Source organism: Falco peregrinus, chromosome 5 (assembly GCF_023634155.1).
Source record: "Falco peregrinus isolate bFalPer1 chromosome 5, bFalPer1.pri, whole genome shotgun sequence".
In the NCBI taxonomy this organism is placed as follows: Eukaryota; Metazoa; Chordata; class Aves; order Falconiformes; family Falconidae; genus Falco; species Falco peregrinus.
In genome coordinates this window covers 37,034,934-37,107,022 of record NC_073725.1, presented here as the reverse complement: position 1 = coordinate 37,107,022, position 72,089 = coordinate 37,034,934, and the positions used below count along the sequence as shown (strand labels likewise).

Below are 72,089 nucleotides of genomic sequence, written 5' to 3'. Positions count from 1 at the left end.
AAATCCTTAATTGCGCTCTTACGCACAGCAGGGTGGATCGGGTTCCATTGGCCAGAGCAATCGGGAGCAGCGACACCCTAACTCGTCCAACTAGTTTAGCACAACAAAGCTTTGGCTTAAAAAAAAAAAAAAAAAAAAGGGGGGGGGGGAAGAGGAAAAAAAAGTCCCATTCAAGCTCTTTTAAAGTGAATACCAACAGCAATCTCCGAACCGGAGCGCCGCGATTGGAAGGTTTCCGGCTCCCTCCTCCCAGCGAGGGGTCTCGGCCGGCCCCGCCGCCCCGCGGGCGCGCAGCCCGGTGCCCCCGCACCTCCCGCCCGCAGCGCCCCGGGGAAGGGCTGCAGCCACGCCGCTCGGATTTGCCGTCCGGTCCCCTCTTGGCTACGCTGGTGGCTTGGGAACAACGCACCGGGCGCTCCTGGTTCCCAGCGCGATCGCTGATCGGGTGGCGATAACCATCAGCGTCCAACCGGGGTTGTTTCCCTCGGATCGTCCTCCCTCTCTGGGGGGACGCCGTCCGGGACGTCTGCGTTAAATAAAGTAAATCGTATTACACCACCCCCCCGTCCACCACCCCCCAAAATCTTGAATTTTAGTTACATCATTTCCTGCGTCGAAGACCCTAGCGCGGCCCGGAGCCGGGCGGGAGCCTCCCGGCGGGACGCCCTGCCGTGGGGCCGTGGAGCCGTGGGGGAGCTGCCGGGAGCACCGGCGACTCCGTACAGCCTAGGGGCGCCCACCCCGCGGGTTTCGCGAACGGCGACCTGGCTGCGGCACGACGCCCGTGGGCGGAGAACCCCCGGCCCCCCGGGGCGCCGGCCCCCGCCAGGTGTGCCCGTGCGCGCCCGGCCCCACGCGTGGCCGCTCCTCGCCGCCCCGTGGCGGTGCTCGCCGTCTGGTCCGGCTCCGGGCCGGGGTCAGATGCCCGTCGTCAGGGGAGCTGAAATCGCCCTCACGCGTGGGCAGGAGAGCTGGGTGGCCGCCGCGGGGCTCCTCCGCTGGGAGGCCGCCGCAAGACCCCACTTCCCGGGTGACAGCCCCCCAGAGGTGGCTGGCGCTGCGCGGGGGTGTTCCCCCCCCCCCCCTCGCCGTACCTCGACCCGCACCCGCCTCCATCTGCACCCGGTTTTCCGCGGCCGCCTACGCACCGAGGTCCCATAGGGTGGGCTCCGCGGTCGGGCCGGGGCGAGCCACGGGCTGGTGATGCCCGTCCCCGGTGATTTTACAGCAGCGTAGCAAAAAAAATGGACCAGATTTTACTAGACACTAAGGAAAACAAATAAAAGCCTGTTTTCAGTGACCTGGAGTTGTAGATTTTTCTGAAGTTGTTTACTCTCCAGATTTAGCCTGTTTGCTCACCGAAGATCTCCAAGCCAGCTGGGTAACACTTGTAACACAACCGTGCATGTTGTACTTGAACTTATTGTTTGCTTTGGAAATGTCCACAGCTCATATAAAATCACATTAAACAAATCCCTAAGTATTTCATTATACGAATCACTTACTTAAATCCATTGGAAATATCTCTCCCCCCACCTTTATTTTTTTTCCTAAAGAGAGGAACCGGAGAGGGATGAATGTTTACGACTGGGGAGGGGGGAAGTAAGTTTATTAAAGCTCCCAATTTGCATCCAGTTGGAAGGGACGGTAGAGATCTTAAACAGATGAAGAGGGGGAGAGGGTGGGATGGTGGTGGTGGGGGGAAAGCCCATTTGTGTCATAAATTCCAGGGCACTGCACTTCAACACGTCCGGGCAGGAAGGTGCCGTTTGAAGAGAGAAAACAGGGGAGGACTTGGGCGCCGGTATCGCATCCAGCCCCGGCAGCGACCGGAGCCGCGGCGGGTCCCGGCCGAGCCGAACCGGGAAGCTATTTTTGCAGCTCACCGGGGAAATCTGGATCGGTTTACTGCAGCAGAGAAAATTTGCTCTTGTTTTATTCAGTGGCAAGGCAGGGGGAGAAAAAAGTTTCGATATTTAAAGGCAAAAAAAAAAAAGACAGAAATCCACAAGATACGGCCGCAAAACCCCCGAGCTGAGCTCTTTTGAAGGCATCCGCAGCCGTTGCAGTCCGTGCGAGGATTACCGAGCCGAGGGCACACAAACCCGCGTGTTTGCGGGTTTCCTGCCCCCCGTCCTTCCCAGCCCGAACGCGATTTTCTTGACTTTCTGCCGCTTTTTTCCCCCAGCGGTTTTTATTTAACACATCCGGTGAGAGCGCGCGTTTCGGAGGGAGCCGGAGTCTGTTTTCTATTTCACAATATGCTCATTGTTTACCGGCACATGCCCGCCGCGCCGCCTGAGCGGCTGCCCGGGGCCCCCGCGCCCGGCCCCGGCCCGCTCGGCCCGAGCCCCGCTCGCCCGCGGGCGGGGGGGGCCGCGCCTGCCGCCTCTCCCGGCTCGTGGGGCGCCGCGGCCGCGGCCACGTCGGAGGCGCGCGGCGGCCGTGACCGTGGCAAGAGCGCCACGGCGTGGCCGCCCGGGGCGCCGCGCCACCGCGCTACCTGCGCGCCGCCCGCCTCCCCCCCGCCCCCCCGCGCCGCCGCCGCCGCCGCCGCCGCCGGGGCCAGACTGAGCGGCGGCGGCGGGCGCGGAGCTGGGCGGCCCCGCCAGCGCTGTCCCCGCAGGGCACGGGGACCGGGGCGCGGGAGCCGCCGGGCCGGCGGCCGCGGCCGGACAACGCGGCGATTGTTCCCGCCCGCGCCGGGGAGCGGCGGCGGAGGCAGCGCTGGGGCCCCCGACCGAGCCCCGCGGCGGGGCCGGGGCGCTGTGCCTCGGCCGGTGCCCGCCGCTCCCCGCGCCCGGCTCGGCAGCATGCCCGCGGCCGAGCCCCCGCCGGCCTCCCCGCGGAGCGGGGCTTTGCCCGCGGGTCTCCGGCCGCTCCCGCTCGGCGCTGCTTTGTTTCCAGCCAACGACCGAAAGATTTCGGATGAAGCCTCTCAGACTTTTGGATGAAGTCTTGCAATTGTTCGGAGAAAATCCTTCACTTTCTGGATAAAATGTTCTCGTTTGGGCACCGAGTTTTTGCTGGAAACTTTATTTCCATGGAAATTGCTGGCAAAGAATGAAAGGAATTTTTTTCCCCCTTCTTTAAAAAAAACACCACCAAACAGCCCTCCACAGTGGAAACATGGATTAACTCTTGTTTTACAGCATTAGAAAATGGCGATCTAGAACAACTTCGACAACCAAGGGCTCTCTGGGTGCTCCAGTGCATCACCATAGGCTTAGGACTTGTTTACCCAGGCTGGTATTTTCAGAGTGAAGAGACAAAGGGGCTGAAATCTTTGTATTCTCACCTAAGTCTGGGCAAAAAAAAACCCCAACCCAAACCATCTACTTCAAAGTAAAACCCTTGTCATGTCCAGTATGGGCAAAAGCTAGGGAATGTGGTGGAGAGGGCTAGAGAACTACCCAGAAGGACGTTCACAGGCCAGTGATAAAAGGGAGAAATGCAGGAAAGGATTCTGGAAAAAAACAGTTGGGAGCAGGAGAGGAGAAATAAACCTGTCAGAAAACCCCAGGGAAAGAGTCTAGGACTTTTTGCTCGGATTTCAGTAGCTTTCTGTGGAGCCTCCGGCTCCGGGTACAGCTGGTTTAGGGATAGAAAAATGGGTGTTTCTTCACCTAGGCATGACACGCTCTGCTTTAGAGAACTTGCGTCCCTCCAAAAGAGAAGCAGGTTTTGTGTTCCCGTGAAGGTCACCATTTATGTTGATGGAAGGAGTGCATGTGGCCTGGGGACAGAAGCCTGTCTGGTCTCTGAAGCCCTGGGGCGGGCATTGTTTTTGTGGTTTGCCCTCCATCCCAAAGCGTTCATTAGGCTCCGGTTGTCTCCCAGCCCTGGAACAGCCTTTTCTCTTCCAGTTGCTTGCGCGTGCCCGGGAAACGCCAGGCCTCTAGTTAACGAAGTGAACCTGTCACTTCGGCATTTCCATGGCTGATGGACTCACTGCTGGGGTTGGCTGCAGCCTGGGCTCCGCTGGCCTCGCTGGTCTGGCCTGCAAGTCGCACTGCGCATAAAAACCATGACATGCAATCTTAAGAATTAGAATTTGTTTTTTAGGGCAAATTGTGGCTGTCTCTTTTACTTGCCAAGGAGCTGACACGAGCAGCTTACACTTGCACCTATTTCCCTCAAATTGCGTCGACATGACCAAAAGGAGGAGCCAGGGCTCCTTGTTAGCACCAGCTGTAGCAGACTGTGCGGGACAAGGTGATGTTAAGGGATTCCTGGGGACACGAGACTCCTGCCTGCAGCCTCCCTTCTCTCCTTTCTCGGGGTGTGCCTGCCAGGGTCACTGCAGGGTTGCTTAGCTGTTTGTTGATGCCTCACAACCTCCCCAAGGCAGGATATTGCCTGGCAGTCACAGTCCAGCCATGGCCTGCCTCTCCAGAATGGGAAATGCTCAATGAGCAAACCTATTCCCTTCCCTTTTGGAGCTCTGTCCACATGAGCTCACGGGGCAGATGGGGAGCTCCTGTTGTTCTTTGATTCAATGGCTCGACATGGTGGACAGGGCCCCATCTTCATAAACAAGGAGATCTGCTCTGGGCTTGGCAGGATGTTTCAGGAAAAGGCTGTCCCAGTGCTTTTTCCCATTCCCAGCTCACGTGCTTCTATCGTGGTGTAACACTGGGCCTCTTTCTGAGGTCATGGAGGCCAGCAGGGAAACATCAGAAAACCCAACTTCTTCCAATTGAGTTGTTCTTCTACCTGCCCACTCCACAGGTAGCTGGGCATTGTGATTCCAGGAGCCATAGGTACTTCAACTGATGTGAGGCCCAGTGGTTTCCCAGAAAGACAAGACACAAACCAGGTGGAGCCATCTTCAGATCTGCAGTTTGGGTCAGCAGTGAGAGCTGCAGGAGCATGGCTGCCTGCGCAATTTGTTGCTTGAGGTTTCCGTCACAGACATTTGAGCACAGACCTGGAGCTGCATGGGCAAAGCTGCTGCTGGAGGTGCTGCTCTGACGCAGAGCATGAGTGAGCACCGCTGGACGTAAAAGCTCTTTTTGCCAGAAACACTCCTGGGAAAATATTTGTGCTAGCTGCCCGTGCTGCCTGGCTGTGGTGTCACGGGGAGGGTCTGGTATGGTGGTCGGAGTGGTGGTGGCACGCTGGGAAGAGCAGAGAAGGAAAGGACCTTAGTTGTGGTGGCGTGAGGGGCAGGAGCGAACGACTTCAGGAAATTCAGTGTCCTGGATGAGTGGGCGGCTGGGCTGGATGGATGACTGTAATGCTCTTTTCAGACCTTAAAATTTATTACTGTAGCTTTTAGCTCCGAGTAGCCAAAGGCAGTTGCTCCTCAAGGAAGAGGGTTGATTCATCTCCTGTACAGCCGTTCGCTCTGCTTAGTCTCTGCCGCCTGTCACATCTCCTTCAGCCGTAACTCACTTCTCGGCCTCTCAGATAGGAGCAGGGTCGCTGCCTCTCTGCGGGACTTCAGATGTGAGATAAATCCCTTTGCATCCCAATGCCGCAGGAATGCTTTCCCAGATCTCTGACATCCCTGTTAAAAGACGACAGGTCAAAGAATTTGAGGCATAGCTCTTCAGGCCCTTTGGTGTGTTTTCAGCCGAGCAGGGCAGGGCTGCTGGCCGAGGGGCTCGGGGACGCCCACCCCCGGGGGCCCTCGTGCAACGCATCATGCAGATTTTCCCCTACAAACCTCAGGAATTAAGCCTGCAATTTTCCTTTTGCTCTTTTAATAATGATCTAATATGTTATCCTACAGAGGTCAGCCAGACTTGTATAACTTAGACCTTGAAGGATTTGCGGACGATGGCAGCCTTAGGAAAAACTCTCGGAAACTCCTGTTTAGCTAATGCTCAGTTTAGTGCGAGGTTAGCATGCCTGTGCAATCAGCTCAGATCAGGCAGCTGTAAACCATACAAATCGATGCAGAAATAAACCACAGCAATTAGGCTGCTGGAGCAGTGAATATGAGAAGTGACATTGAACAAGGGGCCAGGACACCTTGCAGGTTAAAGATCAAAATAGCAAAGGCACATCTCTTGTCACGTGGTTCTGTCCTTATTACTTATGTTACATGGTCCCTCTGGCCTCACCTATTATCAATATGTACTCACCGGCAGTATATACACTAGCTAGCAGTAGATAATATCTATGAAATGGCTTAATAACTCACATCTGTCATAAAACCTACTTCGTGTTCCATTCCTCAGTTATAGCTTAGTCTTTATTATTATTTTTAAAATAAATATATGCTAGACTTTCCCTGTGACTGTAGTTCCGCAGCTATATTATTTCATCTTCTGCCTTAGCTTTTGTGTCCTTCACTAAAATGTACCCTGCCATAATCTAGGCTCAGTCTCCTAAAAGTTTCCTGTGCAGCACAGGGGCACCTTCTCCTCCGTCTCAGTCCAGCCTGCAGCTGTGAGCAGCCCTGCAGGGAAGCTGGATGTCACTGGCTGCGTTGTCAGTGCTGTCTTTTCCAGGGGCTCTGTAAGGTCACTGTCATACTCATAAGCATAGAGAGAGGAAAAGACTTTTCTTCTTTTTCTGGTCTCCTGGTTTGAATTACATCTTTGTCTTTGAAAGAGGCCCTGCTGCAAGAAACACCAAGATGCTCGGCTTTAAGATTCATTTTACGTTCCTGTGAAGATCTTCATTTATTGGAAAAATGGAGGTTATTTTCTTCTTCAGCTCAGATTTCTTCATCACAATGTTCTCTAGTCAGTGAAAATAGCTCACAGGGCTGTATCATTTGTGCTTCTGCAAGCCTGCTAGTCCTTTTATTATTAGGAAAAAGCTTTGGTTTCGGAATGAGAAATAATATTTTTTTCTTAAGAGATTTTGAGGCAAGCACGTATTTTGAGGTAAAGTACCACCTGGGTGAATACCTACAGAAGGAAAAGGATTTTCATTAAAGATTTTTAGCTGAAGATACATTTGGATTAGAAATAGGACATTTTATCTTTTTTTCTTTCTTCTTCTCTCAAAAGGGTAATTTAACCTTTGGAAAAAAAACCCAAAGGATTATGGTGGCTTCTGCGTGACTTGTACTTTTTCATGAAGATGCCTCCCTTTCCAAGTGAGATCTTTGGATCAAGCAGAGGGTGAAAGAATGGTGCAGGCATGACCAAATGAGGTCGTATGGCTTGTGCTGTGCAGGAAATCAGAGCAAATGGTTGCTGTGGTCCCTTCTGGCCTTCACATCTGTGTATTTCCAGTAACTTTTTTGTCAGTTTCATAAAAAAGTCCACTTTTTCCCTTATGTGCTGCCCAATAAAATTCTCATGGTTAATGTGCCGTCATCCTGATTTCAGAATCCTTCATTCTTAGAAATGGTGGGCGCGTGATGATGCCTGGGTTTGGATTTGGGACTTTTCATCACTTGAAGGACCAGAATTAAACCGTAAAGCTCTTTACAACAAGGTGTGCATGGTTGCTGCTTCCTTCTCCCTGATGTCCACAGGGAACCCCCCTGATACAAAGCACCAACATGATCCAGGTCCTGGCAAAACCAGTAGAAAGAGTCCCTGTTGGTTTCTGTGGGGGTAGATGGATTTCCAGTACCTGGAACCACAGAGCTGTAGCTTCTGCCTTGGCCTACCCATTTCAGTACCCATGACTTGGAAGCTCTCACCTTCCCTCTTCTCTATTCCACTTTGCTGGAGGACTCTGCTATGATGGGTTGGATGTAAAATCTTTTCTTCCTCTGGCACTTGTTACTGAATTTAGGTAGATCAGAAATCCTCGTCATGCTTGTTGTTGCTCCTCAACATACTTACAGCCTGGAGAAGGTACAGGTAGTCTGGAGAGCAGAGAAAACTGCCCTGAAGCCTGTCCACAGCCTTTTTCCTGTGTTCTACAAGAGATGACAATTATCCTCTCTGGATAAGAAGGAAAAGGAAAGTTAGATAAAATGCAGAGATTATGAAGGAAGGCAGTCACATTACAATCTTGGGCAGTGAAATAATAGTTGTGGTTGGAGTGAAAGGATGGTACAGTGTGATCCAAAGTCACGACGGTGCCAGTGTGAACCTTTCCAGCCACAGTCAAAAGAACTTTATGTGGCCCTTTGATTGCTTGCATATCGTGATATAATAGACGAAACCTTCCATAGACTGAAGTGGCCAGGACATCATTAGTGTTATCTTACACAGGATTTCAGGGGAGATGGCTTCGAGTGTTTGCGGGCAGAGTTTGGACTGAGGATCTCTCTCAAAATCTGGTTCCTCCTCAGGTGAAATAATAGGTGATGGAAAATGGTCCAAATGGCACAGAACTTTTTATTGAGGGCTTCTCATTTAATCTTTTCCCACTAGGACTTTAGAAAGTAATACAGTGTTAAAAAAAAAGCGACAATCACGTATTTCTGCACATTTTGTTTTTATAATTACAATATTATAGTGCTGTTTACTCAATCAATATAAGCCTGGTGCTCTCCGCAAATACTTACAATGTGTGTGCTCCGAATTTATTCTTTGCAAAGCAGACTTTACACGCACAGATGAAAACACTTCAGCTTCATTTAAGTAGGAAATAAAAGGGATTGCATTACTCTATTTCTTTGCAAGCTGAAAAAAAATAAATAAAAGGCATTGTCCTCTTTCAGAGTTCAGATTTCATTTTCTTCAAATGAAGTTGCAGTGGTTAGATTTACAAAACCTCCATTCTTTTTTTTTTTTTTTTCACAGATCTGCAAATTTTCTATCTTTAAAGTGTTTGCACAGAGTCAAAAAGAAAACAATAGAAACACAAATCTTCAAGCCAAAAGTTCCAAGCTGGCATGAAAAATGTCAAGAACAAGACTTGAACACTTCTTAATACCAGTGTAACCATGAGATTACTTTTAAATTCCTTTTCTCTGAACTTCTGTATTTTATTTATAAGTGCAAAACAGAGTGTAAAGCAGAAAAGCGATTTATGAAGATTTTCTTGGACTGTTTAAAGCTATAACTGAAGATATATAGACTATAATAGAAACACAAACCAAATTATTATTGTTTTACATTTTGGCATTTTTGCAGACTTCCATAATTATGTCATTTTAGTACATTAAAACAAACAGCAAGGAAATAGAAAATACTTCTTCCACAGCTGTGTTTACTACCTTAAATGTGTTTTTTTTCTCAGCCAGGCAACCAGTCTGAGATAAGAGGTTTCCCTGCTGTGTAACACAGCATAATCAGAAGCACACGCAGCACCCACCTGGAGTATTCCAATGTACAGGAGTAGAGCAAAATTAAAGCAATAGAATGGAAAAGTCAATAGCTTTTTCTGGTGAGACACATTTGACATAGTAATAGACTTACTTTTAAAATGTATGAATGTACAGAAGATCTTGGAGAGTTCCTTTGAGTGAAAATCCTGTTTGTACAGGGAAAAAAAATGAATATTGAGCCTTCCTTGAAGAAATCCAGATTTTAATTGAAAGGATTTAAACGATATCCCCATTTTACCATAATGTAAAACATGATTTTCCACTTTCTTTACTACTTTGGGGAGCATATTTTACACAAATAAAAGCCTAATGGGCTATTCCTAGTCAAATGGAAATATTTTGTCGAAATTACAAATATCAGAAGAATGTTATTTAGTCAAAACCAGCAGCACCTTCAGAGATTTCCTGAGGAGTTTTAATCTGCTTGAATATCTATTTAGAAATTAAACTGATCTTTTTTCTTACCATCATTTCTATAGCAGAAATAAGTTGCAAAATCATTGCAGAAAACTCTCTTTCCCTTGAAATTAGCAATATTGCTTTCCAGTTTTCAGCCATTGCTGATATGAGGTAACCACTTTTCAAAAAGTCCAGGCATGTCAGCTAGGATTTTATGTCACTGGAAAGTCTGATGGGTCTTTTAAAACCTTATTTTGAATGATCACTCAATAATTATTCTGAATGTTGTAGAAATCAGAAATTCTGACAAATTTTTCAGATCATGTAAAATACACATTTGTCTTGACCTGAAATTAAATATTTCACTTCAGCTTTGAGTGTTTCTTTAGGGACTTTGGTTTTGTATGAAGGAAATGAAAGAAATTTTGTAATCACAGAATGAAAATGTGTTGTAAAATATCAGTGTGGACCTTTTAGACTTCCATACTATTTTGTCTTTTTTTTCAGTATGGACAGTTGAAGATAAAAACCTCTCAAATCAAGTCACAGAATATTTTTGAGTAACCAAATTTACAGTTTTTGTTAAAAGACAACTTTGGCTGGAAGAAAGTAATTAACAACAAATCAACAATAAACAACCTATTCTGTTATTTAAACAAAGCACTGGCAAATGTAGTGTAAGCTCCTACAGCAGACAGGCACTTAGAAAAATTCTTAACATCAGCTGAAATTTTAGGCAGCCTCTTTTGTCTTATTTGAAAATTCTATCTATGAACATCAGACACCACCTGGTCAGTAAGCATCATTAATGTGGTCTTTGCAACTTGCCTTATTTTGGCCACCTAAAATGCATGTCTCAAGCCTACGCCAGCACCCTCAGCCTCCATTGCTGAAGTGGAGAAAGATGGACATGCCTTGAGGAGGGAGCACTCCCTCCTAGGAGAGGCGTCAGGAGACAGCGGTGGGCTATGTACCTGATCTATTGCATCTACCAAGAATACTGTCAAACTCAAGTATTTAGGATAAAAGTGGATGTTAATATAAGCACAGCAAATTGACTTGCCAGGAGCACTTTCCAGACCATCTACAAGACACTCTGAGCATTTAGCACTGTAACTGCATGTAATCCAGGAGATCCACCAAACCCCAGCAGATAAAGGTGGTTTTGCTCTCTGTGTGCATATGCCATGAGTTTAACGTTTGACTCTTCAGGCTCGTAGGTAACCAGAACATCTCCTGGCGTGCCTGCCACTCCAAGCGCTATGGACAGGTGTTCAAGCACAAGTGTAGCATGGTCCCAGGAGAAGCTGAAGTCAGAGTGCTCCAAACAGAAGTGATACCACTCCTTTTTAATAATAAAGGTAATTAAGCCTCACTGTCGCCATTTAACCCCAGCTGGCAGCTAAGCTCCACACAGCTCCTCGCTTACTCCCTTTCCCCAGTGGCATGAGGGAGAGAATTGAAAGAGGAAAAGTGAGAAAATTCATGGCCTGAGACGAAGGCAGTTTAATGGGTAAAGAAAAAGCTGTGTGTGTAAGCAAAGCAAAACAAGGAATTCATTCACTGCTCCCCATGGGCAGGCAGGGGTTCAGCCATCTCCAGGAAAGCTGTGCTCCGTCACACATAATGGTGACTTGGGGAGAAAATGCCATCACTCCACATGTCCCCCCCTTCCTTCTTCTTCCCCCAGCTTTACATGCTGAGTAGACGCCATACGGTATGGGATGAGAAATGAGAAATGCTTTGTTTTTCTTTCTCTCAAAAGTGAAATTACTCTTTAAGCAAACAATGCAATGAACCTTCCTGTTCCATTTCAGAAGAAACCTGGAGTTGTGACCACGTAAAAACCACTTTCTGCAGCACAGAAGCAAAGTGTTTGGCTCACAGAGATATTTATAGAGGAAATTAGCACAACTTCTTGATAAATCTGTTGGATTAAAAAGCGATGCGGCTGGCAAACACAGTTTCCCTTTTAAGCTGCTTGAGCATTTCTGTCATAACAAACATTGTCCCCAAATTGTGGCACCCTTTCCTCTCACAAATTTTTGAGTGGTGCTGGAACACACTCTGATATGATTCCCTTTCATTTCTGACACCGTTATGTCATTTTACAGATCTGCGCTGACAGCATTTCATTTCGACATCATTACAGCATCTCAACTGACTTTCTACGCTGAGCACACCAAGAGAGTTTTGTGATGATACTGTACTAAGAACAGTTAGAATAAATAGGTTATTAACATGATTGCAAAATAACCCCACTGAAGAGTAATTATTATGCATGAACATGAGCAGTTTTCTTGCTTACATTTTCAGCTGTTGCAAAGTTTGGTATTTTCTTTCTTTTAAAAATGGCCAAGAGATTCAACGTATAGGTAGAGCTACTCTGAGGCTGGAGGATGCAGAGCCTGGTGGGTGCACAGCCTGCCATTATGGCTAGCAAAGGTGGGCACAGCACTCACCAGGTCAGGAGTCAGTTCATCATCTTTGGCTCTTCAGAAGTCAAGTGCCTGAGCTGGGCAGCAAAGTGCCCAGGTGGCTCAACTCCCATCACAGGCAGCAGAAGAAATCAGTGTTAGATCCATCTCTTAAGATGTGAGAAGATTTTGTTGGGACATGGTAGTCCTAATTGCAGAGGCAACCTGGAGAAGTAAATTAGCTTCACTGTCTAACTTTTAAACAGTTTAAGTTAGGAGAGTCTAGCTCCACAAAGGGGTAAAAAAAGGCAGCTGGAAGAAAATAACTTGGTAGAAAACCAACAAAAAAAAAATTCCAAACCTCCAACACATCTCCTTTTATGCCTCTCAGCGCTATGTCTTATAGATTCATGGCTGCACAAGCCGGGGTGTGCAGAAGAATCCCAGGTGACAAGTCTAAGTCAGGTCCTTCTCTGAGGCCTCTGTGATGAGGGGGAACTGATCCCAGCAGAGATTCTCTTGCAGTGACACCCACGCAGGCCAGCAGTGCAGCCACCCCAGGATCACATATCTCCCTGGCTGCGGTGGAGGGCGGCTCTGGTTCCCTGAGCCCTGCTGCAAAACCCCCACCTGCACCTGACTGTTCCCATGCTTGGATCTGCTCTAAGCAAGGAAAGATATGCAAGCTCTTGCATAATTACATTAAAAACTAAAGAATATTAAGATAGTGGCAGCTCCAAATACAGCAAACCTTGGATTTATCAAAATGTATGACAGTCAGAATGTCTTCATCTCCCTTCTGGAAGTGTGTGCTAACACAGGCTCTAATTACATCATCAACCAGTACTTTTTTTTTTTTTTAAATTGGAACATTTGTGTTGGCGAGGATATCCAAGGCATGCTTAGGAAGTGAGATAGGTCAGTACTTTTACTGTCATTTTTCAATTAGTGATCTTCTCCTTTAGCGACTGCATTTGGTACAACAAGTAGAGTCAGTAATTTCTTCATGATCTTTTGCAGGAGTGGAAATTTTCTAGTCTCTGTAGTATGTAAGTACCTTACCAACCCTGATAACATGTTTCCTCAGGTGAAATGAGATAAGGAATAGCATTACCTCCCCTGTTTGAGGTGGAAAAATGAGACAGAGGAGACTTGCTGGAGTCCAGATTTGTCAGCTCTTTGGGCGCCCACATCTATCTCAGCAGCATAGACACCACTGTCTCCACCTGTGTGTGGATGTCCTCAGGCAGACAGAAAAAACAGGGCTCTGTTTTCTTCTCCTTTACATTTTGTGTATGTTTGACAGCGTCACACTGTAATGATGTAGTAGGTTGCCTGCAAATAGTGTGCATCTGAAAGTAGAAAAGTTGCTGATGTGCTTTTAGTCAGCTAAATCCTCAGTTAAATGTGCCAGCCAGCTCTGGCTGCGTGGGATGGGGAGCAGGAGTGAAAGGAATTAGATGGGGAAGCAGTGAGCTGGGAATACAGCTTCCTGAGACAGTGCTGCCTCTTTCTTATTTTATATTTAAGGCTCAGCTGATGTGGATCAAAAAAGTTACCTGGGGGCAATTCTGAATTATCTTATTCCAATGAGAAACCTCAGGTAAATGCGAAAGCCTGGAGGCATGGCACTGGGACCTCAGCAGCCTGAGCCCAGTCCCAGCTGAGCAGTGCAGTTTCCTCTGTGTGCTTGGGAGAGTGAGCAGCAGTGGGATGTATGACATGAGCGTGGAGTGGTGTGTGGGAAATTGGTATGTCACTTGTAGTGTTAGGCTTATGTTTTGTCATGAAATTATTTTTTTCTGAAGGATGACATTGGAATATTATTAAAGACAAGTTCTGCATTGTGGATGGCTCCTGTATTTGCAAGTGAGTTTATCTGTAAAACAGCAGGTGATGCTGCTGTGATCCTTAAATGTGTCCCATGTGTCTTACAGCCCAGAGGAAACTGCTGTAGTACCTATGGGACACCAGTGGGCATCTTTCTGCTCATCCAAATGGAAGGGTTTGGTGGTCTAGACAGTCAGAGGGGTCCCCAGTTGCAGGGTCTCTGTACCTACAGCATACGCCTCACATCCAAACTTGAAAGCAGCCACAGTTCCCATCCACAGCTGTTGATGCCCCATAATTAGAAGTGTTTGAGGTCAGGTTGGACAGGGCCTTGAGCAACCCAATGTAGTGAAAGATGTCCCTGCCCATGGCAGAGGGTTGAATGTGATGATCCTTAAAGATCCTTTCCAACACAAACCAGTCTGTGATTACTCCCTGTGCAAAAGTCTCCCAGGCCAGAAAAGGGGTTTCATATTTCTGTGAGCAAGCAAGATGAGCCACCCTCCTCATAGCTCTTGTAGGCATTGCAAGGGAAGAACGTAATTTACCACAGCATCATCTCAGGTTATTCCTGAGGTAGCAAAGCTTGAGCAGAGACCCATGAGATAGAGCTCATCTTTTCAAATCCAAGCCCATGTCTTTCAGCTGCCTCACCCCAAGACAGATGTGCTACACCCAGCCTCCAGAAAACCTGATTCATGGCTTCACCCACCGCCCACTGCCAGCAAGCCAAGGATTTCCATTGACTTCACTCAGTTTTGTGGCCAGCCCCCGGGACTCAAAACACATTGCAAAAGGCCAGTCCTCTGCTGAATCTGTCAAGGGTCTCCTGTGTTGTTAGAGCCAGTGGAGCCTTGCTGGTTGCTGCCCGTGGGGAATTTGGCCCTACGTGCCATTTCTAGTGTGGATGTTGCAAACTGACTTCACCCTATGTTCGTCTTGTGCTTCTTCTTTAGCTTGGGAAATGAGCTGTAATTGAGAATGTAGCTTTTTAGATATCAAAGCCCATTTACATTCATTAAGTTTATGAAACGATGGTTAAAAATAAAACCTAAAATGATGTCTCTTGGGTTTTTGCTGATAAAAAATATGTCAGACTTTCTGGAAAACCCTACCTCTGGGATTACTGCCAAGTGTTTGCTTCTCTATTGCTACCATATTTTGACCTCAAATTTTCTAATTACATCACAAATATTATTATATCATGCAAATTAGGAAACTGTTAACATAGTTCAGGATAAAATAACTGAAAAATAACAGGCTACAGCCACTTTTCATTACATTCTGAAGGTCTTAAAAGTTCTGAAGTACAAATCCTCAGTCCTGTCTGGGTATTGAAGAGCAGATTACCTCACAGCAAAGCAAGCTGGTTACTCAAAGAAGCTGGCTAATCCATGAGACATTATTTCTGTCCTCTTCTGTTGGCATCTTTTGTAACAGTTTATTGACAATGATTTGTGTCCTGTTGAGTAAGCTGTGTTTGTATAACGCCATTGGCACTATATTAGTTGAGACCAAGGGTAGTCTGCCTAGTTAGTCACAGCTATCAAATGCTTGGAACTTAATTTTCACTGTTTTCTGGCTTAGTATCTTTAAAAAATATTCCGCTGCAGGGTAGAAAAAGACCTAAATAATCAACAGCATTGTTTGCAGGACTGGACATGCATTTGCAGCCAGATGAATATGTTTGATGTGCTCTTGCAGTGGAAACACAATGACATCTACTGGCCAATGCAGATGGCTGTAAGAGTGTTTGCAGGAGGGTTATGTGCAGAAAACAGTGCAGATTCGACTCTGTGAGGAAAGGGGATGTCATCCTTCTAAAAGGCAGGATGACAAATCAGAACATCCAGAGATATCTCAAGTAATACAAACAGAAATTGCAAACCAGAAAATATGAGGTATTTTACTTATGTACCACTTGCTTATTGTTAGTTGGAAAACAAATAAACAAACAAGCAAAACATTGACCAAATCCTCAGATGGTGCAAATTTTCTCTATTGTCTTCAGTAGTGGCTGTCAGAGGAAAAAAGGAGTTAAAGCAACTTACACTGGGTGCAACCAGCTGAAATCCACAAACGACTTCCAAAATGAACAAAAGCACCTCCTTTGCTCTTATACAAGAGATACGTGTAAGCAGGGGTTTCTGATATCCTAAAATGTTACAGTCCTGATTTCTGCATGGCACTCCTCTTAAGTGCATTTTTCTTTTAACATGATGTGATCTCTGTAAGTCTTGTGAAGAAAATTATACCTAATCAACGCCAAATGCATAGTGCTCCAGCAGTAAGGTATTTCTCTGGCAAATAGTGTTATTAAAAATAAATAAAGGAGGCAATCAAAACATGTCTGTTTCTGAAAATGTGAATGCTAAGGATAGCAAAGAGAATAAATTTCCTACCAGCTCCCGTGTTCCAAGTGTATCAAGTCTCTTGTCTTCCGTCAGCTCTGCTGCTGTAATTTTTAGTTCTGTTGCCTCAACAAGATGATGCAGTTCAGCAGAACCAGCACCTCTAAAATCATCATACTTGTTGTCTAAAATGGGTGGGCTGTGCCAATTTACTCAGTGAGTGGCACTGGGTTGGAAATGTTACACAGCTGTGGTATCAGTGTAGCATTCAAAAGAGTGTGGATCCACTGTGTGGAAAGGAAGGCTTTGGTTCCAGTTCATGGAAGCAAATCAATCCAGAGCTAAGGGACACAGAACAGACTAGATCCAGTCCAGTGTTGTACAGGCTTCTAGGTGCTAAGAAGAAAATCTAGGCTGTCCAGAAATAGTGAATATTGTGCACAGAAGCAAGAGCAGCAAATATGAACAATGTGTTGATATAAAGTTCTGCGTTAAAGGAGGTCACCCTAATCCGTGGAGACTGGAGTACCATTACACACTGATTTTAGCAGGAGTCAAGGAAGTGCTCAGACTGGAGCCGTATCTTGTATAACATAAGCAAGCAGTCCAACGCTCTGTACAGCGTTGTGTGTTACTCCCTTACTTAGATTTCATCCCTTACAGAGGAGAAGAGGGAATGTGAGCAAAGGGGTAGGGATTTGACCCTAATGCCACAACCCCACCGCTCAACAATGGGCTTTTCACAGTGCTGTTTGCAAGGAAGAAAAGGGGAGAGGGAGGAGGCAGAAGGAGAAAAGGCAAAACAGAAAAGGAAAAAATGGTAAGGTGTTACTGGTTCAGCCTGGGATTATAAAGATCTAAAAATGGTCTTCCTCATAGCAATAAAACAGAAATCTGTAATAGAGATAATCTGACAGTCAAAATATTGTAGAAAGTTCTTACCAGACCATATACAGCAGATGTATCCTTCTGTACATCAGATTTAGGCATCCCCTCCAGGGGATGCAGGGATGCTAGCAATGGGACAACTGTGGGCTGGATTCCCCTCCTCAAGTAATTTCAGCGCGTCAGAATTGGCATTTGATTCCTGACTGGCAGCATTCAGGATGCAGGACAAAACAGGAATGTGTGTATCTGCGAAGCTGCTTGTTTGGATATGACATCCTGGGTTTTGATTCTGAATGGCTATATTGTATTGAGGAAAAAAAAAATCAAGAGCAGGAAAATGTCTTCCATATTTTCTGATATGTGTAACTTCTTTAAATGGAGCTATTATGGGATGTGAACTTTCATGTTCAACGCAGTGATACCTAATAATGAATAAAAAATAAATCAGATACGGATTTCTGGGTTGCTGTCCTGTGTTACCATGCCATCCACGATTTCTGCAAGTGGTCATGTATGCTAGTGGTTTTCTTACTGCAGTAACCAACCGAGATGCAGCCTGAAAACTAAACGTGATACTTGTGTCCATGTTTAATGCTAACATAAACCTTCTGCCCTCTGGCAGGTGGCTGGACACGTGCATGTGTCCATAGGTGCATTCCACAATAATTCTGGGTAATAATCAAACACTCTGAGGAGTCCCCCTAGTTATTCTCTTCCCTCATTTGACTTTTTCTTAATTTCCCATGAACTTGGTTACATAGAAACTATTAAGAAAAAATTATTTGTTCAGATAATAGAGTGTTTTTTTTTTTTTTTCATCCAAACCACAAAAATCTGCTGAATCTCTTCATCAGCAAGAGGACAGTCAGTGGTAACCTTTGTTCCCCCTCTGAAAAGCACTGCATTGCCTGGGTTATTTGTTTAAAGAGACACCATGACAACAAACTGAGACCTAAAGATAGTAATTGTAAACATAGTTTTTTTTAACAAACTGGACTCATGGAGATATTTCTATGTTTATCATTTCCAGTGGATACAGGGGATTTTGGTGTATCTTTATTACAAATAAACATCTTCCACTCAGCCAAAGCATCCCAGCCAATGCAGCCTTGTGCTCATGCATGAAAGTCAGGGAGTGAAAATGAGAAATTCTTTACTTAAACCTGAAATGAATCAACCAGTTTTGTTTGTCCAACTTGGGAGAATGAGGAAATACAGACAGGCGGTCAAATATTTATGAATTTATGAAAAATATTGATAAATTCTCAGAAATTAAAGGTGGGAGGGTTGAGCACCCTGGTTAAAAACACAGAACATGTGTCCTCAGGTGTGCCAGATCACTGCTATTGCTAGTTAAACAGAGTGGGGAGGGGCCTTTTGCATCATTTTCTGTTTTCTTGTTTTCAGTACAGAGGTCTGCTTGCATATGTAGATGCATAAAGATGCACCTTCTTCACATATGTGTGTAGAGATGAACCAGAGAGCTTTACATGCTGCAGCCTCCACCTGGACATACTTGAGGAGCAAGCTGGTGTTATTCACATTTGGGTGCTTACTTTGAGATGTCCTGAAAGAATCTGCTCTTCGGGAGCACAGAGCCTGTGCCATCATTAGGACACTTAATTCAGACACTAGAAGCGATGAATGCTTTGTTTCAAGCCCTCAGAGCATTGTCTGTCAAGCCTAAAGACAGAACGCCTGTGGGACAAGCAAAACTGGACACAGGAACTCCTGGGTGAGGGGTGAATCCAGGAGATGCAGGTGAGGGTGAGGATGCTGAGGCTGCTCTGCTCTTGCCTTGACCTCTTGTTGGCCCTGGGTAAATTGTTCATTTTCTTTAGGAAGCAGGCAAAAAGAAGACATCTGCTGAGGAAGGGATGATTTCTAGGTAGTGAATGAGCAAACTGTGGAATGGGTAAACAGCATAGCTATGCTAATTACTTCTAGCCGTTTTTAGTCCTCATCTCCTTTTAAACATGCTTTTTCACCCTGTGGCAACACTCAGCTCCCTGCCTTTGGCCCTGCAATGTGGCACAGTGCTGGGATTTGACTTACCCCCACCTGGAGGTGAGATGGTGGAATACAAAACTTCTATTTTGCTAAATAGCTAAACACAAACAGCCGTCTTTGACCCCTTCCCATCCTTCACCACCCTGAAAAGATCAACCAGAGAATGGAATAGGATGCATATTAAATATCCTTAAACTTCTGAGCATCTCCCGGTAGGTGGTGTTCATATGACTTCTGAATGTTTCAGCATATCTTTAGTTCTCTTTGATTCTTCTGAGGTTATATGGGTGGTAACTGGCAGAATTATACAAATACAGTCTTCACAGCTCAGCAATCCTTGGATCCAGATTTGGAGTTCAATGTGGGTGGCATAGGAGTAAATGCCAATAAGAAGGCTAGGACAGAGTTGTTCCAGAAACTAAATGACTCAGTATAGAGCCTTTGCAAGCTGCAATTAAAGAGCCAGAAGAATATTTTGTAACTATTAAAGTGTAAGGGGGGAAACCTCATTTTTTTGTAATGCTGTTTATTTTTCCTCTTTAGTAAATGTTTTAATCTTACCTTAAGGCATATTTCTGTTACTTAATGTCAATCAGAGACAATCGGTATCTTTCAAGTCTTTTGCTGCTAGTGGCATTTGCAACACTTCTGCAGGAACATCTTTCAGTTCATTTTAGGGTTAAGACTTCAGATCTCAATAGCTGCATGTTCCCTTTGTTGAGAGAGCCTCTGCGGTGTATATAGAAAGATTTTACAAACTTCCCACAGACTTTACATTAGTTTTGTATGGGTAACTTATCACATGATGACAAGGTATTGTCCAAAACATTTTAAATAAAAGCTGTCACATTGACACAGCGTGGATAATACAAAGTTGTGCAAACCTCAAAGACAATATGAGCTATTGGGTGACGCACTGAATTGAGACCCAGGAAAGTCTTAAGTTATTGTAGTGTCTCTGCTACTGTCTTACTGAATGCCAGGTTTGCAGGATGTCTCAGTTTCTCAAGTTTCCCATCTGTTGAATGGGAATGCAGCACTCACAGGCAATCCTGATGTAGCTGAAGGCACATTTTGAAATGAAAGAATGCAAAGCAATCAGTGAGTGTCAAGTACACATGCGTGGGATACAAAAGTACTGGAATGAGTTACCAGAAAGAAAAAACCCCACCACTCTCACTGTATTAAAAACCTTAAAAAAACTGACTACAAAGTAAAACTGGGAAATATGGTTTTGGTACATTACTTCAGACTGCTACAATAACAAAAACGTTTTGTGTGCACTCGTGCACATGTGTGTCTATGGGCATACATATGTGTGCTTGAAGGAACATGTGGATGTATGTATATGTATATACATTTATATAAAAATAGGTGTAAGCATATATATGCATACACTATTGGTGTGGCATATCTGTGGCATCCCTATTTTTTTGCTTGTACAACAACAGCACATGTATCATACAGACAATAGCTGAGCAGGAACTGAATGCAGTTACTGAGAGCAAGAAAAAATCGTGTTCTAGAATCAAAAAAGCAGTTTTTTACTTTGTTTTATTCTTTTTCTAATCAATCAGTAGTGTTAAATATTTCTAAACTGGCTGTTTACAAAATGTCAGTAAATTTGATGTGGTCAGTTTGGTCAGCTGAAGAGCTGAGCTCAGGATCAGACTGTATTATACACATATTTCATGGGATTCATACCTTCAGATTTCTCTGAGCTGCTAATGAAAAAACAAGAATCAAAAATTGCTATAAGCAGTTCCACAGGGAGGGAGGAATGACCCCAGATTTGCACCATTATCTGTCCTGCAGTCATTGTCACGACTGAGTTTTCAAGACAATTATCATATCCCAGTGGATTTCAGAGCTTATTAAATGCAGTCCTCCTGGGAAGGCTGAAAAGAAGGGGTATTATCTGAAGACCTGCTAGACCAACAGACTTCAGACCTGCATGGGTAATGTTGCCCCTGGCTCTGATGAGGTATAGCAATTTTCAAAACATGTCGGAGATGCCTGTGGATTTTAGAGCACTTTGAAATCCAGGTCTTAAATGAGAAGTTTTGCTCCCAGGGCATAACTTTGAAAACAGAGTGCAGGAAGACAGTAAATGAGTCACAGCAAAGCCCTCTGGAAGCTATGAAGAACACAATTTTGATATATGAAGCTGAACAACAGAAGTGATACAATTCTTGTTCTTTTGAAGAATTTCTGAAGTATTGATCCCCTCCAGTACAGCTCAGGGTATGCTTGTGCTGCTCTAAGCATAAAAAATAAAAAACGATCCCTCAAACACAGTAAGACTTGCCAGATATTAATGTTGGGATATTTTTTAAAGGTAGGCTTCATTTTGAGTATCCATTTCTTAAACAACCTGACGTTTGAGATCCAGAATGTACCCTAGAACTGGACAGGATTCTCCTATTTGTCAACATGATGCAGAAAACTTTTGAAGTTTTGAAGAGCTCACAAGAAAATCCTCTGTCCTACAGAAAGTTCTTTTTACCATAAGCTCCAAAAGTACATCATTGTGCCATTAAACACTTCGCTTTCAAGACTCATTGACAAGGATTTTAGAATACACATTGTTTTTTCTACCCTATTGATTAATATAAGAATGTTACAGTTTATATATGGTGAAAAAAACAAAATAGGAGAATAAACGATGCTATGACACTTTGTAGTTGCTATCTTCCATTGGTGGAAGGTCTCCAACTTTCTTCTTTTGAAGAGATTGTGACCATCCTACTACCTAATATGTTAGACTGAAACAATTGATAATTTTTTTCCCTGGAGCTTGCTTTTGCAATTGAAAGTCTTTGTGCTTTTATAGCACCTGGAGCTGCTACTGTTCCATAGCATACAAGAACAAATTATTGTTCAACATCTCAGTGTAAAATCAAATCTCAAAGAAGTAATAAAACAAATGCCACTTTCACGAATCAGCAAGGAGTTTGTGATTGCTAACTTAGCTGTTTTTCAGTCTAAAAATTAATCCTGTGGCACCTTGTAAATAACTTTTGTTTTGGTTTAGAAGCGCAAAGCCATAATTCACAAAGCAAACAGCAATAAACTCATTATTAAAAACCATATTTCACAGATGTGATCTTTTCAATACTGAGAAATGTAGCATGTCTTTTGATCACTACCGATCCTGCCTTCAGGTGGTTTGGGAAGGGGGCGGAGGGAGGAACCGATGAACAGTGATAGTGCTGTTGGATGAAACGGGTTTAAGGAACCTTGACTATTTATGTTAAAGCTACCTTTTTTTTATGTGGTATCCTATAGTTCCATCCTGAATCTTAACCATTAATACATGGATGTTATATCAAGAAACCACAAAGGAAAATCTTGACTACCAAGAAATGTAATCCCAAATATTACCAGATCCAGTGAATAATAAAGCCAGGATGACAGGATGAGTAACCATACAGATGCCCCCCAGCCTGCAGTGTGATGCTGAATTTCAGGGTAGGGAATACAGCAAACAGACATGAACAGTTACAGAGCTACCCAGTTTTGTGTTGGATTTGTTTTCCTGATTGATTACAACATCAGAAACTGGATAGGACAAGAGATGACTATCGAGTGCTTCGCATCAAAGGTGATGCCAAGTGTTTTAATGCAAGGCCAGTTAAGTGTTTCAGTACTTGCTCAGTATGTTAAATTCTCCCGGGCACACTGGGTGCATTCGTAGGGCTATCAGAGGGCTAGGAAGAGCCTGAGATGGGAAATGTGCTTTGCTGATAGCATATTGTTTATGCCAAATGACGAACAATGCTGGATTATGCATGCTTCATCTTAAACAGCAATGATCTGGATTCCTGAAATGCTAACAGTTTTATAGCAAAGCCTTGAAACTGAAACCTGTAGCCTCTGAGGAAGGTAAAAGGAGAAATCCAAACACCCTCCAGGGATGACAAAATTCATGTTTGGCTTTGAATTTTGCGGCTCAGCTCTGCTTTCTGCTCTGAAGCGTGCAGCACGGTCTGGGCGCTCGCAGCTGCACCGCCCATGATCAGTGCAGTCAACTGCTTCACTTCTCTCTCAGTGGGAGTGTGCGGGCTCTCACACCAGTATGACCCAGAGGGCTCATGCTTTGCTTGTGGCATGTGATCTGTCATCTATATATCTTAAAAAATTGAGAAGGGATTCCCAATTGATCAGCGATTGGTTTACTCAGTGGAGGGAGGAAGAGAAAGCAGAGTCTTGCCTGTCCCCTTTGCCACAGTACTGCTGCCAAAACTGAGGCAGCCACACAGAGAACTGAGGAAACTTTTAAAACTTAATTAGGGAAGAAAGCAAAGAAAATAATACTACAGTGTGTTTATTTAGAGCTGCAATGCTGCCAGAGAAACCACATAGCTTGCATTTGTAAGCTACGCTTTTCATATAAAACATATTTAACTAAAACAGGAGACAGGAAGAAGCTTTCTTCTAACTTCATTTAAACACATATTTCTGTTGTGTTTTAAATTCCCCTTGGGTTAATGTGAGGCTGGGCTAAAACCTTAGATGTGATGTCGCCTAGCTAGTTTTACTCCCTGAGTTCAGACTTGGGCTTCCATCTGGAGCTCCCAGGATCCATGGACACCGTGGCTCAGAAGGGGCTCACTTGTGCTCCCCTCCTGACACTCTGAGGCTGAGCTAGGGTTTTGCATTCACACATGTATGATCTTCTCTGCAGCTTTTCAAAATATTATATTATTTAGATTGGACATCTCCCTTGTTCTGTTTCCCCCCTCTGTTACAGCCATCAACATAACAATTTCTGTGCTCTTTTTGTGTTCTTCTGGAAGGAGTTTTAATGGATTTGTGGAAGCATCTTTGCATGGCTTTAAGTTTTACAGTAACTTGCTAAGTGAACCAGGAAAACAAAGTTTTACCCATGAATGATGCACATTTTATATTATATTTGAAATAATAAAACATGATTTTTCAAACTGTACATATGTGAATTAACAGAAGAACATTGCATCTTTTATAGAATTTTAATGTGGTTGAACAGAATAGCACATGCAGCAGAGTAACCAAGTGGATTACTAGTGTATTTACCAAAAAGATTGTTCATAAAAGGAGAAGACACACAGTGATTCTAAATACTGACATTTTCAATTCCAGTTTGAATTTTCAAAAGTGGAAAATTGTTTTGTAACACAGGCAATCTTTTGGGTGTTTTCTTTGAATGTTGAAAACAATAATAGCTTAAGGACCAAAAAAGATATCCAGCTCACAGTCTGATTTGGCTGCCTATAAATGAAGGTGTAGGATTTTCCTTATAAATATATCTTGCTTGTCATTACATTGAGTTTTTATGCTCTTTAAACACTCTACCCAAAATTTTGATTTTGGATCAGTTCACTGAATTGAACTCTTTTAGAAAATTTCAGCTGAATAGTAGCTGTTTCTGAAAATGAAATTAGAGAAAATCCTCACAGGTTCTTTGCAAGCTTTCTCTCTTTCACAGCCACTTACCTGAGAAGTGTTGGTGCCTCTGTGTTTCAAAATCTGGCACTGGACTAGAGAGAGGAGAGTTGCAGAGAGGAAGGTCGGGAGCAGGAGGGTCCATGTACAAGCCTGGCACTCCTCTGGCATGAAGCTGCCTACATTTGGCTTGCTGCAAAGCTCTGCTCGCACATGTTCAAGCAGAAACTTGATAGAGTTTGGCAGCTAAATTCTCTGAAGATTTTGAATGTACTTGGCATCTTTCAAGTCTGCAGGAGGCAAGCAGAGCTTCCTCAGGAATTACTTCTTTTGACTGTCAAAAAAATGTGTTTTGGATGATACAGATCATATGCTTCAGATGAAAGAACAAGAAAACCTACAATGAATGAGCAGCTCAAGCATAAGCTGAACCAAAGCAGAACTTTCTTTTAATGTCCAAAAGCTATCAACACGCCAAGCATGCAACTGAGTGAAGTCCAGAAACAGCTGGCTGTCTCTCCCTTCCAAAATTGTCATGTACTTTATTTATTTCATAAGGAATACTTTCTATTTGGTTTCATCCTACTATGAGATGCACACACGAGTACCTGAAGCCATCCTGATGAGTTACACCAAACAGCATTTATTACGGCCTCTTTTTTCCCCACTGAAATGGAGCTTTTGAATAAAAACCATCTGTCCCGCTCTCACTACAGCACCCTGCTGACCAGCCTGAGGCTCCCCAAGCACAGCCTGTGTGAAGAACACCGGTTTCACCTAGGTGAGACATGGACAGTCAGTTGTCTCTCCAGCCAACAGCAAACATGGCTGGTATCTTCATCAGCCTGTATTTCCCCAAGCTCTGGGGAAAGAGCTGGTCCATTTTTTAACAGCATCCCCGCATAATAGATTGCATGCCCAACTTTTTGGTTGGTTTTGAAGCAGACTGTCCCATGCTAGGACTGACGTTACTTCTGTTGAATCAGGGACAAAGCTCTACTCCACTTTGACAGAGGCAGAAGCATCCTGTGAATCTCTGATTACCCATAGCTTTTTCTAAGTCATTTATGAAACTATTCATTTTTCAGTTGTTTCCCACAAAGAAGGGATAATTCTGCGTCTTTTTAGTTTACGAGGCACACTAGAAGATGCCGCAGAATATTTAGCAGGCAATTTGTGCCGTCATAACAGATCTTTGGCTTGGCTTCTGAATCAGAAAAGTCTGCAGAAAAATCTATTGGTCTGGAATAGTGTGCAAAAATGAACTGTCTTGAATCTGTTTGAATATTTAGAGAGTTTATTAAAAACTTCATAGCTCTGAAGTAAGAGATGCAATTTTGTTGTGATCTGCACAATGCAAAAATAAGAAACATGGGACAGGCCTGTATGCTCATTTTTTTTTTTATAGCAGGAAATCAGATTGTAATTTAACATTTATCCACAGCTTAGAGAAGAAGATTGCAGATTATCCTGTTTTGTTAAACAGATGACAATACAATTTAGCTTTGTCAGGAACTACCAACAGTTCTGGAAAGGAGCATCACGCCACTGCATTCTATATTTAATAATTAATTTTGATTCACAAAAAGAACGCCTCTCAAGATGCTCTTGATAATTAAAAAAATTACAGCAATTATAACAGCTCAATAAATACTTCAGCTTCAGCTTCTTTAGTCAGAAAAAAAAGGAACATGGAAATGCTCCTCCAGTCTTTCTACATTTGGAGTTAGGACTGTACAAACAATATGGCCCCTCTGGCAGATTCACAGGGTCAAAATCTAATTTGCTGCTAGCTCAGAAGGATGGGCTAAGCAACTAGAGAACTTTGCATCTATACCAAAGATTTCTTGTGTATCCTGGGAAAAGGCTGAGATGCTACACACACAGTCCTAGCCACGTAAATAAAAATTTAGTATATTGGCTAAGCCACTCTGCCTGCCTTTGTGCTGCCCTATGGCGGAGCTGATACTGCCTCCCCCGATCCAAAGGCACTATGGAGTATGGCATGGAGATGATCCACTCTGATTTTAGCTTAACTAGCACTAAGCCAGTGCTCAAATCCCCAGCTGGATACAGAATAATCCTTTATGGGGTGTCTGAATCACGTATACCCCAACACATCCTTCTATTGACAGCTGAAAAGATATAGGGATTAATTGCCTCCACTTGCCCAAAAGAGGTGGGATGAATCCTCCTGAGGTGCCTCTTTCTTTGGCGCAAGCTAAGCAGCACCTCCCAGGCTGTGGAGCACCCGGGGTGGCAGCACAGATGCCCCAGTGCCCTGCACAGAAGCAGTGCTGCCTGGAGCATGGGCAGATGTCTGCAAGAAGGATGTGGAGGACTTGTACTCATGCATATTAGCTAAAATTGTGTCTGGACTCAAGCTGTGGCATAGATACTTTGACTACTGGTGATTGAGAGGTCATTATATGGAAAGAGTACTTCTAATATAATATTATATCTTACTGAGTTCTGATGGTGAGTCCTTTTGCCCCCATGCACAAATGATCCGGCATTCAGCTGCCTCTACAGCCTCTCCACATTCCCTGATAGCGTACAGCCCCTTGAGGACTTTGGGATATAAAAATTGTTAATGGGCAAAGGCTGACAACTTAGCCTGTTATCAAACAGCTTGCTGAGCTTACAGCTCTATCTTCTGTTCCAGGGGCAATTTACTAGGAAATTCCTCACTCCTATGGCAGCTCCTAGGGAAGGCGCAAAGAGGGGGCTCAAAAGCCGCAGGTGTAGCAGCCCAGAGGTTCACAGATGCGTGAATTCTACTCTACTGCTGGGCGGGAACCACCACTTTCTGCCTCTGTGGACAGAAAGACAAGGTGTAAAAAATGTTGGAAGGAGACATCTGGCTGATGCATCCTGGTTAGTGTCTGAGCCTCAAAGCAGGTGCCCAGCAGAGGGCTTAAGCAGGCCACTGAAAGAAGAGGACTCCTAAAAACCAACAGTAGCAGGGAGAGAGCTGTCAATGTGCAAGGTAAGCACGGTGGTCATTATATAAAAATAGATTTAAAGAAATTCTGTAGATTAATGCACCCTGAGGTGATTTAGTGGAATTGCATCACTGTAAATAAAACTACTAAAGCAAATCAGATTTTTAACCTCAATCCTTTAAAAATCTGAACATATACAAAGACATAGGGGCAGACAAAATACATTATGTCCAGAAATCCTTCCTCAAAGAAATGCCTGCAGAAAATACAGTCAGAAAATATAGCAAGACCAATCCATTTGAGGATCCGGACTCCCTGGCCAAGGCCCCTCCGCTCACCCCGAGAGCATCACAGGCACAAAGAGAACTGAAAGCTTCCATGAGAAAAAGTGAAACTATAACCATTTTTTTTTTTTTTTTGGTAACTTTTGTGTTACTGGGAACTTGTGTTTTCCACCACAGAAGTGCTTGGGAGAATAAATAAACATTAAGAAATGGCAGCCAGTGAAATTTTGTGCAGTTTGCTCTTTCCTCTGTTGCTCACATATAATGACTTGGGCTTTTGATAAAGCAGTATATTTTTATGACATTTCTGAGTGACCTGGGAAAGTGGAATGGTCCCAGGGCCTATGGAAATGTTTCCGTTTCGTTTTGAAACGTCAATCATTTGACGGGCTGGAAGGAGCTTAACAGGCCCCCGAGAGGGGGCAGGACTCGGGCCATGCTGCCACCACCTGATTTTCAGACTCGTTGCTTTTTCCCAAATATCCATGACCGTTGTTGACATTTGAAGATTTTTCCGTGTGGTTGGGTTGGCTGTGATGTTAAACAGCTGAAAAAAACTTTACGGAGAGCTGGAGAGCTGCAGCTCAGGCTGCAGGCGGACGGTAACAGAAAGCGGGAGGTTGGCGGTGGCACGAACCCCAAGCAGCCCCACGGACGCAGCGACACTCCTTGCTGCGTCGCCTCCCCTCTCGCACCCCTGCTTCAAAATGCAGATAAATCAAATGTCAGCGTGTGAAGCTTGGTTTTAGTGGCCTAATTCATTTGGGCCAAATTCTACCCGGGTATAAAGCGCATAGTTTGCTCTCCTGGTGGCAAAAGCAGAGCTGAAAATTAACAGGGTTTTTAATTTTTATCACGGCCCCTGCCATCTTGCACACATCTTTCTGAAACAACGCGACTTGCTTATTCAGCCTCCATCGCTATTGCAATCGGTGTTTGGTAACGTTTGAAACCCTGCGCAGACGACCAGGGCCAGCACTTTCCACAGAGCCCGGCGCCGGGTCGGCCCGGCGCCCTCCCCCGCACCGCGCACAGCCGCGGCTCCCCGGCACCCACCGCAGCGCCCCCGGGCCCGGCCCGGCGCCCCGCCCCCGGTGCGGCCGCCTCAGGGCTCCGCCGGCCGCCGCCATGCCGGGCGCTGCGCGGCGCCTGTACCGGCGGATCCTGCTGCTGCACCGGGCGCTGCCGGCCGCCCTGCGGGCGCTGGGGGACCGCTACGTGAAGGAGGAGTTCCGCAAGCACAAGGCCGCCGGGCCCGCCGAGGCCCAGCGCTTCCTGCGGGAATGGGAGGCAAGTGCCCGCCGCCCCTCGGGAGTCTGACGGGGGCCGCCTCCCGACCGCGGGCCCGGCGGCCGGCGCCGAGCCCGGGCCTCGCTGCCGGCCTCCCCCGGCCGGGAGCCGCGGGGCCCGGCGGTGCGCAGGGGAGGCCCAGGCGAGGCCCGGGCGCCCGCCCCGGCGAGGGGGAGCGTCCTCTCGGCGGCCGGGCCCGGCCCCGCCGGCCCTGCCGTGCCCTGTCGCGGCCTAGCGTCGTTTAAGGATACGTTGTCGCAGAAAGGGCGACAGCAAGTGCCCGCTGGCTCCTTCGCTGGTGATTGCCACCGAGTGTGGGCGGCTGGCTCGTGTGCTTGGAGCGCCGGCCCCTGCCCCGCGCCCCTCGGGCCGGCTCGGACAGTCACAGAGTTCCTCGGGAGTCTGCATCCCTGGGCGGGTTGTCTTCTGTGGTTCTTGCTTCCCTGCCTCGTCTGTGATTATAACTGTGCTCACACAAGTATATCCAACAGAATGACAACAATTCTATAATTAGTAATATATACACATATAAAAATAGATGTACACAATTATCTGTTTTTTATAATAATACATCATATAAATGTGTATATATATATATTTATAACTACATACATAGATAATTGTCTAATTATAGTTAGCTAAATACTTAGGTGTAAATAACTTCCCTGTGAACTTGTGTTTCATTTTTGGGTGATGTTTTTTCAGAGTGTTTCCTAAGGAAACGCTGCTCCTGCTTAGCACTCCCTCCCCCCGCACCCAGTGGGTCCCAGGGAAGCAGGCTGCCCCCCGAGATTGGGGTGTAACAAGTGTCACAGCAGCAGGAGAGGGACATGCGAGTTGCTTCCCCCCCCCATGCCTGAACTTCAGCAGGTGCTAGCATGTTAATTGACCCCCAGAAATCCATATGGCAGGTGAATGTTATAGACACTTTGCAGAGGAAGAACTTCAATTAAAGCATGAAAACAACTGCAAGAGGCAGATCTATAGACAAGCTTCCCATCCGTTTTCATGCTTGGTGAACTACTGGTTTGGTAGTGGTTTTGAAACTCAAAACTATTTTCCTTCCTGTGGAAGGGATTTGTGTTCTGCTTTGCCCTGGAAGCTGGTTAGCATAGGAGTGTCCGGTGCCTCCTGGCTTAACAGCAGTAGGGTAATGGGGAGAGACCTGACCCATCCCTTCTACCTGCTGTACTTGAAATCCTGGGGGTAAAGCAGCTCCATTACCCTTGTGCCCGGGCATCAGGAACCAGCAGGGAGAACACTGCCTGGTATCCTCTTCAGAGGAGACGAGTAAGTGTATTTTAATTGCCTCTTGCCAAATGATATGCCCTGAAATCGGGAAAGTTTGTTTCTACAGCTAAAATGCTTGATGCTATTGTAATTCTCAATTGCAGTTTACTTGATGTTGCCAAAATGTTTCCGCATCAGTGCTTCCAATTTTAACATGAGCTAAAAAGACAAGTTACAGATTACTATTTTAGGTGCTAAAACCTTCCTTAAGATAGTTAAAGACAAGGAAGAAAATGTGTGCATTGAAATATCTTAAGTCATTTCTGTGAAGTAAACAAATAGTGAAAATGTTTCTCTGTTTTAAAATGTTTTAAAAGGAGATAATAGGGAAAAATGGGAAAAAAGTTAGACTACAAGGAACAGAAGTTGAATTTTGAAACCTGACATTTAGTGCTATTAGCTATGATATGTTCAAGGAAAATAAACTAATAACTGTTTTGAGTGTGTGCATATAAAAAAATTTCCAAATATGTTTGCCTGCTTACAAGATGCTGGGAGATATTAGCACATAGTTAATGTCGCTCTTCTCATGTTTAATTTTTGTTTTATTCTTAGGGTTTTTTTCCCCCAAATAATAATCTGTTTCAAGGGTGGAATTTAAATCAGACTTTCACATTTTTGACCTGAGGGACTTGCTCTGTGGTTCCCAGCTCCTTGAAGACTTGAACTAGGTAACTGAGGAAGGTGGACTGTAGACAGCTTGCATTAGGTAACAGAGAAGGGTGCTCTGCTTCGTGTTGGAGTCCTCTTTGCACCCTTTCCTGGGCAGCAGGACACTCTTAATCAGAACTACATTGGAGGCTTTAGAATGGTTTGTGCAGAACACACCAGATACCTGCACCAGCACCCAGTTCTTGAAGGGCATATGAATCACACAGTGGTGTGTGAAGCTGTGATGTGCTACTTCGCATACATGAGCCGTAACCGTATTTCTTGCCTCCATATCTATTTTTATTAAAAAAACCCAAACGAAACAACAACAAAAAAATAAAGCCAACCCCAAACAGATCACTACAACATTAACACAAAATTAGGTTTATATTCCTTGTTGTTTTAGCAGGTTTTTTTGGGAAAAATGCAAAGTTACAGCTCTGGTAACAGTATTTTGGCATGTCGCACGTTAAGCACTTTTCTTCCCAATTTTCTTGCTCGTTAGGGTACGTGTATACCATACTGCTCTTTAGGGTTGTCAGTACTCAGCTTCCTTCTGGAAAAGTTCTTTCCTTGTATGTTCTGTTGCATGCAAGGTGTCTGGTGCAGGGTGGCCCGATGTCTCACATTACAGAAAAACAGTATTCATAATTTTGTATTAAAATAGTTTATATTAATGTATATTCACCAGAGGGTTAAGATTATGGCTGTGATGGTTACATTGATGTTTCTTGGCTTTGGCTAAGGACTTCAATATGGACTATAATCTTAATAAGCCACCCCATATGCTTCTTGAATGAAAATTTCCAAGGATGATTTACTTTAACATGGAACTACTTTCATTAAAACTCTTCACACTTTTTTGGGTAGTCAGACTTTCTGTGTGTGCTTGAATACTCTAGTTCATCGTCTGCTTGTGGTATACTTTCTTGTCCTCCGATTGAATTTGTATTTGCTAATTGTTTGGCTGATAGGCCTGGTAAGTTAATGGCATTATGGTTGTGCCAGATGATCCCCTCCGCCCCCCCCCCCCCCCCCCCCCCCCCCCCCCCTTGGTATTTAAATCATGCTGATGCAAGGGGACTGGGCATATTGACTGTTTGTCAAAGAAAACAAGCTGAGCAAATTCCTTTATTTCTTGTGAAACATGGTGAAAAACCTGCAGGATTTTGCTGTTAAAAGCTTTAAAAAAACCTGTTAAATGAATCTTAATTTTACAGGGCATTCAAACAACTGTAGCTTCTAATATTGCTGTAGTTCTTTAGTATTAGGTTCTGCTCCATGGCTTTTGGGAAGAACCCAAATCTCAGTGCAGGACCTGAATATTCAGCCTAACCCTCGGATGGGAGTACGGATATTTTGAATATCCTTACAATCCACAAAAGCACAGGTGGAACATTAAAGGGAGATTTCAAAGATTAATTTTAAAAAGAAGTAAGTGTCAAAAAGAGGTAAAAAGGCTCCCAAATGATGTTGTCATAGTATGTGAATGATTCATATAGTTTTCTTGTAAAGATGAGAAGGGATTCCCTTGTTTGCCACGCACTGGAATTGAGGGGATTAGTGTTAGAACCCAGCCATGTTGATGGCTGATGTCATTTTATAAAAAACCTAAACTGACCTGTTTGCATTTACAAAATAGGGAAACTATCCTTTGAATATTCTTGGAAGACTTCTTAAGTGAGTTAGACTCATAAAAATAGTCTGCAAGTGTGTATACATTTATATAAAAGTAAGAAAAATGTAAAATTTACATTGTTCTATCACTGGTGTTGGATTGATGGGTTGTGTCTTGAAACCTGCTGGAAAGTACTAAATGGGAATACAAAGAAAGCAAGCTTTGTGGTTCAGGATGGTTGTTCAGATAGATTCAAATTAAGTATATAAATTATTAAAATACATCCCTTTCTATTTTCTAAATATTTAATATTTTAATTAAAATAATTGGTACTCATTTACAGGAGGTGGCTGATATAATTAGATTGATAGTGATTATTACCTTGCAATGCTATTGAATTAATGTTGACAGATATGATAAGTGAATTAGTTCAACAGTCTTCTAAATCATGCGGTAGCTGATGAGAATGCTTACTTAAGAATAGGTAATACTACGATGATATTGATTACTTTATTCCAGGTTAGAAATGATATCATTTAGACTATTCAGCTAAGTAATTTCAGTAATAATTTGTTTTACATAATTTTAGTTAATTATTCTTTTAATTTTGAAAATTACCATTTCGTACTTAGCTTGACCCTGTAGATGGGAAGGTCTGGACTATCTTGAGTTGAGCAGAATCATTCTGCAAAATTACATGACATTTTCTCACATCTAACAGATTGAATAAATTGCCTTTGAAATGCTTTGTCCACTCTTGACTCTGAAAGCCTTTTTATAAGCTTTCAAGTGATCTGAGACTGATTTGGGAGCTGGCATCTGCTGTTGTGTACTCAGAGGAAAGGTGACCTTTTTTTCATTCCTGATAACAAATCTAAGCGTTATATTGGTAAAATTAGGGCGGAACTCTGTGTCTTTGGAGAACCTGGTCATGTAACCTCTCAAGAATGGCTAATTTTTGACTCAATATGATATTTGATATGATACAAATAATTGTCATTCATCAAATTAGTTTTCAATTGCCCATATCATTTGCAGTGTTTAGTTTGCTGGGATGATCGTGGGATGGTGTCATGATATTTTCTAGGACATAGTTGTTCTGATACATCTCTTTCTGCTTTTTAATTCTTTGGGGCAGTGTGATCTTCCCTCCACTACTTTCTTGATTTATTTTTCAGCTTCTGGCACTCAAAAATACATTGAGATGTTGAAAAGAGAATTTGAAGAGCAAATAGCCAAAGAAAGTTGGACAGGTGGAAGAGGAAGCTGTAGCCAGTACTGGAGTCAGACTGGGATGGGAATGGGATGTGTGGGGTGCCCTTTGTATTGTCTTTCAGCAAATGCAGAGGTTGCATAAGTCTAAAACTGCTGCTGACTTTCTGTATTCTGCTCTCAGTTTCAGTGAAATGCATTATATGTGTGATCTTTTCTTTGCCTGACAAAGAAATAAATTTTTTTGGAAGTGAAATATGACTTTTGCCATTTTATGACTTTAATAGAAGTTGTGAAATAAGATTTAAGAGTAGTATTTAATTATAACATTACCGGATACATTGGAATTTGCTTTTAGTCATTTTTGTGGCTATCTGGATGAAAAGTTTCTTATTAAGAGTAAATTCCTACTGAGACTTATGTATTTAGCCTCCACTTAGGGTGTTCACTGGATATTAATTTGTAAGAACTAAATTGGAGACAATTTCCTCTATTTTCTTTGGTATTTCTCAAAAGGCAGGAAAGAATTTCTCACTTTTCGGAGAGCTGCAGAGTTGTGGCTGATAAATTGAAGAGCATGTGGGATTCGGGTATGACCAGCCATGCCAAATCAGCCTGTTCCTCTGACCTGGTGTTCCTGGTGGCCTGTTTTGCTGTAAGATTTGAAGGCTACCTGTGTAAGATGGCAATTTTGCCTTGGTGCAGCCATGATATAGTGAGTTTCCTGAACCAGCATTCATGTGCAAATGTCCCTTTGAGCAAAAAAATTAAAGCAGAGGTTGACCACATGGATCCCTATAGCATAGTTTCACGGTAATAACAACTTTTTCATATCATGGCATCACTTCCATCCTTTCAGTGCTCCTTCAAATTTGGGTTTAGAAGCAGGAGCTGGTGTCTGCTCCTCTTCCACAGAGAATCCAGGCAGTCTGAAAGCTTTCTCTTGCAGAGGAAATTGGGGAACCCGGTAGGTACCTGATGGCTTGTGCATGATACATGCCCCTCATGAGAAGGGGCATTTGGTACTTGTCATCTGGAGAGCAGAGTCATTCACTTTCAGATTCATCTGCCCACTGCTAAGGCCAGTGGTTTCTTCTTTTTTTTTTTTTTTTTTTTTGTGTGTGTGTGGGTTTTTTTTGTGTGTGTGTACACATTGGTATAGAATAGCATTTGATTGATTTCTTTTGTTTAACTTTTTAATATGTAAATAGACTGCATTTTTTTTCTCCTCTATCAAAAATGGTGTGGTGTGGTCTGGATTTGATGGAGAATAAGACTTAAAGGCAAATGTGAGATTTTGTTTTAGACCTTTACTGTATTTTCCAAATTCAAAATTTCATAAGTTGTGACATCAGTACTCTCAGTGCTTCTGTCACATTACTATGCCTATTATTTCTGTATTATCCTATCTATGATTGCATGTAGCTAGTCAGATGGCTGTCCTGATTACCGTGCCAGCCTGCTAGTTGAAGTTTTTATTTACAACTGCTCTGACAGGGAAGGAAATAATATCTGAGTCATTGGGGTCACGTCAGACAGAAATGTCAGTCACTTGTGTGTGCTAGTCACCTCAAGTTATAATACATTGCACAGTAAATTCCACTGAAGTGGTGGAATATTGTATAAATATGTGGAGTGCAAATAGGTTTATAAATTTCAGATGATTTGACTGTTGCATGTGTTTGTAAAGTATATGACATACCTTTGATATTTAAAGTGTGGCATTAATTAAATCCCAACTGAAATTTATTGGCAGAGTACAGCAATTTTTATTAGTTATAACTTTGGGGGGAAGTTTAAATTGCTGTAGAAGTGGGGTAAATCTCTAATATGTGTAATGTTTATTCCTTGCATTGAGTAGCACTGGCTTGGGAAATGAGCAGGGCATATTTATGTTAGTGCTCTCAGATCTGAAGACACTCTGGAGGTTTTGTGTATGCCTGCTCATAGAAACGTTCCTAATGAGTATGGGTTTGTGACAGCCAATGTGTGATTAGATCTCTAAATAAGAATATAGGAATGGTCAGGCACAGTAGAAGCAGAGCCAGCAGTTGAGCGTTTACAGAATTGTCAATTTAAGAGGTAACTCAGGTTTCCATCTAGTGGTGGTTTAAAATTCCCTCCAAGGCATATAAGATCCAGCATATACATAACCATGCTAGCTAACATACTCTTAGTACTTGTGGATGTGTTTGAAACTTAGGAAATCAAAAGCCTGTATTATGTATTAATCATATACATAATAGCACATAATTCTCAGGGCCTCTAGATTTTTTTAAGTTAGAGCTGTAATGATCAGGAGTTTGTTATTTTGGCAGCATGCGTTCAGATCCCTGGGTAGTCTTTGAATCTAACAGTGTATTTGCTGCAAATTAGCTTGATTTCACTTTTTCAGTGTTCCTTGACAGCCATTTCAAAAAGTTTAACTTGGTACAGGTTACAGAAAGAAAACTGATGTCTTAAAAACTTACATTTAAGTTGTATGTGTGCGAGTCCTGTTCGATTTGTCTTAGAGTTTAAAAAAAAAAAAAAAAAGAAAAAAAAAAAGAAGAGGAGGAGATGTGTATTTTGAATGCTTTGCCCCCATCAGATAATATTGATGTAAATAATCCACAAATCTGTTGAACTTTGTTGTATTTTAAGACAATGTTGTGGGTCAAACAGACAAACTGAGTATGAATTGGAATTGCAAATTTATAAGGATTTCTGCTTGTTTGTGTTTTATTGACACCTTCCTTCTAGCATTTGTTTGGTACTTGTGTCAATATTGTCAGCTTGTAGTGTTCTGTAAGCATGGTAGGCTTTACTGTGTTTTCAGTGCATTTCCACTACAAACACTGCCAACTTTCCACAAGTGCTGTCAAGTACCATATTTTGTAATTACTGCAGTAATATTATGAGTGCTGTAATTGCACATACTGTATAGATGTGCTTTTCTGTCCTGTGTAGACACAAAATTGATATTCTCTGCGAGTTAAAATGAGATCTGGAGCACATCTGAGTAATTGCTTTGGAACTGTTTTTTTTTTTTTTTTCTTCTTTCTTTTTCCTTCTTTCAGCATAATGCGGGGTGTCTGCACAAGTAGCATTATACAAATTGCAGGAATTTTAAAGTCCCAGATATGTGTTTCACATCTGAATACAGAGCTGTACTTAGGACACACTGATGTGTTTGGACCCATTAAGGGATGGAAGCTTTTTTTATACAACTCACTAATATTAAAGTCAGTTAATCAAATATGGGTTTTTTTGCAAGAAGCTGAACCTCAGATTTTGGCAGTATTCTTGTATTTAGTAGCATCTTTCTTAGGCTTCATGTTGCTTTAGCCATCTTCTGTCATGCCAAGAGCTTTGGCTGACTATCTACAACCATACATCTTCTAATCGATGCCCTGCTATTTATACAGATCACTCCTGGGAATATACTGCACAGAAAATTTCTGCTGAAATGTTTTTATTTCTATGTCTCAAAGCTGCTGAATTCAAACTGCATTTTTTGAAGGATATGATTGGGAAAACGTGTTTAATCATAGTGTCTGGTAAAATGTTAGAATTTATAGGTTTTTAAAGGTTATTTCCATAAGTAATGTTAAAGAAGTATTTCTAATGAAATGTTTATTATACTAGAAGTAAGTTAGAAGTAATATTAGAAGTAGCGTTACTGAATGTTGATACGCTCCTTTTTTGTTATTTCAGGGGTATTAGTGAGAGACAGAGCAGGAGGAGGTGAAAGAGAGCATGATGCACTTTCCCTCCCTCCCTGCAGTAACTAGCTAAATCTGTAGAATACTTTCTAAATTGATCTTGCACCCATCTTTCAAAACTGTCCAGCAACTGATCCTTGAAATATAGATGCATATTCCCTGGCTCCATGGGAATTCCTGAATGGTGTAAAATTTGTACACTAGTTTTAACCTTATTTATACTGTTTTTTTCTTTTTCCTGGACTATTCTATTCCACAATTTAGAGGAAATGAACAGATAATTAGGTTAATGTAACATTTTTTTTTCCTTTTCTTTTTTTTTTTTTTCTTAATCTGAACTAGAAGCTTGATGGAAGGGTTCAAACTTGGGTCCCCAGCACCATTGCTTCTTTGGAGGTCATGCTTGAAGGTATTGAATTGGTTTGTTAGTGTTGATATCTGCATGGAATGAACCAGAGAAACTGATTTATTTTCTGTGGACCACCAAATACCATTTAGCTCATAATCAGTTTGTTGCTTTTTACAGTTGTGTAGTGGAAGCATATGGTCTTTGTAATGAAGCTGAGTTTGTATGCTGTTTGATGTATATGCAGTCTGTATTGAGGGAAGAATTCATATTACATTAGCAGTGTTTGAAACTTCTTTACCTTCTGACTGAAGTTTGTAATGCCCTCATGTGTAGTCTGATAGCTAATTTTTGACTTGATAAATGAAGTAGCTTTGATAGGACTGCAGTTTTTGAAGTGTACACATGATGGCACCAAATACTTAAATTGGTCAGGCTTGTGCCTCTGCTGGAAACCAGTAGTACGTTTTCTAATACAAACTAGAATTGTCACGGATTCAGTTCTTCTTAAATTATTACAGCATGTATTGAGATTTGTTAACGTCCTGCTGTAGATTTTTGAGAAGGCTTTTTAATGCAAAAACTTTACTGTGGTTTCCACCTGGTTTAGCCTTAATATTTTCGTGATGTGCTTTCTGGTTTTGATTTGCATTGGGGTAGTTTGCCACCCCAGCAGTGAAATGCAGCAGCAGCCACCCCAGTAGTTCGCAGTGTTTAGCATGGCTACATGGCTACTCCTTGGTATCCTAGCAGGAAAAAGGGCATCTACAACACTCCATTACCCTTCAAAGTGTTGCCCTAGCACTTCTGTTTCCCCAGTGGTGCTGGTTTGCTTTTCTGCAGCCCATTTTGCTTTTGTCTGTTACAGAAATGTATCTGAACTCTGCAAAGAGATCTTGTATATGCCTCTTTCACGCTTCTTTTTTTTTTTTTTTGAGTGCTGATCTCTCATTTTATGATGATTTTTACTCAAACTGCATTTCACAATTTGTAGATGAGTCAAACGTGATGGAGAACCAGCCGAAGCTAAACACCCTGCACTAACGTCCATGATACTTAAAAAATTAAATAATATCCTAATCATATTCTAGGAACTTTATAGACTGCCAGCGTATGACTACGTTTTTCAACAGATATTGGCATGGTGAAAGTCCCCTGCAATTAGAAGGTTCTTGAAGTTCTTCAAAGTCTTTTTCTCATAGTCTTGTGATTAAACAGTCCAACACGATAGGTTCGCTTCATTCATTCCTCTTCAGGCTTTTCTCTGGCACATTCATCAGTTTAAATACTTTCTTCTTTGTGTACTCCTAATAGATGTGTATGTTTGACATAGTGTATTGTATTGTGTTCCTTTATTTTTCCCCATTGCAGTCTTTCTTTCCGAGTTGTCATCTTGTAATCTAGGTCAGTAATGTACATTTTCCAGTAAGCCCAATGAAATACCATTAGTACCTCCATCAGTGATTGTACCTAGGCTACACCTTGGACATACACAGCAGCTCCCTGGTTTCCACCTGTAGGCTTCTAATGCTGTGGGGCTGGAAGGGAGTTTGGAACTGCTGTGACCAGGTCCCCAGGGTGATGAGGACACCAGGGCTGAGTCTTTCTGTGGGTATGGCTTTTGTTCACCAACAGCAACCTCTCATAATTTCTCAAAGTCTAGCAATTGGATGATTGTTGTTTCAAATTAACATTGGATAATTGTAGCTGGATAACCAGCTGGTTCTTTAGCCGCGTATCTGATGTCAGATGTCATATATTATGACAGATGACATGAAAGCACACCTTAGCTTGCTACTGTGGTATCAGGAAGGGAGATAATTACCACAGTATCTTTCTGCTGTGGTTTCATCTGACTAACTTGGCAGCTGAGAAGAGTCATTGCAGAATTCTGATCAGCCACGGTAGCCCCCAGCAGAGTATGCCCAGAGGAGATGGAGCCTCTGCATAGACAGAAAACTCTCTTTTTAAAAAATGTATTTTATTTATTTTATTTTTTTCATATGGGATCTATTGAGTTTTAAAGTGATTATATTCTCGGAAGCGTACAGTAATAGCCCAATATGCATGTTTTTTTCACCAGAGGAAAAACTTCATTGTTAATTGTTAATAATGCCACATTTTAGATGCTGTTGCAAAGTACATTGGTATTGCATAGTGCATAGGAAGTTTTCTTTAAAAATGAAAATACAGTATGAAACCATATTTATTCCTGGACATGGGTAAAACATTTAAACTGAATCTCTTACTTTTTTCCCCTGTCCCTTCCAAAACAAGTATGGCATGTGTTAGTCATCCACTGTGATGTTTTAGGCCAAAAAGCTATAGTCTGCCACAGTTAGAGGAACCATGGCTTACAAGAATAGCACCTCATGGAAAGCGTAGGTCAGCTTTAGGCTGTGGTGAAAGCAGTTTGCTGAAAAATTAAGGAGATTCTGGTGCATCTTGAAATGACTTGTTCTGTGGATGTACTTAATTTACGGTACTTTAAATTTGGTTTAGTGCTTAGAATTAATTTTAAGGTGTACAGCAAACCGTGATATTCAGCTGTTTTCTAGGCCTCTTGAATTTTTACATTCAGCTGATTGTTCACAGTGAAGTGAGCTTTTTAACATCCATTACAGTGAGTCATTGTAAGAATTTATTTAAGAGATCCATGATGTGAAGAGTTTTAAATAAAACCCCATATATTATGTCCTTAGTGGTTTACAGAGATGAGATCTTGTATAGCTGTGGGTTTTTTTCACTAGTCCCACTGCTGATGGAGTAGTGAAAAGCAATTTCTTAGTCAGCGCTAGCAATGCCATTCTGGTTCATGGGCAATTCAGTACCATCACTATAACTGAAGTGAGTTACATTGTTAAGAAAAACATCATCATCCTATCAGTCAAGATGCAAGTGAAAGTTGCTTTGTGGATAATGTGAACTCCGATTTTCCTTTTTTTCCCTGTCTTTTGTTTTTTTAGTTGGTGAATCTGATTTTTGTGAAGTGCTTGTCTGCCAGCAGATGCCACTCCTTAGCAACAGACTAATTTCCCAAAATTGACCAGATAGAGGAAAACAGTTGTGGTAGACATTTGTTTTTAGAAACATTGATGGCAGTTTGCCTGGGATTGTCTTTGTTTTCCTTGATAAGAACAACCTATGCTATAAACAAATATTTATATTTTACAAAGGAGCTGTTTAAAGTTTTGTTACCTGCTGATGCATTAAACCCCAGGGCTGGAAAAATGTCAGAACAGAGAGTAAGATGCCTTTATTGCTCAAAGTTTTGTGTAGAGCAGTATTTTAGTTGAATAGAGGATGACCCAGGAATCTTTTAGGACTCAGAAGGCTTCCTTATGGAAGCATTTTGGGTGGTGGAAAGGTTTCTGTATTGGGATTTCTGTAAAGGTGTAATGAGGAGGATGACTTAGAAGCCCAAGTCTTGTTGACTTGCAATAGGACAAGTCCTTATAAAACCTTTAGGCATATTGAAAAACAGCTGGCCAAGTTGTAAGTGCACCTGCCAAGAAAGAACTTAGAAGCTGTGCAGTGAAAATAGACAAGGGGATCCTGGACAAGAATATTGTTTGTCTTTGCTAAATTTTGGAAAGACATCATCCTGCGATTAGATGTCCTGGGATCTGAATATGGCATATTGCTATCTCCAAACTTTAAACAATTGTCTTCTTAACAGCTGATGTTTTGGATGTGGGTGAGGTCTGTCTTGGCCTCTGTAGACATCTACAGTAGAAGACTATTTTGATAATTGGTAAATATGGTTAGACCAGCAGACCTTGGACTGAGGTGATGGATGCTTTCTAGCTCCGACACCTTCCATCTGGATGGATCCAGTCTGCCAGTAATGGAAGGCTTCCCAGTATGGCTAACAAGTTCTTGATTTTTCACACTCATATCCACCTGTGTGTGTTGTTCAAAAGGTTTAGTTTTATGTTCCTGGTGAGATAAGGTCTGTTAACTACATACATTCCCCCTGCCCCCCTAATGTAAAAATAATGTGGACCACTGCTTGTCGCTGGCGGGAAACCTGTGAAGATCTGGGCATGCCACACGGACCCTGGAGAATTAACTGTGAAAAAAGCCATCTGGGCTAGTATCATTGCATTCCTGCATTTTTCCTGGGAAGGGGCTCCTTCAAGTTGTAGTTTGGGCTGTATAGTTTGGGTTTTGCTCACAAGGCAGCCCGAGAATGGGCAGGATCAGAGCAGACCGTATGTCAGTTTAGATATGCCCTTGCCAGTTTGCTGCAGTCTGTCTGGTAATTTTCTGGAAATGGCTTCATTGTAAGATGAAAACATTTTGTTTTGCTTTGTTTTCTAAAATGTAACTTTCTGTGTCTGAGATGTTTCAAAACTAAGATGTTTTAGTTATTGTATGTTTTTTCCAGTGGTAAAGATTAATTTCTGTGGTTGTTTATATTCAACTTAGTCTGAATGGAAAAAACATAAAGGGATGCTTAAAAATGTTTGAGTCTAGTGGGGAATAGCAAAACCAATTAAAATGGAAACATCAAGGTGGAAGGTTAGCATTGACAGCTACAGGTTCTTCTCCTGAGTGTATATTGTATGATTCCAGATAAATAGATATTAAGCTGTTTTGCAAGAAGTGGGGAAACATGGAAACGGTATTTCTGAACTGAGTGATGTGTTCATTAAACAGTTGAGGTTTGCTGTGTATTGAAACTCACATCCTAAAATAGCATTTAACTAAAGAATTGATCAAAAGAGGAATGTCACTATTAACTTTTCAAAGTTGAACAAACTCATGGTCATAGAGTGATATTTTGTGTGTGTCTAGCTTGAAAACGTATTTGGGGATTTTTTATCAGCATTTGTTTAATAATTACTTTACCACTAACCTGTTTTCCTAAAGGGCAATATGGACCTTGCTTTTATATTCGTCAGCTCTTCCTAGGAAATTTTATAATCTGCATTTTGTTTTATTAATGTAATTTTCAGGAAAATTTTTTTCTGATACCATCTGACGTTACAGCAAACTTGTTTCTATCAAGGACGTTTTCTGTACCATTGACTAGTATAAACTATCCAGTGATAACAGGTGTTTCACAAACTGAATTTTCTAGACATCAACTACTTCCAGCCCTTTAGGATTGAGGTTTTCTTTGGAATACATGTAAGTATAGATACACACTATACTAATATGGTGTATTTCAGGGGTTCGATGCCATCTGCTTCATTGAGTATTTAGCGGTTTTGACCTGCAGCAAAGCATATTGCAATCATAAGATGCTTTCAGTGGGTTCTTCTGAAATTGCAGATGTGCCAGACAGTCTTCTCAATGAACAGTAGCAATGTTGTGCTGCCTTCTGTAGGGATGTGGTTGAGTCATGGCCACCTAATCGGTAATATCAGTCACAAAAAATTGGAAGATTTTCCCTTTTTTTCTTGAGTTCCTGGTGGCAGAATTATCTATTGTTGATAACACTGATAAGTCCTTTAGGTTGGGAGGTGGCCAGTTCAGTGGTGATGCCAGTAGAGGGGCAATGAGTGAAATTTGAAGGAGTGAAATGAAGCGTAACAAGGTGTTGGCTGCCTGGATTATGGAATAGTTCCCGAAGGAAAAGAGAGGTTAGTCTGAAGAGCTGTTAGGTTAGTAAGAAGGAAAACCATCTTGGATTTGCTGTACTTTTAGTAAAAGGTATGTCGGACAAAATAATCAGCATTCCAACATGCTGCAGTTTGTAACACTGTGGTTGAAACAGAGGCAGGAGTCTGGAGGGGGTCTGCTAAATGCTTTATAGTTTTCTTGGCCTTTGATTTTGACTGCTAAATTGACATACATTGAACTTTCAAACTTTGTTACTGAATGTATGCTTGATTTTGCAGTGACTAGCCTTTTTGAAGGCCCTTGGATACTTTTTTGCAACATAACACTGTGGAGAACAAACTGAGAAATATTGTTGCCCTATCGTCACTGATAATTGGAAGGTATTTGTTCTGTTAATAAAATAAACACGTACAACAGAATATGAAGAATACTAGGTACAGTACTAATTTTTTTTGGTTTTTACTGAGTAGAATTGAAAATTAACAAATAGAAGATAAATTTGTATCTTGCTTAAGGACATAAAATACTTTTTTTTTGTTGTATTCAATACAGCATGGTTTTAGATGGTAATTTTTACTTAAACTATTCGTAAATATTGCTTATGGTTGAGACGGGAAACTAGATACACAAGGAAAGACAAGGAAATAGAAAAAAGAAAATAGTGGGAGTTTTTTAACTGGAAGAAAGTTGAGGCATTGCTGTATGATAGTAAGGGGGGAAAATAGTGAGGATTAATGAGATCACCAATCTTGCTATTGCTTACCTCACTAGGAAGTGTGGAGAACTTGCTGTAGGTGAAGGTGAAGTTCCTTTCAGCTCTTTTACTGAAGTATGAAGGTAAAGTCATTCATGTATCAGAGAGTTTGGTTGAGAGAAAGGAGTCTAAATTTTGCAGTTGAAGAACTTCAGCATTTATCTGTTTGCGTTGAATCAAAACTTTGTACTAATTCTGCTTGATAACATTGCTACATTTTGTCCCTTTCAGGTGGTGGTGTACTCTGCCACCTGGAGTCTTCACAGGCTGAGTGGTGAGGTTTTGGAAAAAACTATCCCCATACAAAAACTGCACATCACAGAGGAGATTCTAAGCCAGTACCAAGCAGTGTGTGAAATAAGCCTTTGATTTGGGAATACTTCTTTTGCAGAGTGGGGTGGGATCTGTTTGGTTGTTTGGCCCCAGCACTGCCAGGATAAAGCAGTGTCTGTACTGCTGAATCGGATGTGCGTGGGGCAGCTTTGCAGCTGGCAGTGAAACAGCCCAGGCTCACGTTAAACTCTTACCCTCCAGCCACATCCAAACTCCAAACTGCCTGCTGGGAGCAGTCCCTGATCTGTGCCAGCTCACCGACTGGGCCTGGGAGTTGCCTGGGAGAAAGCTAGTTATCCTTAATAAAAGCCTGTGGCAGGAACTGTGGCACCAAGCTTCCAGGGTGGGTGGTTGAGGTCTGGTACCTTCTCAAAGCATTCCCTGTCAGTGGTTTCAGTTGTTACTGCAAACAGAGCTCTGACTCCTCTGCTGTCAAGTGCAAATGCTTTTTTTTTTTTTTTTTTTACTGGATTTTTTCTCCCTTGCATTATCAGATTCTCACGAATCATTAGATTTAACTTTCTCCAGATCAAGAGTTGTCATCTCTGGATCTGTGTGTAGATCTGAGCCATTCTAAAACACAAGTTCTGAACTTTCTAGTGCTATTCTGTTGCTGGTCTGGTAAGATAAGGGGAGAGTCTCTAGACCTTTATGAAATTGCATGTTAAGCTGGGCACTATGTCTGTGTAGCAGCAGTTGTGAATGTTCTGGTCTGAATAGGTGGAAAATGTATTCCTGGAAGGAAAAGAAAGCAAAAAAACCCCCACGCTGGCAGTCTTTCTAGCCAGGAGGGATTGCTAGACATGTGTTTTGTTACTCTGCATCCTAGATCTGAAAAATGTTATTTGAATACTACTATTTCTTTAAAATTTAATTTCTGCTTCAATTAAATGAGTGTGTTCACTGGTATTAACCCTTTCAGTGTCCTCCTGAGAACATGTATCAGCTGTTGTTCATACTTGTTCTTTGCATTGATAAGGCAAGTAAGTGCACTTTTTCATCATTCCCTTTTACTGACCCACTTCTGAAATGTCATGGACCAAGTTTAAACTCTCATGGGCCACAGCAGATGAGACGATGACATTGTGGAGTTCATTGTGTGCAGTGCCTCTAAGAGGATGTGCTGCATGTGAAGAGCACCCCAGAGAAGCCTGGTTAAATTTGCTTGGGTAGTGATGGGTGTAGAGGAACTCCCAAGTTCCCTGGAAAAACTAGAGCTACTGTCATCTTACACAATAACCCAAGGATGAGCAGACAGCAAATACATTTTGTTTCTCTTTGGGTAATGCCACTTTGTGGATTAGGGCATTTCTCATTTATGCTATGTTATTGTTGAACCTAATTTGGTGAACTGGTATCTTTTAAGATGTATTGCTTGTAAACTTGGATCAGATATTTTTTGGGTGCTGTTGCACAATGTGTGTTGTGTTTCAAGTGGAAAGGTGGTTTTGTTCTTCCTTTTACTTGCATATTGTAGAAATAAAGCTTTAATGACCAGTTGAGTGATGAAAGTAGTAAATACAATCTGTGTTTCTCTTCTGAGAAATAGCTGCAAATGAAGCTTTGTGTTATGAAAGAATAGGATGGAAACTAGCTTATGCATGCATTCAGTAAAAGCTCATGTTTTGATACAGTTTGAATGAATCAGCAGATTATTTAGTGATGATAATATTCTATTGCTGATCTCTTAAGTATGTGAACTTGTCTGTCTTGGTGAAATTTGTAGGTGGTTTAGTTGTGTTTATACATTTGCCTTGAGGGGAGAAAAGAACTTTGTTAAAGTACAATATATTCAGTACTGGAACATTTGGAAAAAAACCCTTAAATCTGGTAATCCCTGAAACATAATGTCAGATTGAAATATAGTGTCAGATCTTATTTGTAACCTCAGACTTGTATTTTAAATATTTTTCACTTAAGAGATAGTTATTAAACTGTAACTTGGTCTAATCTTACCTTTTTAATGAGTAGAGTAATAATGCAGAGGTAGCCTGGAAGACCTTGGCTGGAAGGGACCTCTGGAGCCCCCTGCTCAGAGCAGGGCCATCAAATGAGGTTGCTCAGGGCCTTGTCAGCTCACAAATCCTTGAGTTTTGCTGTTTGGTGTAGAGGATGTGGAGAAAAGATTTGACTTACAGTATAATATTCAAATGTTAGCTGAGAAAATTCCCAGTTTCTGGTATTCAAGCAAAACTAATTATAATTGTAGAAGTCAGAAGGTCGTAATTTAAATCTGCATTCACAACTAAATGAAGTACAAGTGCTAACTGAGTACTCTGATAGTATGTGATCACTGACATGCCTCGGTATCCTTGGCGGTACAGCTAGTCACTTGTTTTCATTCCAAGAGTGCTATGTCCCAAAGAATTGAAAATCCTACTGTGTTGGGTTTTGCATAATTTGTTTAATATTATATATAAATGTAACTATGTAGGTATGATGTTGGCTGTGTGTTTACATTTCAACCATATGTTCAGTGTGCTTTAGTTTAGTTTATCTGATTTTATACTAAGACAAAAGTCAGCCATATAAATTATATATGTGGTTGAAAGAAGGGTTAATGTGCTAGGTTAATTTTTCTTTTGAAAATCAATTCCACAGTATCCAAAAGACTTAGTTCCAATATTTCATGGCATTACAGTTTTAGAATGCATTAGCTAGACTGATATCTAACAGTGCTTCACTCAATTTATTTAGTAGTCTAGCAGAAAGCATGCAACAGTGTGTAATGGATTTAATTGCAGTGTGAATGAGCACTTTGAATTTGTTTTATTTGGCTTTGTCTTTTTTTTTTTTTACCTTCAGATGTTCAGTTCTGTTGTGTGAGATGAAGTTCTCATGACCCCTTGTACAATATTTAGCATATCCCATTTGTTGATTAAAGCTTTTGGTACAGTGATGCATCTTTCACTGGCAAGTTACCAAGTTATTTGCCAAAGGTTTCCTTTTTCCTGAGTAATGAAACTTTTTTGTTTGTTTTCATTTCTGATTAGATTGCTTGTAGGCAGCATTTTTGAGGGGAGATAGGATCCTAAAGATGTTTCAAAAAGGTATCATAATTTTGACAGCAATTTTGGCAGAACTTTCCCAGGGAAATTCTCCACCCACCTGATGAAATAAAGCATTACTAAGCTGGGTTCTGCGAAGGAAGATGTTTTGCAAAGCTGTTATTTGTAAAATCACTGCTATAGTGGATACAGCAAGCAGCTCAGTGAACATGAGATCTGTTGTATTTTTCTCGTAAATAAATACAGTAGAATACGAATGATCCCATTGCTCCACCCCCCACCCCCCCGCGCCCACTGGCATACAGTTGTGTTTTCAGTGTTTTCCTCTTTTAAGAAACCAAAAATTCATGTTAAAATGTTATGTTTTGACATAGAAAAGGTAAGTTATGTTTTGTTCTGGTTTTCTAGGGCAGCAGTCAATAGTAAAGGCTAGTCCTGCACTCTTCACGGCTGGTGGACTTTGTTGTTGAATTTGCTTTAGTGCATATGCCTGCGGGTCAGAGATCCAGGGAGGTGGGGTGAGCTAGGAAGCATGGTGTGGTCAGGTCACCAGAGTGATGCCTGACCATGGCCCTGGAACCAGCCTGTGGAGGTGTCTGCAGCGTCTAGCTCATAGGGACAGTTCAGCAAGCAGCCCACAGGTGGATTTTGGTGTGAACAACTGTTTATTCTAGTCAACCCATCTTTTCTGCGGTAGAAATGGGGCATGTGCTGGGGTGGTAGAGGAACCCTCGCAATGATGCCTTCCTGTGCAGGGCCAGCACTCAGAGCTGTGACCTGCTGCCTCTGCGTGCTGTGCTCACCTGCTGCATCTTCGTGATACTGGTGAGTGAGAGGAGTTTCCTAAACTAAATCACTAAACAGATTTGGTTTGACTAGTCTGAGCTCTCCCTGGACTGGTGGCTTCACAAATGCGATAGGATTGGATGGAGGATTTCTCCCCGCCCTTTAGGAAGCATGACTGTTTTTCTTATATTCAGAGGCACATGAAACATTATGTGGGACAGGAAAACATGCTGATATTCTACACACACACCACCACCCCCCACCCCCCCCAAGACTGGAGTAAGCTCTGCTCACCAAGACCCCATAATTTACTGTCAGTGTGGTCCAAGGGAAGCATTGCTGTGTGGTAGGTGATGTAAATGTTATTCAAGATTATTCTACTGGTGTCTTCAGGCAACTTATTCGAGATTTTTTTTCTGTTTACTATCTTGGCCTAACTCTATAGTGAATCCTGTGACTAAATTAAAAAGCAGAGTAGCTCAACTGGGGGTTTATCTTAAACAGGTAGCTCTGAAAGCCATACTGCAGGGTGGAGAGTGAGGCAAAGCGGTCATGCTGATTCTCATGTAGCTGCCTGCTTGTGGGCAGATGTACACAAGACTTTCTTTTCCATATTTTTCTTGACTAGCAAGAAAAATACATTATACCTATAAACATCTCAAAAATAATTCAAGCTTTTATTGTTCATATAGCATTGCATTGCTTTAAACAAGTCCAGAGTAATTTTAAAGCAATGAAAATATAAGTTGAGATAATTAAAGACTGAAAAGTCTTGAAACACAAACTAAACCTGTTGAATAGTTTTAGTATCCTCTGACTGGTAGAAACCTTCAGGCCGCCTATTTATTCGCATCGTCAATGGATATCAAGCAGAGATTTTTCTAGAACTTATATATAGTCAGTTTGAAAACTTTTTGCTTCCTGATCATATAAAGTAGAAAAAGGACTTGTCTCTCAATACAGTATAAACAAACAGTGCAGCAATTTGACACTAATGATAGAACTATCATTGTATTAGTGCGGAGAGGGCACCTGAGCGGATGCAGATGTACCATACCAAAATGATTGAATGGTACTACTTCACTCAGAGCAGAGGTAGTTTATCTTGGGTTTTTTTGACATACAAGCAGAACTAATACGCTACACTTCCCATTCTTGATACCTACTCCGCAAGCAGGCTGCTTCTGCAAATGTTAATGCTTTACCCGTAGCTGAAGACCGTGGTACTTGGCTGTGAAAGCACTTGGGAGGCTGGCAGCTAGGCCACAGGGCTAAGATGGCTTGACCAATCTTAACATGGTGCATTTGTGTTTCTGAAAGTTTGCCTCGGTAATTTCCTGGTGCTGGTGTTTTTGCATTCTTTTAAATATGCTTTCCTTTACATTCTTGAGTTAAATTAACTTCTGTTCCAGTTCAACATGTGTTTTGGGATCAGATAGCCTCTGGTTGCACAGAGAAAAAGGAGAGGTTCTAGGTGGATGAGAATTTTTAGAAATAAGTAGGCAGTCTGGATTTTTGTTGCAGAAGCTTAAGGTTTTTTTTAACTGACTGTTCATTTCAAAATGAAGTATGTACTACTGTAAGCTATTTCACTTACTTGATTTCCGTCCCTTTATTACTTCCATACCCTGTCTTCCCTGTCATTTGCTAATTCAAAGCAAGATCTCTTTCCCAACTATTAAGTTGGGAAACCTCCTGCAATAGCAGAAACAAAAAAGAAGGAACAGAACGAGGTTTAGGTGAGTTAATTTTGAAGTATTGTATAGAGATTACAGGAGAACATGTTCAGGCTTGAATTCAATATGTATTTGATCTCCCCAAGAACAGTACAGAATACTTTGTGGAGTTTTTCAGAAATGCTTTCAAATTAGCTGTCTCTACAGTACTTCACTGAAGTTTAAAACTTGTTCAGCAGATCAGTGAATTTGCCTTTTTCCTTTTGTACTTAATCCCTTCAGTCCTGTGTGACAGCCCAACCCATACTTGCTGTATTGTGACAGACGGTCTAAAAATCCTCTTAAATGTCAGAGCCACTGGATAAAAGGATAAATAGGTAGTGACTTGCAGATGACTACAGAAGGTTTTTGTTTTTTCAGATTTGGGGGTTCCGATGTAATCAGTAGAGAGAGATGTATGCTCCTTTATAGCAGCTCTCAAACATACTGATTACATATTTGTTTTCTTCAATTAACTTCTGTGGCTACTTCTGAAGCAGTTCAGAGATTGTATAAAAGTCTGCAAGTTAAAAACCCTCGGTAGGATACATAGATTTGTAGGCTTTAGAGTTTTTTGACCTTAAGAAACTGCTAACAAAATCAGCACTATTTTAGAATTATGTTTAGAATGGGAACTTTTAATTTTTCTGACCCTTTTTGTCTGCACCATTGTATCAGAGGACTTTCTGGCTGCATGTGTGTTATATTACAATATTTCAGGAAAACAAAACAGAGTAAGGGACTTTCTATTGTAATTCTGAGAGCAGTAAAACTAAGGAAGAAGGAAAGGCTGTGATTTGTTCTGTTGATTGGAGGATATGACTTTCTAAACAGTTTATATTATTAACTGCATTTGACAGAGGTATGCTTATGTGTATACAAAGTGTATATTTCATCCAAAACTTGAACATCATTTAACATCTTTTGCTGCAGCAACAAGAACTTTAAAAATTTGCACTGGGTATAGCACAGAGACTGATGAGTTAATCTTTTTTGCCTTTTATTAACTACTATGAAGTACATGTTACTTGCAGTAATAAGCCTTCTTTCCATGGAGGGAGTTTACAAATATAAACCTGTATTTTGTTAGTTGTCTTAAGGAAAAAGTCAAGTTACATCGGTATGCATTTATTTTCATAGAGATGCCCTGTTGCTGCTATTTAAAAGCAGGAGGGATTGAATTGTAACCTAATGATTATGGTCAAATACACAAGAGTTATTTCTATAGAGTAGTACTTTCAAAAGTACTAGAGTGAACATGATACTTAACCTGAGTAGCACCCTTATAAGAAAACATCTGTGTTTCCCAGTGCCAATATTTTTTTTTATTTTTGCAACCATAACGAGTCTACCTGTGTGTAGGCTTTCTTTCACTGATGACCAGTCTCTGTGAAGAGCACACCTCAAAATGTTTGTGCCATGTTGAAGAAGCAGGTAGATAAACTTCAGTGACTCCTTGCTTGTCTATTTGAAACGCCTCCACAAGCACCCAAGTAGGGCTTGTCCCTCTGCCCTGTTGCTTAGAGGGACTGTGGCCAAGAAAATGAGTCTTTGGCTCAGTATTTTCAGTTGCCAGATTTGCTTTGCTAGATTAGTATCCCGTTGTATTGGAACAGGGAACGTAGAATATGTTCACTTAAAACTGGAGAAGTTTCTGTCTGTTTGTCCTAAGGGATGGATCTGACTTTTACAGTGATGACCTTCTGGTCTGTTTATTGAATATGGTCCTTGACTTTTTACTTAATTCATTCAAGCACATTATTCTTCTACAGGTCCATTAAAGTAAAAAATTCAGTGTACCCTGAGCAGAAGGGTTATTCGTTGTGCCAGGGAAATCAATACAAGATGCCTATTAGCAGATTAAATTTTTGTTTATTCTTGAGGTTTTCTTTGTTACTGTATTTGTTTAAGGTTTTGGCTCTAATGAGCATATAGGAATGTGAGTTATGGAAAAATAAGAATACTGAGTCTCTTTCAAATATGTATATGTAGACTTCAAATGCTTCACTGGGTATAAACTGAGTAGGAGAACATACGTGGAAAGTCTTTCAAGTGTCATCTGGGATACGTAATCTTTTGTATATTCTTAGTATCTAGCAGTCTGGAAACTAATGTGGTTGTCTTGGAAACAGCCTTTATTTTCCTTTTGTGAATATCTAGATGTGAAATCATTGTCTTCCTTGAAAATCTGGAAGTAATACTTCTGAAAGAAATAACTGCAAATTTAACATGGTTGTCCTCTATTAAAAGAATTGATACGGGAGTCTGTAAGTGATGTTTGCATTGTGTGCTTTAATTATAGGTGTGTGATTATGTTGCTAAAACAGTCTTTAGTTTTTTTTAGGTAAAATGCCTGTACTTAGTGGTGATATTAGTCTGGGAATTATCTGCAGTGAAGCACTTTGTCAAGATTTCCTAGCTTAATATTTAAATGGAAGTGTTACAGTATAACTGATGCATTGAGGAAGTTAAGTTTCTAAAAACGGACTGATACTGTCACTTCCAGACTTTTCCTTGACCTGCTTTAAATTAACAGCATGTGATAAAACCTTGAATATTCTGTGAGATTGTAGCATAGTATTTGCCAGACAAAGCATCAGCAGTAGACAAAAGCACAGGGTGGCTTTCTTACTAGCCTAAGAGCTGCCATGCACAGCGTAAAATGTCAAAGCAAAAGAATTATTTCTTGAACTCAGTTTCTGTATTTCAAACCACTGAGAATTTGTTAGGATTTATATGAAAACGTGAAACAATGTTCTTGAAAGAAGTTTAACTTTTCCAGTCTGTAGCTTGTTTGTCCAGTCACAGCAGTCTGAGAGTTTGGTATTAGTAACAGTGTAATTAGATCAGAGTTTTTACAGATGAAGGTCCAGACTGAATAGTTTTCCATGTTTTGTTGTTGTTAACTATGTTAAGTTTTAATGGGGTTTTACTATACTTCTCTTTCAAGTATTTTTGTCTCCAATACCCATATAAAAGGCTTTCAAACACTGTATACTTCAGAGAATTTTTTTTTTATCCTTTCATAAAAAAGTCCTTTTTTTCAGTGGAGCTCACACTCTAAATGATAGAACCTGTCCAAGGGAAGAGATTCATGTTCTTTTTGAGTCATTGGAACCCGTTTGTGTGACCATCTCCGTTGTTCTACCTCCTATCCCTTCCTCCTGTGCCGTTTTGTGCTGCATCTGCATTTCAGATTGGTCTATTTTCAGAATGTAATTAGTAATTTATTTTTTCTTAAATGTTCGTTTTTTTGGCTAGTATGTTCAGATTTTTTTCCCCCCTTCCTTCTTCCCTAGAATGAGCTCAAGCTTGCTATTTAAGGCCTGAGGTGGAGCTTATTAACGTGAGTGGAGAGGATCTCAAAGACTATGGTTGTTAGGAGATGATGCAAAAAGCTTTTAGTGACCTAGATTTTGGCCCTGGTGTACAATACTGATGTAAGCATTGTGCATCCAGAAAGAAATAATTAATCACAGCTTGTTTTCCCACAAATGACAGTAAAGTGACTCTGATGTACTGTAGTGCCGTTGTGCTCCATTTCAAACTTAATAGCATTTATATATGTTTACCTTGATGGTCAGGCCACAGACTTCCCACTTTCACCTCAAATTATGATCTCATAAGGCTTTCATGAAAAAAAAGATTAAATAACATGTTATTTAAGCTATAAACAATGCTGAGTTAATCCTTGAGTTTTTTTCACATTCCTCTAAATAAATGTCATTTTTTCCAGTTTAACAATATTAGTAAACTGTTTAAAAAAAAGTAGTCTATTTTATACCTTCCTGATCAAATAATAATTCTCCATGCTGATTGCTAAGTATTACATAATTATATTGCCTGGCTCCATTTTAGCTGAAAAATTTTTCATTCTCTCCTCCCAAACTGCAAACAAGCAAGCAACCAAAAAAAACCCCAACCCTTATATGTTAACAGTTCTGTATAGTTGCGGTATGTGCGTTGTTGTGTTACTGTGATCACTATCCTGAAATCTGGTCAATAATCACATATACTAGCATCCTTCCTAAATCTCCTGGGAAAATGTGATCCTGTTAAAGTTCTTGTGGCTCTTCCTTTTAGATTAACTTTTAGAAAACGTTGATATTTTCTGACTGTTCCCATTTTTTACAATCCAGTGACTTTGTCCTGGAGAAATCTGTTTTACCTCTGTGCATTGTAATTAGGAATGGTGACATGGTCTTTCATCCCCAGAAATTAAAATATATATAATTCAAAGTTTTCTAAGGATGTGATTTGCTTCAGGATGTTGCTGAGTCTGACTTCAGCAGCATTGCTCAAAGATAAAATAAACTCCAGGGGAGAGATTATAGATTAATTCAAGGAGAAGTGGCATTTTTGTTGCCTTTTGTAATTAAAAAAACACAGAACAAAACAACTAATGAACACTTTCCTTTTACCATAAGAAAGGAAGAAGGTTGATTGAAGCCAGTCATCTACAGCCAGTGAGAGAGAGAGATACCTAGCTGCTTTCGCAGTGATGAGACCCACATCTCTGGAGGACAGTGTATGCAGTCATCACATGTTTAAGATGGAAGTTTCTCTTTCTGATGCTTAGCACGAAGACAACCTACGTCTCTAATTTCACTCAGACATGAAATATTTAGATGTAGACAATCCCATTGCAAGTGCTAGGCTATCCTCTTGGCTTGAAATAGCCTCTACAAATCTTTCCATCTAATAATGGACTGAAATACAAAATAGCTTATCCAAGCTGCTTTTTGCACAACTTGTTTTTAGAGCTTCTCATTAATTAAAGTTAGCTATATTTGTTAGAAAAGGGAGGATTTTATTTTACCTGCATTATTTTCCTTTGGGGGTAGGAGATGTATCCTGTAGTGAGATGGATTCTCCACATTTATGTTCTTGAAGAGTATTTGAGGAACTGGTTTGGCCTCTGGCAAACCATGTCATTTTTATATCTGCTATGTTTTGCATTTGTGATTAAATGAACTTTGTGTACTGCTCTGCTGTCCGTGTTTTTCCTTCCCTTTCTGGAGTGCCACCGTAGTGGCTGCCTCAGCAGAGGGGCAGGGACAGTGGCTGTGAGTTAACAACTCTGGTTTAGTCCCATTCTGGTTTTTTTTTTTTCCCTTTGGGGATTCCTCAGCTGCCCTGCTCAACAGGTGGTGATGCACAGGCAAAGAACAGGGATCTTGCCCTGGGAGCAATGCAGTGTGCACTGTTGCTATATTAGAAAAAAATGCTTAAAAAAATCTGGTTTTGTTCTTTCACATAATCTGAAGTTTAAAAAAAATTGTATGAAAGTGTGCTTTCCTTTAATTTCTGAAAAGAGGGCTTGCATTTTTTTAAAATAGTAATTTTTCAGCTTTAATAAAAATAAATTATTCTTTCTGGCAAATTTTTTGATTCTAATATGTGCTTAAAGTTTCAATGTAGTGTACTTATGGTTGGTCATATAAGCTACTCAGTCAGTTTAAGTGTTCATGTTTTTATAAATAGCAAACCTCTTAATAAAACATACCTATTTAATATGTTATGTCCTAACTTCTGCTTAACTGAACCCTTCTATTATTAATGGAAAATATGAAGGATGGCTGAAATTTGAAGTGTAACAGAAATGGCAGTTTTTAGCTTGTCTGTTTCTTTACGTCTAAAAGCTGTCAGAAGGTGGTAAACAGATCTCAGAACAGCAGTGTTTATAACCAAATTGCTCTCGTGAAGTATAGATAAATCGTTTAACAGAAGAGCTAATTAAATCTGTAGCCTGTAGCGTAGCCACTGACATCCTGTCCATTAGCAACCCTGGTGCTTCACTCCAGCCACAGAGCTTGAGTTTATAGTATGTTTAATTTGAGTGACAGAGGTTTGTGTGTAAATGCAAAGAGAATTAGAATATTATTTAAGTAATACCTCAAGATAAGCAGTGATGAACACAGGACCTGAAAAGTATTTGCTTGCTTACCTCTGTTGTTGCAGCCTTTGCTGCCTGCAGCACCGTCTGAGTTCTCCGACTGCAGCTATGGCTACCTTAGCCCAAACCACGGGCTGTTCTATGGTGTTCTTTAACATATCCATGCTGGGAAAATCTTCCTGGTTTTGAAACCAGAAAACTTAGTGTTACTTTGCACGACTGTGCCTCACTTAGTAGATATTAAACATTTTGTTGATGGATTCTGTGCTGTGACATTGGTAATGAAAGGGATGCTAGAACAAGAAAACATGAGGAAGAACATTGGTTTCTATGACAAATAAGTTTGTAGCTGTAGCATAACCATATTTTTATGATGACAAACTTGTTTGTAATACTTTATTTAACTGGAGCACAATGTCATTTTAGAGGCCTTAATGTTGCTTCAGAATGTGAGTTTTCTGCTGCACTGGAGCTGTAGTATCTGTGGATGAAACATTTGGCCTTATACCTTTTGGATGTTGGTGTTTTCCAGGGTTACATGTAAAGTCCTACAGCATTTTCAGAAATAGAATGCTCTTTGAGATCTCCCTCTTTTGCTCACACTACAGTTGTTATTCCAACATTTTTTGCACAACTACCCAGTAACCACTCTCCCTACATCTAGGCTTTCGGCTGGAGTAGCATTAAGCCAGTGCTGAATGTTTGTGGAAGTTCCTCTTGCTAAGAGTTGCCTCTGGTTTGCTGTTACCTGAGCATTCATCACGTGTGACTTAAATACCAGAAGAGAAAGTTGTTTTTTGACATTCTGTCAAGACTTGCAGTAGGAGCTGGACATCTTTATTCCCCGGAGGTCCTCTGCTGTGCTGGGTACCTCAGAACAAAATTCCCATCTTCATTCTGTGCCCTTTTCCCAGCAATTACTATTTTAATTTTCCATGTAACAAATTGATAACGCCAGCCATATGTCATTACCTGGTATTATTCAAATACCATCTGATGAGGATTTTCAAAAGCAGGAGGAAGGCTTACTCACCACCCTTTATAGTATATTGACTTTTTTTTTTTAAAAAAAGTGATCATGGTGTGTCCTTTACAAAAACGAAGGTGGTTTGAAATGATCTGGTCATATATTGTTCCTGTTAGAGGATGTGTGACTTCACGTAACTGTTTATTCAGATTAGATAATTTCTTTGACAGTAATTGTATTTTATGCAATTTTAAAAATATTTATTTGTTATTTAAAATGGTCTTATAGGGTGAAGTATAGGATGGCTTAATGTGTATACGAAAATATCCACTGAAATTCTGTATTAAACTGAGCTTAAGTGTGGTAGAATTTTCTTGGTTTGTTATTATATTTCTAACTATACTCACAGCTTCAGGTAAAATATATGAAGATGCTCTGGAATTCCGTGAGGTGCATCTCCTATTTAAAAATCACTCTAGAAAGATTTTGTCTTTTGCTGATACTTGGTTTAACAAGCAAAACAGTTTTGTAGTAAAAATACAGTAAATCAATTGCAGAAATCTATCTGAACATGCATAAAGTAATTAATTCAACATATCTCTGTACAATAACAGGAACAGGTTGTTCCTTGCTGTGCTGTTTGTTCATAGTTGTTTCTTCATGCTACTGTCCCAGCAGCATGTGTTTGATTTTGCTCCTAGTAGTAGCAGCAGCATTTGAAATGCTGCAATTTTAAGTTGACTTCCAGGGAGTGAGGAGGGTGGCCTGTCAGGCCATGCTTGTTTTTTTGATGTCACTCAGAGAAAAATCAACTTAAAATAGTTTGATAGTCCTTCTCAGTGCCTGACTGTGCCCTGTGTGTTTAACACATCTCAGAGTAGCAGCTTGTGATCTGGTAATGTTGTTTATCAATGTTGTCATTAATTTGACTGCAAGAGGAGATAGCCTTTTGGAACAGATGAATATATTAGCTTTATATTTTAACTGCTTGAGTGAGATTAAAATTTTAGACCTTTTCTTAAGAGAAAATCTGGCAAGAAAGTGAATCATACAGGTAGTTACTGTAAACAGACATATCCTGCCTTTTTCTGTCTAAATGAATCTTACAGGATTTTTGAAGCAGTTGTCTAAAATGTATCATTGTACATGTTGAGGAGGACACCAAAAAACCCAGAAATTATAATTACCATTCTTCCTGGTGAGAATGGGCAAATAGACTCAACCCATTTAATCTTATGATTAAATCATAAATGTCTATCAGCATTTTATATTCACGTGTGAGATAAATATCAGCATGCACTGGACCAGGTAGGAGTACATCTGGCAGTCAGGGAGAGTGGGGCTTTTGGTTCTGTGATTTAATCCTTTCTCAACTTTGAAAACAGCAAGGCTGATACCCTTTCTGTAATGTGTGATATTTTAAAACCTCAAATTTCACCCATCCCCTTGCCCTTTTGATGAATTTGTGCATTCTGTGGATGCTTATGAATCAGAGAGCAGAGGAAAATGGTGCACTTGCTTCAGTCAGTGAATTTGAATAAAATCCCCTGTGGTTATTGACTACAGCAAATACTTTCTGTGTTTTTTTAGAAATCACTTGGGGGTTCAAGAATTTAATAACGTCATAGGATTTTAGGAGAGCCTAATGGCTGGATTCATCTTGCATGCTGTAGATGCCAACATGATCTGTGGGCAGAACCAATATCTCTAAGGAGTGCATCAGAGCATTCAGGTGAGGCATCTGCCTCTCTTCATCGGCGATACAGAGAATGTTTCAGAGTGTCTCTCTGGCCGCATGTACTGTTGGCAATGCGGAGACCTGGCCAGTCTGTACCTCAGACTGTTATCCTAATTTAAGACTGGGATGGATACTGGGAGGAGCCGGACTCTGAGGGTGTCTGTGATACGGATGGCCAGCATGCTGGGATCGAACAGTGTATAAATCAGCTTTTGGTGGTCAATGGTTAGAAGAGGTTGTCTTGACTTGAGCTTGATTCTGACCCTCTTTGTTTCTGGTAGCAGTCATATACAAGGGGCAAAGGCTTTAACCATTCAGCTTTTTTTTTTTTGTTTGGTCTTTTTCATGTAGGTGCCCAGAAAGTATACAGCTGGTGCAGGCAGAGCTACTTACAAAGAAACAGCCAACAATCCTGAAAAACCTAAGGGGCAGAGATTGCCCTTGACTGACCTGCCACGCTTGACCCTCCATGCAAGGGAGGAGAGAGCACCTGTGTACCTCTGCCATCCTTGTGTGTGCTGAGCCTAGCTCTGTGAGGATGCAGGCTTACTTGTCTTCCATTTTGTCTCTCGTGTCTCTGGTTCTGTGAGCACAGTGTGAACTGTAATTGAAGTAAGATGCCCTGGGAAAATCTGCCAAGGATTTGTGTCATGATTGACAAAGGAGTTTTGTTATATTTGGAAGATGGAGTTATATGCAAAATAAAATGAAAGGTAGAAGTGATTTTCCTTGTTTGATAAAGCTAAGTAAAGGTTTGTTTCAGGTCAGCTGGTAGGGGAGATGACACTAAGTTAAGTTCTGTATCTGTTAAGTTCTAATGAAAACTAGAGCATACACAAAAATGCTGCTCCTCCTTATTGCCTGGGATGCACTGTGATCGTCATATTTTGTGACCAAAGGTATAGTATTGCAAAAACAAATGTTAGCTTGCTTTTTGGCTTGTTTTTTGGGTGGGGTTTTTTCAGGTTTTTTTTGTTTCATTATGCTTTTAAAGCTGTTACTAGACTTTGGAGCTCAACATATTAGAGTTCATGTGCAGTTAGCAAAATGGTGCGTTTTCTGTGTAGAAGCTGAATCTTAAATTACAGAACTCTGTACTATGTACTAGCAATTTATGTGGTACCTTTCTGCAGATCACTGATTACCTACTAACAGTATGAATTTCTGAGGGAACAGTAATGTGTTAAACACTTAAATATCCCAAGCTTTGTTCATTCCTCATCTGGCATTGCAGGCAGGGAAAATGAGGTATGCCATATAGTTGATCTTTCCCCAGTGCTTTTGTAAAGGCTGAAACGTATTTTCTTTGGTGCATCACTGCATTTGGTAAAATGAGGTGATAAAGTTCTGTTTTCTGTCGTGAGCCAACCAAAACCCAGCGTGTTTTCAGGGTCCAGTTTTGAGGTTTTGTTCACATTGCAAATTGATGTGAAACTGCAACTGTTGAGGCTTTCTGGCATGTACTTGTTCAGCTAGAAAATGAGTGGGGAAAAAAGAGCCAGTGGTGACGTGTCCAGATGGGAGCACGCTGGTGTGCTGTGAAGCAGAACACCTGGCATCAAGGCGTGGGGAAAGGCAGTCCATCGCTGTGTGTCTGGATTCAGGGCAGCTCTGAGAGCGGGTGTTGCGGCTTTGTTGAGGACCAGCACTTCTGGATTCTTGAACGCTGATGCTTTGTGAAATGTGATGGTCTGATGTTAGATTAAAAAAAAAAAATTAAAAAAATGTTGCAGACTCTTTACCAGTAATTAATTTTTTTGGAAAAGATGGTCTTCTAGTCAACAAGGTTTGAAAAATTGTAACTGGTCTTTAAATGGCCTTCAGTTAATCCTCAGTTCTGTGGCCGATGCCTGCGGCAGTAGCCCCAGGTTGCTCTCAGGTGGTTGATTGTCAGTGGTGGCGAGGGCTTTTCTTCTACTGTAGAACCTGCACAGGGTTTGTACACGTAGTTAGGTGTCTTGATAAGGCATGGAGAGTTTCATGTGGTTTGCTTTCAGTATTGTTCCTGAATTATGCGCTGTGAATGTTGTTTGGTATAATGGAAGTGTCATTTTTTTGGAGTCCAGAGTCAATACTAACTAGATTGTTCTGTGCAGAAATTTGAAGATGGAACGGGGTGGAATAGTTCGTGTGTAACACGTTGGTGTGTTACTGATCTGCTGACATCTGTCCCTCTGTCTGGGTGAAATATTCTGTGAATCATGAAGCGAAGGCTTTTTAACCCATTATTATTTTTTATCTTGTTACTGTTTGATTGTTCAGTCATCAGGAAAAAATTTTTTTTAGTTCCTTCTAAACCCTGGACTAATTCTACCATAAGGTAATACCACTGTAGGATTACTGCAGGAATTAACTGTAGTGTTGCTGTCCTGAACGCATATTTAATGGAAAAAGGGGAGAGGTGTTGTGAGGAAGAACCTCAGTGTTACAAAACTGTTGTTATTTTTCTCATTAGGTAACTGTTAACACAATGTTCTAACACTACAGATTTCTCTATTAGGAATGAGGAATCAGTTTAGTTCAGAGTCTGTATTAATAAAAAATTGCATTTGTTTGCCCAGGTTGTTTTATCTATCTATTTTCTTTAAATAGCCATGAATTAAGCTTTGCAGGACTGGTAAGATCCTGCTGACTTTGGAAAGGCTTGACATCGTCCATAAACAATGTAATGCATTTATGTTAGTAAATATTATCATTTTATAATTTATCACATGCTCATGAATAACATTCTTCCTTCTTACCGACTTCTCCGGAATTATTAGAGATACAGCTGAAGCAGTGGCTTTAGTAGCTTTGTTAGTAACTGGATTAACAATTCAGTATGCAATAATGATGGTTCCTTTAGCTGAAAACTGGAAATTAAAATAACGCTTATATCTCATTGCTATAAGCCTGTGCTTTTGAATACTCCTGATATTTAACCCTTTATTAAAAAAAAAGTGTTACCATGTAACACGGTTGTCATTCTCATTCATTCAGAGTACAGGTGTTTTTTTAGTTCAGTGTCTTATACTATATTCAGAGTTGTGCTTGAAACCTTAAGGTTGCTTTTAAGAATACTTTACTAAAGTAGGAGAGAAGCCCATATTTTTCCAATAAAAATCAACTTTTGAAATCAGTGTCTTAATTGTGGGCTTTGTTTTTAAGATCCTCTTATGAAAAATGGAAGTCTAGGCTCCCTTCCAACCCAGTGTTGAAATGCGTGCTTAAGTTTAAAACAACCAGGTAGGTTCACTGACTTCAGTGAGTCTGCACGCTGTGAGGCTTTTCACAAATTCACTCACTACAGCTTCTTGAAGAGCTGCTGCAGCAGGGCTGGTGCTGGGCAGAGCAACCCGGGGAGCGCACAAAATCCATACTGATGGGCTTTGAACACAGTGTGTCAGTGGTAGCACCACTAACTGAATTAGATTTGCAGAACTGCTGTCCTTGCAAAACATCAAGTGTTGGACTTTAGAAAAGTTTTAATGGTCAAAGATTGCTCCAGAGTGGTGAGAAAGCAATTTTCCAACTGTGCCCACATTATTGGTGCGACCTGTTGGCCACCTGCATTTCTGCTGTTGAGAAAGTTTTGCTTTTGTAATGGTCCTCAGCCTGGTATTGATGTAATACATACTGACCATTTTGCCTATCCACTGACGTAAATGCTGTTATTTAAGAAAACATTGTCCGAATGCTTTCTGTTACAACAGGATTGAAAGTAAGTCTGATCAAACTTACTTATGGTTGACACAGTACAGAAATGGGGTTATCATTTTCTTTTTTCCTTCGGGAAAGGAGCATGCAGTATGGAGGTATCTGGCCTTGAAACCCCTTCTTAATCTCCCCTAACTTTTAATATTGCTAATTTATTCCAAAACAGACTGGCAGAATGACAGAAGTCTCACAGTTGCTGAGTTCCTGCTGCCTTTGGAGCAGTCCAGAGCTGGGTGCAAATGACCTTATCAGTTCCCAGAAATGCAGAGAGGGGTTAGGCAGAAAGGATTAGGGCATTTGTCTAACTATAGATTGCTTTTTCTAGTACATACCTTCAAGAATAATGCTCTTCCAGATGTTTTTACAGAGTGAACCCTATTGACATCCTGCTAGATAGAAAACATTTTAATAGTTGTAACTACATAAATATAGTTGATCTATAATTAAACTTTGTTATGTTTTCAGTAGTAGTACGTGATATGACAGAATTAATCTTACATATGATACATATGTTAAACTAGCCACATGAAATTGACCATAGATACTAGAGGTGTCTTAATAACTCCTCTTTCTTATAAGAAGTGTATTTTTTTTGTCATTTGGTGTTGATTAACAAACTATTGTAGAAGATTGAGTAAGAGTGTGCAGTTATGGTAAAATGGTATTAAAGTTGACCTGAATCATTTTTTTGACCTTTGTATTCCTTCCTCCTTAGAACTATGCAGCAGTGATACAGCAACAAATTAATGAGGACAAACAAAACTTGAGAGAAAAGACTGTATATGGAATCCAGCTCACAGAAGAAAAACTTCATGACTTCCGTGATGAACAGATTGGGCAGCTGAAGGAACTGATGGACGAGGCCACCAAACCTAATAAAAAGATTGGTATTTCTAAAGACTCAGAACACAAAACCTGAAAGGTTTTAAAAATTGTTGTAATGCATAGAGAAGCATTTTGAAAACTTCCTTTTCCAGTCAGACTTGAATGTGGTTTCTGTGGAATAATGGGCACTGCAGATGCCATAACTTGTCTGAAATGGATGTCTCTAGCTGTTTGGCTTTATATGCAAGAATAAATGTTAAAATGGTATAATCACAATGATTTTATGTTAATTGCAATATTTTTCCCCCCCTCCTAATGGAAGGTGGAGACTTAAAGAATTTGGTAAAAGTAAATTGACATTTTTAAAATAGGAAGTTTTATTTTTTTTTTTTTATCTTTGTACTGATAGGGCACAACGTCTTTCTGTTTGTCTGTCATTCTCTGCCTTAATGGAAAAGATGCAATTAGCATTTGTTTTCTGATGTGGATTCAGTAGACAAAGAACAAAGATACGGTACTAGAGTGGATTTGTTTTGATGGGGAGAAATGAGCAGTATTAGAAAAACATACTGCTGTTGAAATTGAAAGTTGTTTTTCTTCTTGAGCTTTATTGTGGAATGTGTTTTAAAATAACTGATGTAGTTCATTATAAAATTGACCTTGAAGGAACCACTGGCTTATGAAGAAAATCCTGCATTTTTTTCAAAGCTAGACTTGGGTTATTGTTACTATCTAAAATGTTTAAAAAGCATTCATGAGTTGGTTGTACTGTAGTTAGAATTCAAAGGCTTTTTAAAAGCTCGGTAACCCATCTTAGTCAATATTTTATATAGGTCAGAATTTGTAAACTCCTCAATCACAGAACTTACTTGTTGATAATACTGTATGACAAAAATTAGTAATTTATTTGTAATAAGTCAAGTCTTTGTCAGGACAGTGTGTGCCTGCCTATTGTAATACCCTGTTGGGACTAAGGAAAGTTCTGGCTTTTTATCTGCTAAGAAAAACACACCCTCCTTTCTGTGCAAAAGACAGCTTTCATTTTTGCATTTCAAACCTAGTTTTATATTATTAGTTTTGTTCTATTTCTGGACCTTTCCCTGTCTGTTACCCACAGTGTGTTCAAGAGAACATAATTTCTTTCCTCTTGGGGGATAACAGCTTTGACAAGTAAGCACAGTTCCATCTGTCTCAAGTTGTAACAACATGCTGTTTGCCAAAGCTATGCTCCTGGATCCTAACGGGGGGCAATTTGTGGAGCAGCCTGCTTCTCTCTCCCTTACTTCTCTTCCCAATTCTTTACTAGGATTTTAGGTTGCAGGTTGGCCATTTCTATTAAAAGTCCCGTTGCAAGACTCCTGGGTAAGGAGTACTTACAGTTGCTTTGCTACATCTTCCTCTGGCAGCCGCAACCTTTGTTGCAGGTGCTGTAGGGACATCATTTAGTCTCAAGGGCCTAATCCAGACAGGATCGAAGAGCAGTGATGACATCCAGACTGCAGGACTGAGGTTCACAACTCCTGGTTCCTGGTGCTTCAGGGGCATGGTTGGAGAGAATGGCAGCTCCCTTCTGGCCTGCTATGGACCGAGATCTTGCCCCAGCGTGAAAGTGGGAAGCAGATGGGATGTACGCTCAGGGAGCTTGAAAGTTGTCTCTGATACTGCCATTCATACATATCTAAAGCTATTTTCCTTTTAAACTTCAAAGTCTGTAAAAGTCCAACCCAGCTCAAGAGTTTAGGGCATAAGGATGTATTCTGTTGCACGTCTATCAGATGTACATTAACCAGTAATTTCCATTACTGGATCTACGCAGTTTTAATACCAAAAGCAATGTTTGGGTGTTAACAGAGTTTGTTTCCTCTCCTTGATCACTAGCACACATCTGCCTGCTTTCCAGTCAATATCCAGGTTGCTTCAAATTTATTCCCAATACTGCAATTCAGAGCATAATTATCTTTATCAACACATTTAATGAAACTTGTTAGTTCAATGAAACTAGCTAAAATACTTGTTTTGCATTTGTCTACTCATGTGTGTACCTAGATAATGTGCATTTCTAGAGGCTAAATTAATTTATAATGAAAATTCTCTAATGTATGAAAAATCTAAGCTTGTAATGAGACCTAAAGTGAGTTGGAGGTGAGGGTAAGCATCTTTAGATCCACAGTCCCTTTTTAAGGAAATCTGACATTTTTTTCTGCCATTCCCAATGATAGCTCATATTTTGTACAATGTTTGCATTCTTGTTTTAAACAAGTCTTACAAAACCCAAAATTCTACAACAGGAATGAAACATCTCTAAAGATTGCTGGCTTTAAGACAGCCAGTGCTAATATTAAGGAATGCGCTGATCCAAGAAGTGCTTACACAAGTGTTGGGCATGGGTGGCCCCACAGAAGCTCTGCAACACCTACACCACCATGCATGAGTGAAATTCTTTGATTTGCAAGTGTAGTTAATGACAGTTAAATTGAGGAAGAGGATGAGATTCTCATCCTGTCCACAGAAGGGTAGAGCAACAAAGATGCTTTGTCCTTAGTTTTATTTTTTTAAGGTGTAGGGTACTTTCTGTGGGGAATTTTACACAGGGTTTGATGGATAATGAAAGCATCCATCAAAATTACTTGAAAACTACAAGCAACATGCTAATTCAAATGGCAGAAGAGTTGCTTAGAAAAAAGATACTAACCACCTTGTAATGAAAAATAGCTATGATCACTTCAGAAATGAGTACAAAGTGTTAAGCTGTGTTCCGTGTGCGTTGGTGTGAATTGCTGTTTCACAACTAAACACTGAAAAGCTCCTACCGCCCTTAAAGACCTCTCTCCATTCAGCTTATCCATTAAGAAAGATCCTTTGTATTTTGTTGATCTTAAATCCACTTGGCTCTTCTAGAACTAAAAGAGAGGGATAAAATTCACTGGTTAATTTGGTTAAACCTTGTCTCCTTGTCTGTGGTAACAGTTAATGTGATCGCCTCGCAGCTGGTAGGAGTTGAAGGGAGCTGAAGTTTTAGATAGCTGGAAAAGGCATGAGCTGAAGTCTTTATCGACAAGCAAGCAGTTCTCAGAAATCTGTCATATTAAAAATTACCAGTTTTGATATGCAAAATATGGTTATGCATCTTACAAAGAACAGCCAAAAATTTCATTCTTTCAGTGTTTTATTATTTCTGCAAAGTAGGTTTATGCTTTTTTTAACTGGATGTCCAGCAAGAGCTATTAGAACATGATTTTCTCGCTTAAAAATAAATTAAAAATTTAACATATTGAAGGTAAGATTTAAGAAGTAGTTTCATTTCTCAGCTATTTGAACTTCCTTTAATATTTTTGAATTATTAGTGGGCTTTCTATTTCTTCATCTTGGATATGTGTTTATGAGAGGCTAGTTATTCACCAATGATTCAATGGCCAAGTTTTCATTGGCTTCTAGGTAAAAAAATTGAACAATTAGTGAAGGAGCAATACCATGCCTTTTCCTGCCTGTTACCTATTTTAATTTTTATTCTCTATAGTCAAACAAATAGCAAAGAGAGGGCTGAATCTCTCAGCAGACTGATTTACTCGAAGTGTGAACACAGAGGGTCCACATACCTTTGAGGGAAGGTGAAAGCTGAATCACTGTAAAAGGCATCTTCCATTCGAGGGCGAAAGATGTCTCTACATGCTGCCCTCCTTAACTGTTGATTTTCAGACCTCTTGGAAAGGGTTTCAAGGTAAACCCTTCCTGCTGGAGGATACAGATGCAGCAACACAGGTTTTGTAACAGAACTGGCTGACCCACCTCCTAGTGACGTGTGTCCTGGTGCTGGACTGGGCTTGGTGCGTCTGCCAGCGTTGGGTGCCCAAGAGCCTTGCAGTGAAGAACCGTGTCGTGGGAAGTCTTCTGCTTTGAACCACACCAGGAAGTTCACTGTAAAGACTGATGTAAGCCACCTGACTGGTGACAGGGTGACAACAACTGCATTTGTAAATCATCTGCTCTTGTTCATGGAGGTTACAAACCTGCTGCAAAACCACTGGCTTTGGTAGGAGCATTTTCAGCAGTTCCAGTGGCCACAGCTCTGCCCTGGGAACAGACTCGACGGTGCTGTCCTTCCAGCTTTTCCAGTGGTTTGTGCCTAATGATTAAGGCACATGAAGGTAACAGAATTGAATTTAATTTGGATACAACCGTTATATAATACAAAGTATTATTTGTTGATTGAAACTGAGAGCTATAAGCCAACATATAAAATCAATGTCTGAATGACTTGAGAACAGAATGGTTTTGCCACTTGCAGCAGTGTGTGTTACGAGTAAAAGGTGTTTCATCCAGGCCATTTATGTGATACCTGCTCCCACAAAACAGATAACGTGTGACTGGGGAGTTCGGTGTTTAATCTGCACTCTAACAATTTCAAAGCTAGTACTTGAGGCTATAAAACAAAATTCCCATATTTAATAAAATGACCTTTAGTTACTGAATGTCTTTCAACTTGTTATAAATGCTGAGGAACAGTTAGAACTGATTTGAGAATTTCTATTTCATTCTATTTAACTTTATAATGTGAGCACATGCTACCGGATGGTGGGAAAATGGACCTGCCTGAAATATCTTAAAATGACAGTTTCATGCCTCTTAGGCAAAATCTTGCAATCCTTTACCACTGGAAAACTGCAACTTAAAATGGTATTGCACAGTGCTCCCAGGAGGTACTCTCAGGTACAGTAAAAAGGAAAATTCATTTGGGGCTTTTCTTTACAAACAATGAAACTCAAATCTGCTTTGTTTTTCTTTTGAGTTAAATTATGATATTTCTGTCCGGTTCAACTATTCCAAATTAATATTGTGAATTGGAAGATCAGTTTGGAAAATAAATTAAGTACATTTTAATGTGCATTGAGGTACAAGAAGGTTTGTTCGGGTGCATCTGTATTTCAGCCTGCTTTTGTTGTCCTTGTCATGCTGTTGATGGCTGATTTCATGTGGTGGGACTTTGCTCGGAGAGGGAATCAACACCTCTTACACATGTGACTTGGATGCCTTAATGACATGTGACTAACACATGTTGCTGCAGTGCAGGCAGGAGCATGACCTGTACAAGTGCACATCTGCAGACCCTGCCAGTCTTCCCTAGGCTCAGAATTCCCCAGTCTGTCCTGGGAAATTCAGTTTGTCCATTACAGGTTCCTTGCATTTTTCTTCTGAGCGTTCAGCAATATTAGCATTTCATGAACACACATGAAGTATCAAAACTGCGTGGCTGCAGGCGGTGGCGGTCAGCAATGGCTCTTGGCTTCCCTGAGCTCAGGGGTGCAGCACTGCCTGCGTGCAACGTGCACCCTGTGTAGCTGCGGCAGGTTCACAGCAGTAACTCAGGACAAGGCAATTGGTCTGATCTTGGTGCAAATGCAGCAACGCAGCCGCATGCTCTTGGGGGATTCAGTACAGTGTTGCCTTCCTAATCCCACAGTAGTGGGATGGTCTGTCTGAGGAAGAGTGGCCCTGTTTTGTCTTCTCCATCACTTTCTTTACCATAGCTGATTTGTGTCACGGCGTGTGCTTTACTGCGTGAAAGTCCTACAGAGGCAAATATGCTATTTCCCACCTGCCCTTCCCAAGCTCCTGTCTTGCATCCCAGAGCTCAGGAGGGCTTTTCAGGTGTCACTTGGCTGGCGCTACTCACCCCAGTAGCCTGCTTCTAAAACTCCAGAATAAGCAAGTAAGTTAGGAAATGTTTTAACCTCTCACTGCTCACCCAAGCCTCAAGTGAGCCTATAGGATTAGAATTGTGAAACTGAGGAAGGAAACACTTTTCATTATTGCTATGGAGACTGGAGTTTATGTAGCAATGATGTGTTCTGTTTCCCATCTCCTTGATCTTATGCCAAAACAAACAAACAAAAAACCCCACAAAAAACCTCAACCCTCCCCAAAAACGGAAGACCAAAAATCACTAACAAAACCTCTGGTACGTGAGATTACAGTTTGAGTGACCTCTCAGCAGCATGGCAAAGGGAAACAAAGATGACAGGAATAGGGAAAAAACAAGTCTTGTGTCAAGACAGTCCCTTTTTGCAGAGAAGGGACTAGAGCCATAGTGGACACAAGAGCAACCAGCTGTTGCAGGTCCTTTGGAGGATCCAGTGTTCCCTGTCCAGAGCCACTGATCGGTGTGCCTGATCACACTGCTACAATAGATAGATTATTGCAGTATGTGCTTAGGCATAGTTTTGAAAGCAGCTCTGAAACTTCAAAAGTGGCACATCTTAAGCATAATAGATTGCTCTTTAAGAAAAATACCCTATCTGTACCAAAAAATGAGACTCTGCCAGACTAAAGGTATTTTGATGTCACAGGATTTAAGCCTTGGAGCGGAGGCGCAAGCATCCCTAACACAGTCAAACAGGTTTCAGAGCACCATGGAGAAATGTCCCTTTTGGTCTATGAGCACTGAAGTCCTGTCCTGAAGGAGCAAAGAAGGCGGCCACGTGGCCCCATCCCTAAACGCTCAGATCCATCAGCAGCCTCTTCTGGTTGTCGTGATTCAGGACATCCCTGAATCCCTGTGCTTTCCTGCAGGGGTGTGTGCATTAGTCCAGAAACAGCAGCACACCAAGTGGAGATGCTCCAGGACGAGTCAGTCGGATGGAATTAGCTTTCGTATTTTATCTTCTTTTTCTCTGCTCACATTGGCTCTGCAAAGCCACAGCTGGCTTCCAAAGCATGAGGTGCCCTCCTGGCTATTTGTGAACGTCTGCTGTAGCCTCTGTGCATTAAGAGCAGCCAGGCTGAGTGTGTACGGAGCTTTGTGCTGAGTGATTTAAAGACCGGCTAGTGGCTCTCAGAATTAAAAAACCAAACAGAAGTGAGATGCCAGGGGACAGATTATGGGAATTTACTAGTTTGATCCCTAATCCCGAACTGTGGTAGGGATTTTGCTAGGTAGTACAATAGAAGCCCACTAAAAGCTATAGACCTGGTATGCCAAGGGGATACTTGGGAGTTAGCGGCAATCCTGTAAAAGCTATTTGGATGTTATTGACATCTTACAATGTGGATAGTTGTTTTGAAACCAATATTCAGCAAGTTTATAGGCCAAAATATGATTCTGCCCATCTGAAAAACTGGATGAGCTATAAAAGTCCATGTAAAGATCAATCTCAAAGGGAGCGCGAAGCAGCTCCTGAGAAAACATCTAGAGAACTGGAAGGGGATCTGGGATATGTGCAGGAGGTGCCTTGAACCCCAGAGTGTCTTAAAATGCCAAATGCAAGTTAAGAAATTGGTACTGCCTTGCAGTCAGCTGTTCTTGCCCGTGGCTGTGGGGTATGGTGGTGCTTTTCCCATGCGGAGCGAGCCAGGCAGAGCTGGTCACATGTGGGCTGGACCTGCTGTCTCTTCTGCTCTTACCTGTGACAAATCGTTGTAGCTCACAGGTGACCAGGGAGTCAAAGGGGCTTCTGGGAGCAAATGCCGAACTTTGCAGGGCAAAACCTACTTTGCCAGATTTCCATGAATTCTGATAGTTCAGTTGTGGCATGAATTTCAGGGTAAGTAATTTCATCTTGACCCAGCTTGTTTTCTTGGTTATTCCTGTCAAGTTGGGGTGGTGGTGGTGGTTTTGTTTAATTCTACGAAGTTGAAATTGCCCTTTGGCATGGGAATCCCAGGTGATCAGCTGTGCTGTTCTTTGTATTTCACTCTGCCTAATTCAGCTCTCTATTACCAAACTACTTGATGAGTTAAAATTTGTAGCTATTTCTTTTCAAGTTCAGGAAGAATTACAAAAACTGATGGTAAGGTTTTTTAAGACCACTATATAAAAGTTCCTGTAAGTAACTGAGATGTTAGAAATCTGAAAATGCCTGGGCTATACTCCAGAAAAAAAAAAGTGGCTTAGGAAATGAATAATGTTACTGCTTACTCCTGAACATAATGTATGTAGCGAGATATCTGTGCAGCTCTTTGCATGTGTCACATGAACCTTCTGTGTGACTTGTAATCACTTCAGGGTCTCATCATTATCACATAGCCCCTTCTATTAAAACAAACTGATCACTATGTAATTAGTTATGATGTAGTTGTTTGTAAGAGCAAAACTTTGTTCCCTGCCTAAAGGGAGCTGGGGAGAGCTATAAACACAAAATATCAGTGCTACCTGTGGGATTAAATTGCTATTTTCCAATAGCTGTGCTGCTTAAGAGGATATTGCTGTAGCATAGATGCTTTGGGAGCAGAAGACATGATGTGTAGCTGTGATTAAAAGCTAAACCACACGCTCTGACTTTCGTTTGGCTTCTTTGTAAATCAGGTGTCACTGGGTGTCACAGCCTTGTAGCATCATCCAGGGCCCAAAGGAGTACATGTGCTGCTGGGAGCTGGGGAGCATCCCTATATGGGAAAGGGGGACCCAGCTCCAGGGCCATTCCCCATGATCCCTGCTCCTGGCACCTCCCTGGGCAGAGTGACCAGCTTCAGGGGGTGCAGCCACCTCCATCCTTTGCATCGTGAGAAAGGGCACTTCTGGCACGGCACAGAAGGCCACTGAGAGAAATCCTAATGTCATCCTGCAGGGATTTGCCCATTGCCTTTGGTAAGCTGAGGTCTGGACTGCAAAGGGTTCACGTCTTCCTGGTGTAACACACCAGTGAAGCATCCCCTGGCTGCGGTGGGGGGAAAAAAAATGGAAGAAACTGAAAATTGCATCAACCCAAATCTAGTCCCAATTGTGTGTGTTTGACTATATTTTTTCCAGTCCCACGGTGGCATTTCTTTGTCAGAACTGTTTGCTTTTCAGCTGAAAACAGAAAGACTGGCTTGGAAAAAAGATGGTCCTTAGCTCTTCCCCTTTGCAGGTAAGCCAACCTACTTAAGGTTTGCAAACCTGGGTAAGATTATTAAAATTGATGCTATTTTGCTGCAATGTCTGAAGCTTCAGGGAACTCAGGACTCGCTGCACA

The 72,089-nt window shown here is 41.4% G+C and overlaps 2 protein-coding genes across 2 annotated transcripts in view; one reads left to right on the top strand and one right to left on the bottom strand.

The window, feature by feature from the left end:
* DLX5 (distal-less homeobox 5) overlaps positions 1-43 on the bottom strand; it is a 2,812-nt gene extending 2,769 nt beyond the window's left edge. The window contains exon 1 of the mRNA XM_055805714.1: positions 1-43. This exon is cut by the window's left edge and continues 490 nt beyond it. The gene's annotated coding sequence lies outside the window, so the exon portion shown is untranslated.
* A 28,775-nt stretch (positions 44-28,818) lies between these two features.
* On the top strand, positions 28,819-63,417 carry SDHAF3 (succinate dehydrogenase complex assembly factor 3). The gene is made up of 2 exons (XM_055805939.1): positions 28,819-29,031; positions 63,032-63,417. Exons 1-2 carry the CDS (start codon positions 28,870-28,872, stop codon positions 63,233-63,235), a joined length of 366 nt encoding a protein of 121 aa, XP_055661914.1. The 5' UTR covers positions 28,819-28,869; the 3' UTR covers positions 63,236-63,417.
* Positions 63,418-72,089: the final 8,672 nt, after the last annotated feature.

Bases quoted from the DNA above. Each gene is read 5' to 3' on its own strand.
- SDHAF3 (XM_055805939.1), top strand. From the start codon at position 28,870: ATGCCGGGCGCTGCGCGGCGCCTGTACCGGCGGATCCTGCTGCTGCAC. The intron at 29,032-63,031 runs GCAAGTGCCCGC...CTTCCTCCTTAG, and splicing joins GCTTCCTGCGGGAATGGGAG to AACTATGCAGCAGTGATACA.